A 55,761-nucleotide genomic window follows, 5' to 3' on the forward strand; every position below is an offset into this window, starting at 1 on the left:
TCCTCTCTCGAGACAACCTGTAACGTACCTGTTGTAACTGGCCCTTGATACCGGACACTTACACTGGGCCATACTTGACACCCGAGCTGGTCCCACTGAAGTTCTATTCAGGACAGATCTGGTGATCTTGCTGGCCACGGGAGTACCTCAACGACATCCAGAGAGTGCATAGAGACACATGCTGTGTGTGACGAGAACCGTCCTGCTGTAAGATGGCACCGCGATACTGTCGCATGAGAGGTTACACATAAGGGCGCATGATATCCGTGACATACGGTTGTACCATCGGAGTTGCCCCAATCACTACCAGCCATTACCTGAAGTCATACCCAATGGCTCCTGACACCACAATGCCAGATGTGATACTGCCTCTGCGAAACACTAGCAGAACGGGACCTCTTCCCATGTCGCCGACATACCTAGCGGCGTTGATCACAAGGGCTGACGCTGTGGACAATGCGACGCCATTCATCAGCAGTCTATGCTTCACCTTCACAGTACCATTTGTAACGCAGCCGCTTGTGCTGTGGTGTTAATGGCTGCTGACGCACTGGACGGTAATTCCCTATTCCGGCTGCTGTCAATCTCTAACCAATGATGAAGGAAACATAGAATGTTGCAGGAAGATCATTATTTGTTCTCGGATGGTAGTAGCAGATGAGAAGGGGTTACGAAGTGTCTAGGGCACAAAACGCAATCCTCCATTGTAATGGTCAGAGGAGGTCGACAGAAATCTTGACGAAGAGTATGCCAGCAAAAACGTTCCTGTGCTGTTCAGTATCGAGCCACTATGACGTCTGAATGCCCCACAAAACAGAATATGGCACGATTCGACCAGCCGGTCTGGTGGAGATCCTCAATCAGGCCTCTTTCAAACTCTGTAAGGTGCTTATAACACTGTCTCGCAGGAGTAAGTGCCATCTCCATGGCCTTCATGGCGTTCCCTCAATATCTAACGCTGTTCATGTCTGCTGTGTACTCTGCAAGACGTGGTAACAATACTTAACATGAACTACACTAACGCAGCGTGATGGCCGTTTTACCTGTCACACATAACTGCAACTGTGAGAAGTGGCATGAGCCCCCTCTCATATTTCTATCTTACGATTTTCCTCTCTAATTGCATGCATTGAAAAGTCGCTATTCCTTCACACGCGGACTTCCCACGCAGCGTCTCTCGTCATCCGGGTGGTCCGGTGACAGGCGGGCTCTGCTGATCTGGAAAGGGTTAAGCCGACGGGTGTGAGGAAGTCGAGTGAATGCTTTGCAGACGCCGACATTGTCAAAAGACACGCCTGGAGGGGTCTGAAGTAGCGGCTGGTTCCGTTACTTCGCAGAAACTTAGCGAAAACACTTTCTGGCGGGCTACCAGCGAGGCGTGGGAATGACTTGTGTACCCAGGCAGTTGTGGCGGGAAAATTCCCGCGCTTTCTGCAAAATAGTAACTGTGATTGGCTTGCTCAGGGCATAGCTCCGTGACGTAGCAAAATCAGCGCAGAAATTGGCGCCAAGAATCTCCATTGGTGGAATGGTAGTGCTCCAGCAATAGAGTGGAATTTTCCGCCGGTTTTCGAGTTGCTGATTGGAACGTTTAACCATGGCAACTGTCGTGGGGGCGGGAATGTTGTGTGTTCGGCCTGTACGGGTGCTCTAGGTAGTCGGCTCTCGCCTTTCGGTCGAGGACGTCGAAGCAACCAGTCATCGCCTCCGGTATGCCAAATCGTGTTCTTGCAGTTAAGAAGACAGATTGGTAATGTATGTCCGCAGCACTGGCAGATAGGGATTTTCCTAGGTGATAATCAGAGCTCAGCAGAGCGCGCCTGTTCGTCTTTTTCTATCTTTGTTCTGTCTTAGGTAGCAGCAATTAATGTTGGGTTGGCTATGTGATTTCTCTTAAGATTTGAGTTGCAAGGAATTGGCTCCACATACCACTTCGCATAATGCTCACAATCTAGTTTAGGGACAACTTCACATTCACAGCGTTTGTTTGAGTATCCAATTTGAGCCAATTTGATGTACTGTAAATGTTTCATGTGTTTTTGTTTATTATTTTGTGTTTAGTCTTAATAAATCATATTGTTATTTTGGACAGAACCTTCATTCTGTTAATCGGTAGAGCAACCCTATCATTCCTCACTATGTTAATGAAACCTTCGTTTATTTAACTTATTTATCAAATTAAATTATTGCAGGTGCCTAACTCTCTTATACTCCACTGGCAGGGTTGATTAGAGTCAGTTCGCGTATTTTTTTTAATCCTTGTGCAACAGCAAAAGTCCGAGTTAGAATAGGGGGGGCTTAGAGCATCATTTACATATGTAGATTCTAGAAGAATTTAGTGTTAAATACACTGCTAGCCCCGGCACCTCGCAACTGTAATCATTTACACACACGCCGACGGTGTTTACGTGTACGGAGTTACACTGACATCCGATCATGAATCCTTGTGCTTCAATTTTTTTTTTGTTTTTTGTCAGGCAGTGTCCACTGAGTTGACAAAACTGATGTGGCACCTCCTAACGTCGTGTCGGACGTCGTTTTGCTCGTAGTGCAGCAACTCGACGTGGCATGGACTCAACAAGTCGTTGGAGGTCCGTTGCAGAAATATTGAGCCGTACTGCTTCTACAGTGTTCCATCATTGCGAAAATGTTGCCGGTGCAGGTTTTTGTCCACGAAGTGACCTCTCGATTATGTTCCATGACGTCCCTGCCGGCGATCTTAGTGGCCAAATCATTGTCCAGAGAGTTATTCAAACCAATCGCGAATAATTGTGGTCCGCTGACATGGTGCATAGTCATCCATAAAAGTTCCATCGTTGTTTGGGGACATGAAGTACATGAATCGCTGCAAATGGTCTCCAAGTAGCCCAGTCAATAATCGGTTCAGTTGTACCAGAGGACCCAGTTCATTCCATGTAAACACAGCCCACACCATTATGAAGCCAAAACCAGCCTGTACAGTGCCTCGTCGACAACTTGGATCCATGGCTTCGTGGGGTCTGCGCCACAATCGAATCGTATCATAAGTTCTTACCAACCGAAATTGGGACTCATCTGTCCTAGCGACGGTTTTCCGATTGTCTAGGGTCCAACCAATATGGTCACGAGTCCGGGAGAGGCAGTGCGGCGATGTCCTGCCATTAGCAAAGGCACTCGCCTCCATCGTCTTCTGCCATACGCTGCACTGTCCTAACGGATACGTTACTTTCACGCAGTGTTTCTTGTCTGTCAGCACTGACAACAGGCAAACGCCGCTGCTTTCGGTCGTTAAATTAAGGCCGTCGGCCACTGCGTTGTCCGTGGTGCTAGATAATATCTAAAATTTGCTATTTTCAGCACGTCCTTGACACTTGGATTTCGGAGTATCGGATTTCCTATCTGTCTCCGAAATGGAGATAGATAGGACAAAGTGTGTGCGGCCATAATCACGTCGGAACCTTTTCACACGAATCACTTGCGTACAAATGACAGCTCTGCAAATCCACTGCCGTTTTATACCCTGTGTATGTGATACTACCACCATATCGCTATCCCATGACTTTCTCAATGTATATTTACCCTACTCATGCTTACACCCACAACTTTGCCTTTGTCCTCCAGCAATTTGTGCTTATCCATTTGCCATATTGTTTCAATCTCACGACAGTCTATTCCTAATGAAATTCTGCCTGCGACAGAGTAACTAAGATAGACGATCTCTTAATAGCTAAGACAACAGACTGCATCTTCTACTGGCAGTAGTAATTCTTCCAGATTCACAGTTATAGAAACTGAGACTCACCGACGTTACAAATTTAAAAAAAATGGAAGAATTGTTATTAGCCTCATGATGACATTTAAATACTTTAGATTAGTATATACAGCAGAAGACTAAGTCGAATACAGGAAATGGAAATGAGCGTTTGACGTCATTGGCCGGGAGGCCCCTCACGGGACAGGTCCGGCTACATTGGTGCAGGTCTTATTAACATTCGACGCCACATTAGGCGACCTGCGCGCCGGATGGGGATGAAATGATGATAAACACAACACAACACCCAGTCAGTCTACTGACTGGTTTGATGCGGCCCGCCACGAATTCCTTTCCTGTGCTAACCTCTTCATCTCAGAGTAGCACTTGCAACCTACGTCCACAATTATTTGCTTGACGTATTCCAATCTCTGTCTTCCTCTAAAGTTTTTGCCCTCTACAGCCCCCTCTAGTACCATGGAAGTCATTCCCTCATGTCTTAGCAGATGTCCTATCATCCTGTCCCTTCTCCTTATCAGTGTTTTCCACATATTCCTTTCCTCTCCGATTCTGCGTAGAACCTCCTCATTCCTTACCTTATCAGTCCACCTAATTTTCAACATTCGTCTATAGCACCACATCTCAAATGCTTCGATTCTCTTCTGTTCCGGTTTTCCCACAGTCCATCTTTCACTACCATACAATGCTGTACTCCAGACGTACATCCTCAGAAATTTCTTCCTCAAATTAAGGCCGGTATTTGATATTGGCCAGAAATGCCTTCTTTGCCATAGCGAGTCTGCTTTTGATGTCCTCCTTGCTCCGTCCGTCATTGGTTATTTTACTGCCTAGATAGCAGAATTCCTTAACCTCACTGACTTCGTGACCATCAATCCTGATGTTAAGTTTCGCGCTGTTCTCATTTCTACTACTTCTCATTACCTTCGGCTTTCTCCGATTTACTCTCAAACCATACTGTGTACTCATTAGACTGTTCATTCCGTTCAGCAGATCATTTAATTCTTCTTCACTTTCACTCAGGATAGCAATGTCATCAGCGAATCGTATCATTGATATCCTTTCATCTTGTATTTTAATTCCACTCCTGAACCTTTCTTTTATTTCCATCATTGCTTCCTCGATGTACAGATTGAAGAGTAGGGGCGAAAGGCTACAGCCTTGTCTTACACCCTTCTTAATACGAGCACTTCGTTCTTGATCGTCCACTCTTATTATTCCCTCTTGGTTGTTGTACATATTGTATATGACCCGTCTCTCCCTATAGCTTACCCCTACTTTTTTCAGAATCTCGAACAGCTTGCACCATTTTATATTGTCGAATGCTTTTTCCAGGTCGACAAATCTTATGAAAGTGTCTTGATTTTTCTTTAGCCTTGCTTCCATTATTAGCCGTAACGTCAGAATTGCCTCTCTCGTCCCTTTACTTTTCCTAAAGCCAAACTGATCGTCACCTAGCGCACTCTCAATTTTCTTTTCCATTCTTCTGTATATTATTCTTGTAAGCAGCTTCGATGCATGAGCTGTTAAGCTGATTGTGCGATAATTCTCGCACTTGTCAGCTCTTGCCGTCTTCGGAATTGTGTGGATGATGCTTTTCCGAAAGTCAGATGGTATGTCGCCAGACTCATATATTCTACACACCAACGTGAATAGTCGTTTTGTTGCCACTTCCCCCAATGAATTTAGAAATTCTGATGGAATGTTATCTATCCCTTCTGCCTTATTTGACCGTAAGTCCTCCAAAGCTCTTTTAAATTCCGATTCTAATACTGGATCCCCTATCTCTTCTAAATCGACTCCTGTTTCTTCTTCTATCACATCAGGCAAATCTTCACCCTCATAGAGGGTTTCAATGTATTCTTTCCACCTATCTGCTCTCTCCTCTGCATTTAACAGTGGAATTCCCGTTGCACTCTTAATGTTACCACCGTTGCTTTTAATGTCACCAAAGGTTGTTTTGACTTTCCTGTATCTTGAGTCTGTTCTTCCGACAATCATATCTTTTTCGATGTCTTCACATTTTTCCTGCAGCCATTTCGTCTTAGCTTCCCTGCACTTCCTATTTATTTCATTCCTCAGCGACTTGTATTTCTGCATTCCTGATTTTCCCGGAATATGTTTGTACTTCCTCCTTTCATCAATCAACTGAAGTATTTCTTCTGTTACCCATTGTTTCTTCGCAGCTACCTTCTTTGTACCTATGTTTTCCTTCCCAGCTTCTGTGATGGCCCTTTTTAGAGATGTCCATTCCTCTTCAACTGTACTGCCTACTGCGCTATTCCTTATTGCTGTATCTACAGCGTTAGAGAACTTCAAACGTATCTCGTCATTCCTTAGTATTTCCGTATCCCACTTCTTTGCGTATTGATTCTTCCTGACTAATGTCTTGAACTTCAGCCTACTCTTCATCACTACTATATTGTGATCTGAGTCTATATCTGCTCCTGGGTACGCCTTACAGTCCAGTATCTGATTTCGGAATCTCTGCCTGACCATGATGTAATCTAATTTAAATCTTCCCGTATCTCCCGGCCTTTTCCAAGTATACCTCCTCCTCTTGTGATTCTTGAACAGGGTATTCGCTATTACTAGCTGAAACTTGTTACAGAACTCAATTAGCCTTTCTCCTCTTTCATTCCTTGTCCCAAGCCCATATTCTCCTGTAAACTTTTCTTCTAGTCCTTCCCCTACAACTGCATTCCAGTCGCCCATGACTATTAGATTTTCGTCCCGCTTTACATACTGCATTACCCTTTCAATATCCTCATACACTTTCTCTATCTGTTCATCTTCAGCTTGCGACGTCGGCATGTATACGTGAACTATCGTTGTCGGTGTTGGTCTGCTGTCGATTCTGATTAAAACAACCCGGTCACTGAACTGTTCACAGTAACACACCCTCTGCCCTACCTTCCTATTCATAACGAATCCTACACCTGTTATACCATTTTCTGCTGCTGTTGATATTACCCGATACTCATCTGACCAGAAATCCTTGTCTTCCTTCCACTTCACTTCACTGACCCCAACTATATCTAGATTGAGCCATTGCATTTCCCTCTTCAGATTTTCTAGTTTCCCTACCACGTTCAAGCTTCTGACATTCCACGCCCCGACTCGTAGAACGTTATCCTTTCGTTGATTAGTCTCCCTAAGCGGAGAAAATCCCCGACCCGGGCCCGTAGGACGCCAATCCGTCACGCTGACCACTCAGCTATCGGGACGGATAGTCGAATACTGAAATGTAGCTATAGGTGCTAATTGCGAATATGTAGTTACGTACTGCCGTTGACTTCAGGGTGAAATACTGTCCTATGGTACAATATTTCACCCTGAAGTCAGCGACAGCACGTAACCACACATTCGCAGTTATCTCTTAAACTGCTGTGGAACCATGCTACGAGAACTTTTTTGCTTTCATTCTCGTACAATTTCTAGCGTGCTATAATCAATGGGTTCCGACTTCCAAATAATATTATCACGCCACTCATTAAAATCACAATAAAATTAGTCCTCAGCATGATGTTCAGGTAGCTAGAAGGAAGTAATTTGCATTAATTTAGGGGCCATGGAATCTCATGACACAACAATGGCGTCATTATTTGATCGCAAACTCTATGATCACCCGATAAGCTGCCTACGACATGTTTGGCCGCAACACGTCTGCCACCATTCATATGATGTCTTACGTCATTTGTTAGTTTTAATACGTTGCGCGATCGAATATGGGATTGTAACGAGCATCAAGCTACATGCTGTTCCTTCTAAAAATCAAACGTAAGAGAGACTCGGGAAGTGAGGTCCAGCTTTTAAGCACATGCAGAGTGCTCACGAGCGAGACGAGGCTCTGAGCACTGTGCGACTTAACTTCTGAGGTCATCAGTCGCCTAGAACTTAGAACTAATTAAACCTAACTAACCGAAGGACATCACACACATCCATGCCCGAGCCAGACTGTAGCGCTCCAGACTGTAGCTCCAGACTGTAGCGCCCAGAGCCGCACGGCCACTCCGGCCGGCGAGACGAGGTGCTACAAAACGGTGTCTTCGTGGATGTCAGTGGACTGACGGAAAAGGCATGCTTTATCTTCAGTTGTGCAACCGTGAACCGCTCCAAGCGCCATAAAATCACTCAGTAAAACCGTCCGGTACATGTTCCGCGTCGTCAAGCACGTCAGACGTGGGTTTACATCGTACATGGTGCTCGCCTAAAAATGGTGCATGACACGGAACGTGCTCCTTGTCATGACTTGTGACTGTAGCGCAGTTATCGGCTGTATCTGGCTGACACATCACACAGTTCGTTCACAGACAAATAAATGATTTGAATTTAATAAAACTTGGATTATTTATTCAAGAGTAAGAGATTCACAAATTGAGCCAAATTGTGCGAGTTAGTAACGCCTTGGTACACCCATGGTTCTTACGCAAGCAATTATTCGACATAACATTGATTGATAGAGATGTTGGATGTCCTCCTGAGGGTATCGTGCCACATTCCGACCGAATAGCACGTCGCTGTTGTGGTCTTCAGTCCTGAGACTGGTTTGATGCAGCTCTCCATGCCACTCTATCCTGTGCAAGCTTCTTCATCTCCCAGTACTTACTGCAACGTACATCCTTCTGAATCTGCTTACAGTATTCATCTCTTGGTCTCCCTCTATGATTTTTACCCTCCACGCTACCCTCCAATGCTAAATTTGCGATCCCTGATGCCTCAGAACATGTCCTACCAACCAGTCCCTTCTTATTGTCAAATTGTGCCACAAACTGCTCCCCAATTCTATTCAGTACCTCCTCATTAGTTATGTGATCTACCCATCTAATCTTCAGCATTCTTCTGTAGCACCACATTTCGAACGCTTCTATTCTCTTCTTGTCCAAACTATTTATCGCCCATGTTTCACTTCCATACATGGTTATACTCCATAAAAAATACTTTCAGAAAGGAGTTCCTGACACTTAAATCTATACTCGATGTTAACAAATTTCTCTTCTTCAGAAACGCTTTCCTTGCCATTGCCAGTCTACATTTTATATCCTCTCTACTTCGACCATCATCAGTTATTTTACACCCCAAATAGCAAAACTCCTTTACTATTTTAAGTGGCTCGTTTCCTAATCTAATTCCCTCAGCATCTCCCGATTTAATTCGATTACATTCCCATTAACCTCGTTTTGCTTTTTTTGGTGTTCATCTTATATCCTCCTTTCAAGACACTGTCCATTCCGTTAAACTGCTCTTCCAAGTCCTTTGCTGTCTCTGACAGAATTACAATGTCATCGGCGAACCTCAAAGTTTTTATATCTTCTCCATGGATTTTAATACCTACTGCGAGTTTTTCTTTTGTTTCCTTTACTGCTTGCTCAATATACAGACTGAATAACATCGGGGAAAGGCTACAAGACTGTCTCACTCTCTTCCCATTCACTGCTTCCCTTTCGTGCCCCTCGACTCTTGTAACTGCCATCTGGTTTCTGTACAAATTGTAAAGGTCGTAAGGACAGTGTTGCCTCACGTGTTCCAACATTTCTACGGAATCCAAACTGATCTTCCCCGAGGTCGGCTTCTACCCGTTTTTCTATTCGTCTGTAAAGAATTCGCGTTAGATCATCAAAATCCCTAGATGATGGAGGACCCTGTCCAGAATGCTCCAAACATTCTCAATTACGAAGAGATTCGGTGACTTTCCTGGTGAAGGTAGGGTTTGACAAGCACGAAGGCAAGCTACAGAACGTTTCGTCGTGTGCGACCCGGTATTATCTAGCTGAACTGTAATACCAGAACGAGAAAGGCAACAAAACGGGACGTAGAATATCGTCGATTTACTACTGTACTTGGCTGCCGCAGATGAGAACCAAAGACGTTCTGCTATGAAATAAAATGGCAAAAATGGTTCAAATGGCTCTGAGCACGATGGGACTTAACATCTGAGGTCATCAGTCCCCTAGAAGTTAGAACTACTTAAACCTAACTAACCTAAGGACATCACACACATACATGCCCGAGACAAATGAAATGGCACCACATACCTGGTTGTTCGGCTCATGGTGGGCGACAGCTAGGTTGGCATACTGCCGCTGTCTGGGGTGTCTCCAGACATGTCTTCGTTTGTGATGGAGGCTCAGTTCGAGGTGGGACTCATCACTGACGACAATTTTACTCAATTCAGTGAGACTCCAGGCAGGATGTGCCCGACACCACTGCAAACGGGCTTCTTGGTGACAGAGTCAATAGCAATCAGTGCAAGGGGCGCCGTAAACTCAGCTCCCTTTCTGTGAGCCGCTTCTTAATGGTCCTCGTAGTCACCGAAGCACCAGTTGCACAACAGATCGATTACAAGGATGAATCTGGGGCTCACGTCCTGTCGTCACTTTAGATCGACTGCTTCCTTCTTGACGTTGTCTTCGGCCATAGCTGACCCATTCCTACGACCGCCGTCGAATAGTGGTATCGCTCCTAGTCAAACGTCGGGCGCCTCGCTGATTACTGCAACCGGCATCTTTGAGCCTAACTACTCGTCCTCTCTCAAATGCTGATATCTGCTTATGCTGTCTTTGGGGCACGGTTACTGTCCGACTGAGTACACGGAATGAAATTCGCAAAGACTTTACGCCCTGGTATTGACATGTTCTTTACCAATTATGCGGTGAGCTTGAGGTTCAGCATCACATGTTCACCCAGCGGCCGCCGAAGTTTACAGTTTTCCATTTCCGTCAATACCAGTATCAATAGCAGTTTGTGACCAGTCTGCGTAACACAGCCATTGTAAATTCATGTACACGTTTTTGCGAGACATCGTCGCCTTTCTAGCAACGATATCCACTTGCGATTCCTAACCTACATTGTCGTTAACCTGCCGTATTGCTCCAATAAAATCGCCGCCTGAATTCCTTCCATAGTTCACTGGTCTACATCAATTTTTCGATGATGTTGGCCGGCCGTTGTGGCCGAGCGGTTCTAGGCGCTTCAGTCTGGAACCATACGACCGCTACTGTCAGGGTCGAATCCTTCCCAGTATGGAAGTGTGTGTGATGTCCTTAGGTTAGTTATGTTTAAGTAGTTCTAAGTTCTAGGGGACTGATGACCTCAGAAGTTAAGTCCCATAGTGCTCAGAGCCATTTGAACCACACTGCAGCAGTTATGTACTTTCATTTTTTCAAGTTTATCACGATGCGTTTCGAGAATTTATTCTCACTGTCATGTGCAAATATTTACCTAAGAATTTTGTGTGTTGTTTGCATGTGGCGTATTCAGCCTCTCTTGCACTGCAGTTGCCTTTTTGATGCGCATTACGCAAAACACCGCACATGCGCAAACCATAAGTCACACGAATTTTCAGCTTCCAATTCCAATGAGCAATCAAGGATTTCAAGAAACCAAGTAGTGATCACTACGTCTTCGTGCCATCTGATTAACGCATTCTGTGCAAGGCAATCATTCACGTTGAAATAAACGACTTTTAGTGTGATCTAATCTTCAGAGCTACTGGGTTTCTGACCAAGGAAAGAAAATTTTTAGGCACCGTCCCAATACCATAAATTGACAGATAGACAAGGCTGGAAAAAACTGTGAGATGGACGAAAAACTTATGCACTGTATCAGTGTAAACGAACTAGCTGAAGCTATGGGATGAGCGTAGCTTGCAAAGCAATGAAAGCTGTTCGTAGACAGTTCGAAGAACAATCGAATAGTGGCTAAACCAATGCTGGGTCAACAACGACGTTACGCGAAACATCGGTATTGCCCGCTTCTATCGGAACGCAGCACAATGAAAGAGCACTCGATAAGAAGAGAACGCTCTGCCAAGAGAAACTTAAAATTGACGAGAATAATATGATCTACGAGCCTCTTCCTTCCATAATAATTCATTTCTTCATAGGTACCATTACAGTTGCGAGAACAAGGAGATTATACGAAATATCGGTGTTCCTGTTTCTATGGGACAGCCGTGCAATGAAAAAGCACTGGATAACAAGAAAATGCCCTGCCAGGAAGAAATTTAAAACTGATTAGGAGAATATTAACCACGAGCTTCTTCTTTCAACAATAATTCATTTTCTCGTAGGTATCACTAGTGTTAGGCCAACATAGAAGTTAACACAAAACATCGGTGTTGTCTGTTACTGTGGGACAACCGCGCAATGAAAGAGCTCTGAATGAGAAGAGAACGCTCCGCCAGAAAAGAGTTTAAAATTTATGAGAAGAATATTAAAGATGAACTCTTTTTTTTAAAAAAATTAATTCGTTTCTTAGGAGACCGCAAACCTTCTTTCCTTCCCGTCTGGGCAAGCTATGCAGTGACTAGAGTACATGTAAAGCTTACTGGGACAGGGTAAATGTTAGCTACAATGAAGTCGATAATTCTATTCTAATATTGGCATTTTAATTTGATATCCTCCACAACTGACAAAATTTACAACAAAAATGTGAATTTCTTTGTGCACCCACACACTCCTGAGAATCGCGCATTAACAATTTGCAATTACGCGTCCCTATTACCGGCAGCTGCGTTGATAAATACTCGGCACCTCGCAAGGATAACTAGCAGATCAAGAATATTAGGTAAGTTGTTGGAAGTGGTTAAGCGTTGGTGAAAATCTCGCTTCTGAGCACACAAAGAGCTCTAACCGCAGAACTCTGCACGGAACACGCGTTGGTGCAGTGCTGCGATACAGACCGTGTATCTGCCTTCGAAGATGATGGCCAAGACGTCGTCTCCAAGTCTGTACCGCTCGATGGCTGAAGGCGAAGTCCTCTCCCCACAATTCTCCCGTCTCCTACGCGTACGAAAACGTGGCGGAAGAATACTCAGTTTCGGCCAATGTCGAACGCTCTATCATCGCCTAAATCCCTCCATCGGCATTTCTGAGATCTACCCAATGATCGAGTGGGTCACAACGCCCCTAGGCAAACTAAATTCCAGTCTTCGCCACGTGTTGCCCAGCACAGGTGGCTCCGGTTGCCGGGCTACCCCCAAATGCGCCGTATTGTCCCGCGTTTCCGGTGACCGCTACCTGCCGCCCACGACAGCCTGGCGAGCTACGGCCATCTGCAGACATTATATTCCACAATTCTGAACTTCCGACACTTCTCACCAAGGCTTTAAGTTAGATACTGCTCGAGAATGCCTCATATTTATCATAATTCAATGGAGTCATGATCTGATACCATTGCCAAACCCTTTATTATTAATACTAATATATGAAGACAGTAACTGTTCTCGAAAGAACAGATACTGTAGATGACCGTGCAGCTTTTCCCTGGAATAAATGATGACTAACTGAAACCCTCAGCTCCCGGTCGGGGCACACATTTTGTCCACATCGAGGTATATCAACAACACCTGTCGGCAGCTGAGGGTTTCAGTTAGTCATCATTAATACTAATGTTGGTGAGCTAACGTTTAAGTGTCCATGTCCTGGCACCTTACAGCACTACCGTTGGGCCAACAAGGGAGTTCCACGAAATATCGATGTTCCTGTTTCTACGGGACAGCTACGGAACGAAAGAGCACTGGATAAGAAGAGAACTCTGACAGAAAGAAATTTAAAAAGTACTACTACTGATTTTGGATGTGCTTAAATTTGGGATCACTTTGCTACTGCCCCCCCCCCCCCCCCCCCCCCCGGTAGCTGAGTGGTCAGCGCGACACGCGACAGATTGTCAATTCTAAGGGCCCGGGTTCGATTCCCGGTTGGGTCGGAGATTTTCTCCGCTCAGGGGGACTGGGTGTTGTGTTGTCCTCATCATCATTTCATTCCCATCGACGCGCAAGTCGCCGAAGTGGCGTCAAATCGAAAGACTTGCACCAGGCGAGCGGACTGCCCGACGGGAGGCCCTAGTCACACGACATTTATTTATTACTTTGCTACTTCAATGTTTCATCCAAGTTGGACTGCCGTAAGCTCGGCTCAAAATGAAACTAAACAGTTGCCAAATCGATCCAGTGAATTAAACATCGTCATTAGACTGTAACAGTGGAATGGGAGAATGCTTGTTGTAAATAAGCGAGGTGTTCGGCGGAGCCAGATGACGTCGCACGTTGTTTAGCAGTGTGGCAAAAGCCCGCTGCACGTCCGAGAAGTTACCGTTTCACTTTATCGCGCCAGTGCAGCGTTGCAGACCCGCTACAGTGGAGTGGGGTGGGGTGGGGGCTGGAGGCGTGAAGCTAAGTGATAAAAGCACCTCTTCGCTCGCCGCTGTTCGCACTGTACCCTCCGCAAAGAGCAGGCGCAGCAGAGATGCCTTCGGTGACCATCCTCCTGGGTATCGCCCTGGTGCTCATTCTGGGCACTAGCGACGCCAGGCAGCTGGAGCGCTGCGAGATCGTCACTGAGCTGAAGAGGAACGGGATCAACAGCGACCTCAGAAACTGTGAGTCCAACTAAAACTGTGCAGCGGCTTGCCTTCTCATCAGTAACCCAACATGCTTCTAACATTCTGCGTGGTGTCTGTTTGTTCTAAGTCGTGTCACTCTACCACTTTCGCGCAACGACGCTCTGAGCGTGTTTTTTAGGGAATTGACTAGTTTGAACCTGGGACCTGTTGCTGGTAAGGAGACGCCAGACCACACATGACATGTAGAGTTCAGAAGAGTTCAGTGAGATTAGCGATGATATAATCAAATACTTGATGATTTCAGCGTCAGCTCCACTGCACTCCCTGTAGAAGAATCTTAATACTAGCTAAATTTAGTGGAAGGGGTTCAAGGCTTTCCCATTTTTAGTTAGCTGGTAAAATAACGTCGAAAGAGCAGTTAAGTTTAACATTGGAAATTTTATTCTACTCTCAAAATATTGTTTATTAATTGCACTATTGATAAAAGGAAATGTTTTAATACAGGATGGTAAAAACCAACTGCGTTCAACAAAAATGTGAACGAATATTCCCTGAATGGATTTCCAAGTTCTACAATTGATCGAAGGATGACCTATGCCATATCACATCTATAATCTAAGTTTAAGTTAAGTTTCATAAAAGGGAAAACTATCAAAATGGTCTACAGTGACCCTCAATTATCTTTAATTACTTATCTAGCTTGTCGTAAATTACTGTGGCTGATGTGGCTTCTCGATAATTATATAACAGAAAAATCATTGCGTTTCAGATTTTTACTTCAAGTAGCAAATGTGAACATCATGAGATTTAATTGACGATCGACACTAGTATTACGTAAAAAGGGGATGTAACAGATGGGACTTCTGCAATTCTGAGTGAAGCCTTATGCACTCAAAAATGCGGCACTGCGTGCGTTCATTACCTTGTCGGTGTTTAGGCAGCGTCAGGGGGCGGCAGGCGACGCAGCCCCACACACCTCGCCATCTCAGAAGCAACACTCCCCTAACTTCTCCTTACTACAATTTACCGAAGTTGGTTTAAAAAAAAGCTATCTGGTTGTGTTTTCAACTGACCAATCAGGGTCTCAATGTTAACCTTAAGCTCCGCCTACAAAAATTCTGTCTATCCAATGAGAAACGTTATACTTTTCGTGGTGGGGCAATGTTTTTAACGTTTGCAACGTAACAGAGACGCGAAAAAGTCTCCCGCTAAAACTTGCAGCTGGTGTGGCCCTTTTAGTGTTATCGTAAGATCTATACTGTTCTTCTGGAGGGCTCTATCTTTTAACATGGGCTGGGGGTGGTCTTGGGGATTGGCTGGCAACGTGGGTGTTCGTCCCTTATCGTAGGGCCTTCTAGCTTAACACGGTTCTGCTCTCGGCTTCTGTTCTTGTTTCTCCCCTCGCAACTGCGTCTGTTTCACGGTGGGAAGGTATGACATGCATTTAGGCGTTCTTGTGTTAGTCTGTGGTATTCCATTTGTCCACTCGTTGACCGTATTACTTTGGCTAATTTAATGTCAGGATTTATTCGGAGCTATGTGACATACTGCCGGATTTGCTTATCATGTCAGGGTTTTCATGGAAGGTGTTGGATTTGCCTGACACCTTACGTGCTGACGAAATAATGGCTTCACATGGGCTCTACGTCTGCAGTTTTACTTACCTTATCCTGTTACACGCTCCGCTTCGGGTTTTATATACCAAGCGAAATTTGTGACTGGGTTGCGAATTTCGTGGTAGAACGCAGCGAGTTATCTTGAATGGAGACTCGTCGATAAATGTACGAGTAACTGCAGGTGTGCCCCAGATAAATGTGTTGTCAGCATTGGTGTTCGTGTTGTGTATTAATGACCTGGCATACAATATTAACACTAACCTCAGGGGTTTTCATACAAGGGCGGTTTTAGGGAAGACAAACGGTCGATTTCGGTTTACTGGGAGAATTCTAGAAAATTGTAGCTCATGTTTTAGGAGACCGCTTACAGAACAGCTACGCGATACATTCTTGACAACTGCTCGAGTGCTTGGTATCCCCGCAAGATCGGATTAAAGGACGACATCGAAGAAATTTAGAGGCGTGCTGCTACATATATCAGGGGTATGATCAGTCAAGACGAGAGTATCACGAAATGTTCGATCAGCTCGAATGGGAATCCTTGTAGGGAAGAAGGCGTCCTTTTTGCGATACAATATTCAGAAAGTTTAGAGAAGACGCATTTGCGGCATACTGTGGAGCAATTCCACTGCCGCCAACGTACAGGATGTATCAAAAAGAATCATCTGATAAAAAAAAACTATTATATTATTTGAGACATGTTAGAAAACAACGTAATGCTGGAAAGAGCAAACTCTCGAGTTTTACATTGTTCCCGCTAGGTAGCAGCCGTGTGCGTCCACTTCAGTTCTAGTGAAGATGGTGTCGGGACAATAGAAAGCGTTTTTTGTTCTACGATTTGCGCAGTGCGTGTCACAGCGTGACTTTCGTACTGGGTTTGGTATGGTGTGGATCCTCCAACAGCACAAAGCATTAGACTATAGCATCAAAAATTCCGAGAAACTGGTTGTTTGTGTAAAGGTAAATCTCCGGGCTGATTCGAACGACTTCTTTACCAGCAGGATGGGGCGCTCCCTCACTGTCATCTGGAAGTACGGGAATTTTTAAATCAAAGGATTACTGAACGATGGATCTGTCGCACTGGTCCAAATGATTCAGCCTCACATTACTGGCCTCCAGTGTCACCGAACCTGACTGTGTATGATTATTTCTTTTATGGGTTTATAAAAGACTCTACGTTCCTCCGTTACAAACAACAATGAATGAACTGAGATGTCACATAACAGCAGCTGTGGAAGCTGTAACTCAAGAGACGCTCGCTGCAGTGTGGGAATAATTTGAATACCGCATTGAAATATGCCTTGCATCTCAAGAGGGGCATACTGAACACCTATGAAGAGGTACGAAAAAAAAAAAGCTGTTTGAGTTTCCCGTTCACCAACAAACAAACATCATCGTATATGTTTGTTAGTTTCTGAAATATAAACGCTCCAAATCGGTTGATTCTTTTTGATACACCCTGTATATCTCTCATAAGAACGAACGGAAAATACAATGGAAGTGCGAAGTCTGTATTATGCAGATATAGATGATGCTCTTATCTGCAAAGAAGGACCGTTTGTGCTTCACAAAACGAAAAAAAACTTCGTATCGCATGATTACAAATCCATTTAGTCACAATTAGGATCAATCAACTCAAACAAATTCTTGGGTGCAGAAACTTGTAGGGATATGTAATGGAATAATCACATTGGCTCAGTCATATGTGACTCAGGTGCCATTTCGCCTACAAACACTAGTGCGACCCATCCTAGAATATTGCTAAAATGTGTGGGACCAGTACTAAATAGAACTGGAATACTTAACGTACACAAAGAAATGCAATACGAATTGTTGCAGGTTTCCAAAATGAGATTTTCTCTCTGCAGCGGAGTGTGCGGTGGTGGGAAACCTCCTGCCAGATTAAAATTGTGTGCCGGACCGAAACTCGAACTCAGAACCTTTGCCTTTCGCGGGCAATTGGTCTATTGGCTAGCTCAGCTGGTAGAGCACTTGCCCGCGAAATGCAAAGGTCCCGAGTTCGAGTTTCGGTCCGGCACATAGATTTAATTTGTCACTCGTTTGTTTGATCCGTGGGGGAGGTGCACGTAGATAATGGAAAGACCGACCTGGAACCTCCAACGTATCACTTCTACAGTGTCCGAGGAGACAAGGTTACACTTATTACAGTGCGCACAGCAGAGTTCAAGCAATCTTTCTTCCCATTCTCCATACGCCGATGAAACGGGAAGAAGCCCTGATAAGGGGAACTGTGTGAAGTACCCTTTGCGAAGCACTTCATACTGGTTTGCAGAGTATAGACGCAGACAAACAGATATACAGGTTTTCTCCTCTAGTGACACCGAAAGAAAAGTGCTTCAGGTTTTACACTCCTGGAAATTGAAATAAGAACACCGTGAATTCATTGTCCCAGGAAGGGGAAACTTTATTGACACATTCCTGGGGTCAGATACATCACATGATCACACTGACAGAACCACAGGCACATAGACACAGGCAACAGAGCATGCACAATGTCGGCACTAGTACAGTGTATATCCACCTTTCGAAGCAATGCAGACTGCTATTCTCCCATGGAAACGATCGTAGAGATGCTGGATGTAGTCCTGTGGAACGGCTTGCCATGCCATTTCCACCTGGCGCCTCAGTTGGACCAGCGTTCGTGCTGGACGTGCAGACCGCGTGAGACGACGCTTCATCCAGTCCCAAACATGCTCAATGGGGGACAGATCCGGAGATCTTGCTGGCCAGGGTAGTTGACTTACACCTTCTAGAGCACGTTGGGTGGCACGGGATACATGCGGACGTGCATTGTCCTGTTGGAACAGCAAGTTCCCTTGCCGGTCTAGGAATGGTAGAACGATGGGTTCGATGACGGTTTGGATGTACCGTGCACTATTCAGTGTCCCCTCGACGATCACCAGTGGTGTACGGCCAGTGTAGGAGATCGCTCCCCACACCATGATGCCGGGTGTTGGCCCTGTGTGCCTCGGTCGTATGCAGTCCTGATTGTGGCGCTCACCTGCACGGCGCCAAACACGCATACGACCATCATTGGCACCAAGGCAGAAGCGACTCTCATCGCTGAAGACGACACGTCTCCATTCGTCCCTCCATTCACGCCTGTCGCGACACCACTGGAGGCGGGCTGCACGATGTTGGGGCGTGAGCGGAAGACGGCCTAACGGTGTGCGGGACCGTAGCCCAGCTTCATGGAGACGGTTGCGAATGGTCCTCGCCGATACCCCAGGAGCAACAGTGTCCCTAATTTGCTGGGAAGTGGCGGTGCGGTCCCCTACGGCACTGCGTAGGATCCTACGGTCTTGGCGTGCATCCGTGCGTCGCTGCGGTCCGGTCCCAGGTCGACGGGCACGTGCACCTTCCGCCGACCACTGGCGACAACATCGATGTACTGTGGAGACCTCACGCCCCACGAGTTGAGCAATTCGGCGGTACGTCCACCCGGCCTCCCGCATGCCCACTATACGCCGTCGCTCAAAGTCCGTCAACTGCACATACGGTTCACGTCCACGCTGTCGCGGCATGCTACCAGTGTTAAAGACTGCGATGGAGCTCCGTATGTCACGGCAAACTGGCTAACACTGACGGCGGCGGTGCACAAATGCTGCGCAGCTAGCGCCATTCGACGGCCAACACCGCGGTTCCTGGTGTGTCCGCTGCGCCGTGCGTGTGATCATTGCTTGTACAGCCCTCTCGCAGTGTCTGGAGCAAGTATGGTGGGTCTGACACACCGGTGTCAATGTGTTCTTTTTTCCATTTCCAGGAGTGTATTTAATGTTCGTGTTCAATTATTGTGTCATCCTGCAAAATATTCAACAGTTCCACCTACTCGACCTCGACTGATGCACGTGAAATATAGCGTATCGCAATTAATAGCGATACATCACACCAGTGAAAATTCACAATAATAGAAGCCAAAATGTTCCGAGTAAAGGTAGGTCGTCAAACGACCATTTGCGAAACAGACGTGACTGTTATGTTAGGAGCTGCCACAGACTTAACTTTGAAACATTCTGTTTGTACAAATGTATCAGAAATATAAATTTATCGATTGGGCTCAAATTTCACCCACTACCTCTACCATTTTAACAAAAATACAATACTGCTTCAGCAAGTTACACTAGTACCTGCTAAAGGGGCTGTTCCACGTGCAGCCCTCGCAACTGGCTGCAATACTGCACTCGGTCTGCTGTGAGTTAGGGTTTCTTTCAAACATTCCCGGATAATCTTGAAAACATTGACAACACTGTACAGTTCGCTGCTGCAGTATCACCAGGAGCACTGTACATTTCACTTTCGACATGATCCCAAAGATAAAAATCCAGATATTGGGGTCAGATGACCTTGGAGGCCAACGTACAGGCACTGCTAGACCTATCTATTCTGCACCATATTGGTGCGTTAAATGTTGTTTTACATCAGCAGCAAAATGTCACGATGGCTCCTCGTCCATCCACCACATCCCTTAATCATTAGACTTGGATGAAATCTGCGCCCAGTTGGAAGTTTACATTTCAAATACAATTGTACTGACTAGCACAACATTTCATACTGAAGTCAGTGGTGGCTCTTAACTACATTCGAAATTACCTCGTAAACGCTTAAATTGCGGGCCGTTGTTCACCAGAACGATATTGTTCCTATTACTGTATAGTTTCACCGCGTTCGTTTTCGCTATTAATTATGATACGTCTTCTATAGCCAACACTCCACAATGCGACCACTGTGATAATTGTACTGGTTTCGTTATTATTACAATGCACAACTACCAAGCTTCTCGTTTCTTCGTCGACCCTTCAGTAAGTGATCATAGATCATAGCTCATATATGATCGTTCTTTCCCTCTCGTAATTGCGTTTGGCGTACTGTTGTGTGATAACATTCTGTTCTTCTTATGAAATGTAGCTTACTGCTCAGGTCAGAAAGCTCGCGCACCTGAAAGCAGAGAAACTGGGGCTTATATAATTGTACCAGAGACTACCAGCAAGCGGAAGACTTTTCCTCTGTGCTTCTTTAAATATTACAGTTTTGAACAATGGCGCTTCGAGTCATGGACTATGGCTGTAGATCACGATCGTAACTGCCGAGACGCACTGTAGCCAGCGTCCCACTCTGTGTTTGACTCGGTCATTAACGACTAGGCGCTAACGAAGCTTTGTTTCTGGGGGAGTATATTACGCACCTCGGTGAAAGAGAGCTGCCATTATGGCTTTCCAAAATTTAATCTTCCGTATCAAATATAAATGATTTTTTACTTTTAACGCATGCTCGAAAATTCAGCTACTTTCTGTGGACACAGTAAATGGAAATAAGACTGACATGATGGTGAGATAGGGAAACTGTTGTTCGATAGATTGGTTTTTAAATAAGGCTACGATTGGCCATATAAAGAGTAGGATGAATGGGACGGAAATCGAACAACGAAATCACTTTTATGAGTCGCCTACACTAAGTTTATTCGATAACTCTATGTAGACACAGAAAAAAAACGGGACTCTTCGGATAACTTAGGGAGACTCTTCGGATAACTGAGTAAGTGTTGGTCGTATCTTCTTAATAAGAATCAGTTTTTCAAGCGTAAACTGTAATATGTGACCATACAAAGAAGAGGATCAGTGAATCGAAATTCGAACAACGGAACCACTTCGATTATGACGTCTACACAAATATATTTTTACTGAGAACAATATGAAGACACAGACTGTTTAGATTAACGAATAACTATTGGACGTTTCTTTTTAATGAGGGTTAGTTTTCCAGATTTTTTCAGTCGGCTTTTTATCATCATATCAGTCTTCTGTCTCGTTTGATGAAGCCCCCCACAATTGGCTCAACGTCCGCTTCCTTGTGTAACAGCAGGCCTGTAACTCTGCGACTTTGTTCTTTCCTCGTTTTCCCACTGCCCACGATTTGCTTCTATACAACACTGTACTTAAATAAGCCCCGTGTTTGATACTACTACATTTCTTTTGACGAGAAATGCTCTCTTTGCTTGTGCTAATGTATAAGCTACGTCCTCATTGCTTCGCCCGTCACGTATTATTTTGCTTCCGAAGCAGAATAATTTCTTCACTTCGTGCACTGCGTTGTCTCTAGTTGTGATATAATGTTCGTAGTTAATCTCATTTATGTTTCCCTCCCAATATTTGGACTTTTTTCTAGTTTATTCTCAGTGCGTATTCTGTGCTCAGTAAACTGTTCATTTCATTCGACATGTCCTGCAATTCCTCTTCACTTCCACTGAGGTTGGCAATGTCATTAGTAAATCTTCGCATCTGGTGTCGTTTCACCCTCAGTTTTAACCGCAGTTTCTAACCTTTTCTGGTGCCTTCACATTGTGACAGAAGTCGTGAATATCGATCAGCTTAGTAGGAGTCGAGCAGCAGCTTACTACAAACGTGCTGTAAGGATTGGCAGAAAAGCTGAGCCTGTGGAGAATGTTTTTGTTTCGCGAAAGGAACAAATACATTTGTGAGAACTCAAATGGATACTACTTTGATGGCGATCGTAACTAATTAAACATATCTGACAAGTCCGCGTATTTGATAAACCGCTTATTTGTTACCACTGAGTTGATTGACTGTGATGAAACTTGCCACCGTGCAAGGACACTTAGAGAAGAGTCTGTGGTAACTTAGGAACTGGCGAAAAAAGTGAGGTGATACTGTATATTTCTCAAGCAATAACTACCACATTTTTGATAAAATAAATCTTTTTTTTTAAGTTTTAAGCCTGAGTGCTATCATCCCTCCTGTTGAATAAAGCTGTTTCTATCAGACTACTTTTACTGAAAGATTTGTCGCAAACTTTGACATTTAGATGTAATTTTCGGACGTTTAGATGTTTTCAAGAAACTGCCCAATAGCTCCACATTAACTTCTGACATTTCAGCGAAGTTCATTGCAACGTAGAAAGAGCGGCGTGATTGTACAAGGTCCAGTCACGGTAATGTGACCACCGCCCATGTTCGACGTCAACGTGCAACAGGTGGCAGCACTAGCAGCGGAGGGTATATAAGGCTTATCCGTGGGGAGGAGGAGGGGGGGGGGGCAGAGTTTGCAGGACACCATACAGTCGTTGTCGTCATGTGAAATTTGAGTGATTTATCTGACGTCCAAAAGGGCATAATCATTGGCTTTCGAACCAAGGATGGAAGCACTTTCTCGAAAGGGATAAATCTGTAAAATGCTCGTGTGCCACCATGGTTAAAATATTCCATGCATGACAGAACGGCGCTATCCTAAACAAGCGCCGAGGCAACAGTGGTGCAGCAAGGGCCGTAGATGACAGGGGTGAACAATGGTTGTCGACGTGTATACAGGTGAAAAGACGTGCAGCTGTGAGCAACTGACCACCAAGATGAACCAAGGGGCTACCAACAGTGTCACTTCAACGACTGCTTAGTGAATGTTGCTGCGGACGCGCCTCCAAAGCAGGCGGCTGATTCAAGCACGCATGCTGACTGTTGTTCATCAGCGACGAAGGCTGGAATTTGCACGCCAATACCGTAACTGGACGATCACTGGGATGGGACAGGTGCCCTTTCATATGGTTCAAATGGCTCTGAGCACTATGGGACTTAACATCTGAGGTCATCAGTCCTCTAGAGCTTAGAACTACTTAAACCTAACTAACCTAAGGACATCACACACATCCATGCCCGAGGCAGGATTCGAACCTGCGACCGTAACGGTCTCGCGTTTCCAGACTGAAGCGCCTAGAACCGCTCGGCCATACCGGCCGGCGGTGGCCTTTCCAGATGCACCAAGTTTTATACTCCATCAGACAGATGACCATGGACATATACGGCGTGAAACCTGTGAAAGCAAACACTCTACAACAATTGTCAGAAGTGTCCAGGCCAGAGAGCATTCACAGGGTGATCTAGTCAGGTATGCACGTATCCTTGGGGACCATGTCTACCCCTACGTGCAATTTCTTTTTCCTCAGCACGACGGTATCTACCGGCAGGACAATGCAATGGGTCACACAGCTCGCAGTGTACCTGTGTAGTTCGAAGAGCACCAGGAAGAGATCGCCACAATGCTCGGGTCACCAAACTTTCTGGATTTAAATCTCGTCGTCGAATCTGTGGGACCACCTCGCTCAGGCTATTTGTGCCATGGATAATCAGCTGAGAAGGCTAATGCACAGGGTCACCTCACTGGAGTCGGTATGGCCATGTGCCTGTCGGTCCTTCAAACATCACTGACTCTCTTTCTGCACATCTCACAGCGATCTGTGATGAAAAAGGCGGTTGTTCAGGCTGTTAACAGGTAGTCACATTTATGTAATGGACGGTGTAATACGTGTCTGACTGTGCTGATGAAGTCACCACTTATGTTGGTCAGAAAGAGATGGGAAGTAGAAGTTCTTTCCAACTTAAATATGTCCATATAGTCTTGGGATTATAAGGAGCGAGTTCTCAGCTCAAAAGGAAGGATGTTTATAAACAATTGGTGCGTTCCATGCAGGTGTCGGTTGCAGATAACGAAGGTAAGATGTTTCTGGAATACACCGCAGTATTTGTGCCATACCGAGGAACATAGTGCAGCCTTAGGACACGACCAGTGTCAGGGAACACAGCAGTTCCTATCCTCAGCCGATCATCCATATATACATTAGTACTGGGGCGAAGCCAATTTTAGTGCAATTTCTTTGTGAGTGTTACAAACATTCATGGGCAAATTATCGCCCTCTCCCTCCACTTAAACAGCTGTTTTGCCAATTGATTTGTGACCTCCTGGGTGTGATTGATGACCTCCTGAGGATAAACTGTCCTTCTGAGAAACCACCCCTCCTTTCCCCCATCCTGCCCTCCTCGCCCATCCCCTTTGGGAAAAGGGACATTTCTTGTCACTCCTCCCCAGTTCAGTTCTGAGCCACTTTTCCCCCTCCTGGCAAATCCTGCAGGCCTCCACTCAATTCTCCAATTGCCCCTCCCCTTCCCCGTCTGGAAATTGGCAGGAAAAAGACTCAGTCTGTGATTAGTTACTGGACTGTGCTGATCTCATGAGCCGGCCGCGGTGGCCGAGCGGTTCTAGGCGCTACAGTCCGGAACCGCGCGACTGCTACGGTTGCAGGTTCGAATCCTGCCTCGGGCATGGATGTGTGTGATGTCCTTAGGTTAGTTAGATTTAAGTAGTTCTAAGTCCTAGGGGACTGATGACCTCAGATGTTGAAGTCCCATAGTGCTAAGAGCCATTTGAACCATTTGATCTCATGACATGAAATAGGTGGTAAAGTCAAACAATAAATTGTTTATTTATGTAAACATTAATTTAATTAATTAATTAATAATTGGTAGGAAATGCACGGCTGTGGTTAACTTGTTTGCACGAGAAAAATAGTCCACTCTTGTGATGTTGGAATTCTGACATGAAAAATGCCGGGAAATAGAAATAGTCGACTTGCACTACCCTATAAAATTAATTATTTAACAGTTTACAGGAGACAAGACAGGGAAAAAAGCTTTAGGTGGGGGGGTCTAAGTCAGATGGATAGCTTAAAACACTCACCATCACCGTATGATGATTAATAAGAAATATTTTCAATGTCTCAGATCCTCATGCCAACATTTGCAAATCAAGTAATTAAATTTCGGCCAGAAATAGATTGTAGTGCTACATATATCCGTGATCTCGTATGAACCGACACTTGGAAACAAGAGCACCCTCCTCCACCAAACGTTTCCGCCAAACTTATCTGGAGAAAAAAAGAAAATCGCACTCATAGTGCCACAGCAAGCAACGTCTGCCGACTGTAGGAGTGCCAGGAGCCGAAGCTGCACTATCAGAGTGTGAACTAGAGACCCACACCTGTCTTAGTTCTGTTTGAGCTTTCATCACGTCCAGTCTTTCTGCTTGACTGTGTGAAGCAATTATTATATCTGCCACAAAAGAAGAAATCTGACTGCTCTCGGGGGGGGGGTTAGTGTGAATGGAATAACAAGATTTCCGATGTGAATAAACAGCCCACCAGTTGCGTTAAAAAACAATTTTTTCAATTTTTAACGCACCTACTGTGCTCTTTCTTCACATCGACATTCTTCAAAAACAGTTGCTGAAAATGACGAACAAAAATCTAAATTCAAAAAGTGTCTTTGCGGTGGGAGGAGACATGTGAGCGGCTCCCGGCTGCTAACTTAAGCTTCACCAGATAATTTTAACAGTACAACTGCTACGTCGCTGGCGTTTGCAGAAAAGAAAAAAACGTCAACATGAAGTGTTCCAGACAAATGCGATGTGTGACGAAACAGACAGCTTTTATTGTTCCATTTACAGGCAGTTACCATTGTTACCAAGCTTGAACGTGCATCCTTTTTTTCTTCTTCTTCTTCTTCTTCAAATCTTGCTCTAAGGGGATAGGCTGGCTGCTAGCTTGTTGAATTACAGAATATCTAATAATAAATCAGTACTTAAATATACAGCTCTAAAATCGGCAGTATATTTACTAAGTACAGCCGATACTTTTTCCGCCGATATGTCGACACTTCTTTGCGATGTATCGAGCGCAAATAATGATATTTTTTCGAATATCCGTACATCGGATTACCGATATTTTTAAAAATATCAACAGTACTATTCCAAAGGTGGAACGCCATTAAGCAGGTAGTCATGTTTTGGCTCATCGGTGCATTTCTGTGCAATAATTAACTACTATAAATCGGAGTTCATAAACTGTTAAATTTTAATGCCTGCTGTAGGAAGATAAGACTTGCAACGAGGAAGAAAGAATCAGAAAAGAGGCAAAATGAAGTAGCGGGGAGAGAGAGAAAAGAAGAAACAGAGGGTTAGAACGTGTATAGGAGCTGGGCACTAATTCAGAGACTGCACATTGTCGTGAAAATATAACAGATAAGTGAGGTTGCTCTTGAAACTGGGGAAATGTTTCACTTGTCGGATGAGCCGGGGCTGGATGTTGCTTCGTCTAACAGCAATGGAGGTCTCAGCATAAGCACTTGTGGTTATGATGAGAGGCAGAATGTAATTTAGAATGTAGTAATCGAGTCTCTTGTGAGTGTTGTTGACGTGGGAATGGTGGACGCATATGCAGAATTACGAGAGAGAAAGAACGATCATGTATGAGCTGTGATCTATGATCACTTGTTCATCTTCGATACTATGAAATACATCTTTTCTACTTCAAGCTCTTTGCTTTCAGTACTTTGGGAGAAGGTAGTATGGATCACAATAAGAAAAAAATGTCTAGTAAACATGGGCTCTAAAATCATAGATGTATACCTAAAGAGTTATGAGCACTTGCTCTGTAGAAGAGATGTGTTTCACGCAAGCGGAGGTGAGCAAGTGCTCGTTGCTCTTAAAGTATGCATTGTAGACCCTACGCTTCCCGCACATTTTCGATACTACCTCCTTTTAAAATGTGACAAACCGAAGTCTTTGCAGTAGAAGAGATCTGTTTCATAGAGGATAAAGAAGTACACGTAGCCCTTAAGGTATGTATTTTAGAACCCGTGTTTACTAGACATGTTCTTCTTGTTTTGGCGCATGGCGCTATTACGGAGATAATCGCCAGTATGCCACTTCATAACGCACGATAAGGAGCGTTCTATAAACAAATAGTATATCTGAGTGGTGGCTCGCAGATGAGCTGATATCAGTCTATCTACATTAATATATTCCACTTGAAGTATTACTAAAGTTATGTTCTCTATTGAGTTGCAGATTCAACTGCTTTAAACACAATGCACAGCCAGAGCGGAGATACGTGGTCATTTCTCCCACTACTTACACCTAAACTCTCACTTCAGGCAGATACGACAAACTGAGCGGCTTCCACAAAATGTCTGATACATACACGTATGTTGACGCAGGTATTAGAGTCAACTTCTTTCCTGTTGCGTTGGGCATATAATTAACAACGTGTAGGTCCGATAATTCAAACACAGAACGTATTGCACAGGAGGAGGAGGACAGAGGCCATTAAGCGCATGTGTACGTCTTGTTGGTAATTCAAAAATGGATCAAATGGTTCTGAGCACTATGGGACTTAACATCTGTGGTCATCAGTCCCCTAGAACTTAGAACTACTTAAACCTAACTAACCTAAGGACATCACACACATCCACGCCCGAGGCAGGATTCGAACCTGCGACCGTAGCAGTCGCGCGGTTCAGGACTGCGCGCCTAGAACCGTGTTGGTAATTCGTTTCCACTTCTACAAACACGAATGTGCAGTACTAAACCAAAAGACGAATCGGAGTTTGAGTCCTCATTTAGCATTTGTTCCAACTATTCAAACAACCATGAATAATGTAGATGCAATATTGTAAATGAAATAATTATACGCAGAGTGTCTCAGAAGTATTTTGACAAACTTTGGGGGGCTATAAAGGGTGTAGTGAACAAATCAAGGATAGGAACCAGTATCCGAAACGTCATGCAACCACGCTACAGGGCGTCGAAGTTATAGGTACGAGCGCCTGCCAACTAGGCCACCCCTCAGTAGCAAACATTGCTTTGCACGCTGGTGGACCGTAGGCGGAACATCTAGCAATTTTGTTTGTTATTCAGCTATTCAGTGATACCGCTATCGCTAGTGGAGAAGGTGGAACTAGCCGCTTCGTAGGAGGCTTCGTCTTCTACGAATGCGATGCTCTGCTGCCTCGGCGGATGACGGTTTCGGACACAGGCTACGTCCCCCGTATGGTCCGTCAGCGTACAAATTTACGTTTGCTGCCGAAGGGGTGGCCGAGTAGCAGGCGCTGGAGCCTACAACGACGCTCTGTAGCATGGTAGCATGAAGTTTCCGGATACTGATTCCTAACCTAGATTTGTTCCTTAACACACCCTCTACAAACGCTCGAAGTTTGTCACGACATTACTGGGATACGCTGTATACTGTTATCAGTAAAGAGTGAGGATGGACATGAAAGAGAAAAACGGAAGTTGCGGATTATGGGAAAATATTAAATTCCTCATCGAAAGCACACCTAGCTTTGCAGAAACTACAATATCCACCAGTAATAGAGCTACGAATAAAACAAATGCTAATTATGCATCACAGAAACAATACCTAAACAAAAATTGTTCGTTACAACTTTCACAGTAACATCATTCAGCAAATTCTTCATTTGTGTGGACATAGTGTACGTAGTTGCACTATAATTTTTGAGGGTAATTTTGGTTTGTCGTTGCAGCTACAAAAATGCGTTATTTTTTTCACTAGACATGTTTCGCTTTACTGAGGTAAAGCATCATCAGTGGTCTGTAATTAAGTTATTTAAATTTTGATTTGCTTTTTAGATAAAAAAACAGTTCGTTAAGAATAGGTTAATTTGTACTTACGGTGATTTTTTGGCTGATTTCTCGCTTACATCGGGAAATGCGGTCTGCTAGCACATGGATGTTTTTCAGTTTGTGACACTGATAATTTTCGTCTAATTTTTAGATGTTCTGCAGCACTATGCATTTCTCACACCTACTTTTATGCACACCACTGTATTCTGTTTCTTTTTGTACTTCAAGTATGTGTTGTTGTTTGTGTTTTGTAGTGTTGCCAACATAACCTTTCCGATACTTTGTCTTTGACGTATAACATTTTTTTTTAAAAAATTAGGCTGTTGTATGTGTGTAATTCAATTTAATTATGTTTCTGTGTATTTATGTGCTGTGTAAGAGTAGAGAAGCAATAGCGATGTAGAACTTTTGTTTTTAATTTTTTTAGGCGGGGGGGAAACTATGACGAGTGGACATGAGTATATAGCAGTATGAAACTGAAAGTCTTGGGGGAGGGGGGGGGGTTATGGGAGGGATTGGAGGATGGAAAAGGCTCTTTTCTTCTTTATGTAATTCTATATAGAGTCTGGTTTACAATATTTATATGGTCATTGAGCAACTGTTTATTTTGTGTTAATGCTTTTTGTATGTAGAAAATTTCTTGCAATGAGAGGAGGTGTCTGTCTTTACTGATTTTTATGATCTTCATATCGTTTTCAATATTGCGTGGTTTATGGTGTTCTTCTTTTAGATGATCCGAAAATATTGAATGATTTGCACCATATTTCAATGCTCTGATGTGTTCTTTATATCTTGTGTTAGATGTTCTACCAGTCATTCCAGTGTACATCTTCTCACAATCTCTGCAACTGAGCTGACAGATACCACACTGTTGGTATGTCTGGTTTTGATTTTAGTTTTGGGATGTGCTTTTATCTGGAACTGTTTGTTTTGTAAGCAATGTTTGTGCCTTGGTTTTTGAATATGTTTCCTATTTTATGAGTGAATTTGTTGTGGTACTTCATTGTATGCCATATTTTTGTTGTAGTGCAAGTTGTACGAGTTAGTGGGGTTTGATTAGTTTTTTCAGTATTTGTCTCTTAATTTTTTTGTTTACTTTGTCTACCATTGTTTCTCTGTGTTCATTTTCTAATGCTATTTATTTTATAATGGCTAACTCTTTCTGGTAATTAGAGTTGCTTTGGGGGATCCTGTTCAGCCTGTTTAACATGTATCTAATTGCTGCTTGTTTATGGTTCTGTGGGTGGTTTCAAGTTGCATTTAAGAAAATGTCACTTCTTGTGGGTTTTCTGTATATGTCAAATCTGTGTTTATTATTGTCATTTCCTATGGTTATATCTAAAAAGTGTGTATTCTTGTTCTTCTTCTAGTGTGAACTTTATGTTTTTGTGTACAGTATTTATGTCTTTGTGTAGTATTGTACTCTATATAGAATAATTGATGAAATTACATGAAGAAGAAAAGAGCCTTTTCCACGCTTCAACACCTCCAACCCCCACCCCACTCCCCAGACTCTCAGTTTCATTTCATTTCTCGTTCCTCACCTTCTCCTGTAACTCGCACTCCATCACAGTGCTATATACTCATGTCCACTCATTATAGTTTCCCTCTCCCCTAAAACAACAAATAAATTTTAAAAATTAAAAAAGAAAAAAAATCTCTACATCGCTATTGCTTCTCTACTCTTAAACAGTTCATGAATACACAGAATCATAATTAAATAGAATTACACACATACAACAATCTAATTTTTTTTTAAAATGTTGAAGAACAGAGACTAAGTAGCGGAAAGATTATGATAGCAACACTACAACACACAAACAACAACACATACTTGAAGTACAAAAAGAAACAGAATACACTGGTGTGTATAAAAGTGTGGTGCGAGAAATGCATAGTGCTGCAGAACATCTAAAAGTTGGACGAAAATTATCAGTGTCAAAAACTGAAAAACATCCATGTGCTAGCAGACCGCATTTCCCGATGTAAGCGAGCATTTCCCGATGTAAGCGAGCATTTCCCGATGTAAGCGAGCATTTCCCGATGTAAGCGAGAAATCAACCGAAAAATCACCGTAAGTGCAAATCTACCTTTTCTTAACGAACTGTTTTTCGATTTAAAAAACAAATTAAAATGTAAATAACTTTATTACAGGCCACTCATGGTGCTTTACCTCAATAAACCGAAACGCGTCTGATGAAAAAATCACGCATTTCTGTAGTTGCAACGACAGACCAGAAAAGCATCAAGAATGATTCAGGAATTCTTTATTCCCGTGCAGCACCTTCGTTAGATCTGCCAGTGAAGCAACAGTTGAGACTGACTTATGTACGCTGTATTTCCGAATTACGTGAGGTGTATACTAATATTACAGACTAGGTCGATCATCCGTTTGTCCCCGACAAGTAACGGGTTCAGGCTTTATCTTGTGTGCAGGGGTATGCCTTGTGGAGTCTGTGAGCGGAGGCAGAACTGACAGGAAGGGACCCCGCAACAATGACGGCAGCAACAGCTACGGCTTGTTCCAGGTGAGGTGACAACTGTGTCCATGTGGAAATTCTATTCGCCCACTTGTCTTTTACTTCTAGTTGTCAGTACGGTATCTGTTTCATTGTTGACTTCTTTTGTTCCACAGATCAGCAGCAGGCACTGGTGTGGCGTCGGCAGGGTGGGTGGTGAATGCCGTGTTAAATGTGAAGGTAAGAAACAACATGTGTTTGACATAGCGCGCACAACAGCAATATAATTGGCGTCCATTTCATAAATCACTGCATGGTGGTAGGCTTCACAAATATCGCCATCTGTTTGTCTTCCACTGCCAGCTTAAGGACTAAAGCCTTCAGCGGCAAGTATCCATTTTGGTCCGGCATTTTTTCTAATATCACCAACCCACACTACATTACGTCGTTCTTTCGGTCTCTATTCTGAGGAGGCGTTGTCCATACATCGCGATATTTCGGCTAGATAACATATTACCACCCCCAGGCGGCATTAGTGTAACGTTCCGTCAAAGACGAAGTCACCAGGGCCGTATATACAGGGTGGTCCATTGATCGTGACCAGGCCAAATATCTCACGAAATAAGCGTCAAATGAAAAAACTACAAAAAACGAAACTTATCTAGCTTGAAGGGGGAAATCAGATGGCGCTATGGTTGGCCCGCTAGATGGCGCTGCCATAGGTTTAACGGATATCAACTGCGTTTTTTTATCCCTCAGGAAATCATACAACAACTCCATCAATCAGTGCTACGCCGAATAAGTGTTTATATATGGGCTATGGATGGACCAACTAGTTATTGACTATCTCTCAAAAAATGGTTAAAATGGCTCTGAGCACTATGGGACTTAGCTTCTGAGGTCATCAGTCCCCTAGAACTTAGAACTTCTTAAACCTAACTAACCTAAGGACATCACACACATCCATGCCCGAGCCAGGATTCGAACCTGCGACCGTAGCGGTCGCGCGGTTCCAGACTGAGGCGCCTACAACCGCTCGGCCACACCGGCGGGCCGACTAACTCCCATTTGTGAAACTCTTTATCTTGAATAAATCATCCATTTTTTTCTTAAACTGTAAACTTTTGTTTGTCTGTACGCAGGGTGTATACGCCGACAGGGAAAAAAATTCCCATGTTTTTCCCGGTTAAAAAATGCACTTTCTCCCGGGTGAAAATACGCTTTTTCCGTGTTAAGTGACAGTATACTTTCCCTCGGGATCGTAAAACTTACCAATCCTTTGAATGGTTAAGGTTTTATACACCACCGTAGAAACTCCCGCCACTTTAGGAAACGAACAACAGAAAAAAATGCGTTTCAGAAAGGTCTTTGATACGCAGCAACATGTATGCCGCATATAGTCCAATTCCACCAAACAGAACGTTAGTTTCCGTGGCATCGAAATCGAGGTCGCGATGCGCTTTTGTAAGTCAGTCATAGCTCATGTCACGTTATCTCTCCACCCGATGATAGCAGATAGTCATCGCGTTTACATGGAGCTCCCAAAACCAGATCTCCCAGTACCACTCCTGGATTGTTACGTAAACATTTCAAAACCGATTCTGGAAATCCGCTTCTGGTTGCCGATTTTCCAATTCCGCAGTCGATTTCCGCTCCCATGTAAACGCAACCGGTTTTGAAATGTGCTTGGGCTGTCAGGTTCCGTCTTATTTTTAAAAATTTTCGGGTAATATGGACGGAGTGGCTTTTTGTACAGTGAACGATAAGTAGAAATGTTATGACTATTTACAACTCGTCTAACTGAAGAGAAATAGCGATTGTGCTGACTAAATCAGAAACTGAACAGTTGTTCTCCAGGCGCCGTAGTTAACTGGGCTAGCAAATCCACCTCACACCTTAACGTGTAACTACAGCAGCGAAAAACGATTTCCGAACTTCGGTTTACGTCTTTCGGAAGATGTGTCGCATGTAAACGTAGTGATTCAGAGCATAGGGCACGTGATGTAGTCAGCCAGCCTAAAGCAACATCACTGTTAAGCAGCGCGAACACACAAATAGGAAATGTTTATGGTTTAAATTAATGTACATAGTGTAGCTACAAGGAAAGCTAAGCTTTCACATACAACATTTGTCTTTTTTGCGTGTGTTACACTTCGATATATCACACAAATGTGCCAGTAAAATTTAAAGTAATGACGTAAATGTCTGGTCTGCAAGGTTCCAAATACACTCCTGGAAATGGAAAAAAGAACACATTGACACCGGTGTGTCAGACCCACCATACTTGCTCCGGACACTGCGAGAGGGCTGTACAAGCAATGATCACACGCACGGCACAGCGGACACACCAGGAACCGCGGTGTTGGCCGTCGAATGGCGCTAGCTGCGCAGCATTTGTGCACCGCCGCCGTCAGTGTCAGCCAGTTTGCCGTGGCATACGGAGCTCCATCGCAGTCTTTAACACTGGTAGCATGCCGCGACAGCGTGGACGTGAACCGTATGTGCAGTTGACGGACTTTGAGCGACGGCGTATAGTGGGCATGCGGGAGGCCGGGTGGACGTACCGCCGAATTGCTCAACACGTGGGGCGTGAGGTCTCCACAGTACATCGATGTTGTCGCCAGTGGTCGGCGGAAGGTGCACGTGCCCGTCGACCTGGGACCGGACCACAGCGACGCACGGATGCACGCCAAGACCCTAGGATCCTACGCAGTGCCGTAGGGGACCGCACCGCCACTTCCCAGCAAATTAGGGACACTGTTGCTCCTGGGGTATCGGCGAGGACCATTCGCAACCGTCTCCATGAAGCTGGGCTACGGTCCCGCACACCGTTAGGTTGTCTTCCGCTCACGCCCCAACATCGTGCAGTCCGCCTCCAGCGGTGTCGCGACAGGCGTGAATGGAGGGACGAATGGAGACGTGTCGTCTTCAGCGATGAGAGTCGCTTCTGCCTTGGTGCCAATGATGGTCGTATGCGTGTTTGGCGCCGTGCAGGTGAGCGCCACAATCAGGACTGCATACGACCGAGGCACACAGGGCCAACACCCGGCATCATGGTGTGGGGAGCGATCTCCTACACTGGCCGTACACCACTGGTGATCGTCGAGGGGACACTGAATAGTGCACGGTACATCCAAACCGTCATCGAACCCATCGTTCTACCATTCCTAGACCGGCAAGGGAACTTGCTGTTCCAACAGGACAATGCACGTCCGCATGTATCCCGTGCCACCCAACGTGCTCTAGAAGGTTTAAGTCAACTACCCTGGCCAGCAAGATCTCCGGATCTGTCCCCCATCGAGCATTTTTGGGACTGGATGAAGCGTCGTCTCACGCGGTCTGCACGTCCAGCACGTACGCTAGTCCAACTGAGGCGCCAGGTGGAAATGGCATGGCAAGCCGTTCCACAGGACTACATCCAGCATCTCTACGATCGTCTCCATGGGAGAATAGCAGCCTGCATTGCTGCGAAAGGTGGATATACACTGTACTAGTGCCGACATTGTGCATGCTCTGTTGCCTGTGTCTATGTGCCTGTGGTTCTGTCAGTGTGATCATGTGATGTATCTGACCCCAGGAATGTGTCAATAAAGTTTCCCCTTCCTGGGACAATGAATTCACGGTGTTCTTATTTCAATTTCCAGGAGTGTAATTGTAAGTGGCTGGCCCTCATAGTGTTAAGCTTTATGGTTCAAATGGCTCTGAGCACTATGGGACTCAACATCTGAGGTCATCAGTCCCCTGGAACGTAGAAGTACTTAAATATAACTAACCTAAGGACATCACACACATCCATGCCCCAGGCAGGATTCGAACCTGCGACCGTGACGGTCGCGCGGTTCCAGAATGAAGCACCTAGAACCGCTCAGCCACTCAGGCTGGCGTTAAGTTTTAAATGAAAATCAAACGCTCTATAAGTTAAGAAATTCAAAGCACGTTCCCACACGTTACATAACTCTTATTGCGTATAATAAAATGTACTTTGAAAGTAACGCTTTTAAAACAACCAATTACAATATTTTCCCGTTACCTGTTGGAATTCGTTTCAGCAGTTGCCAGGGAGCGCCAGAAAACGGTGTTACTGTGCCTGCGCAGCTATGATGACGTAGGTAGCCCGCATGTTCGTACGTATATGGCATTAAGAGATCTTACAATTACGTCATAAACGAAACAGGACATCAGAGGATACTACAAGAGCATCGGAATTTCGTAAACCATATTAAAATGCATAATTCAATTTAAAGATCACATTCGTATATTCACAAAGAAGTAGGCCCCAAGATCACACTACACTTTTCAGTGTGGTTTTCGGAATGCAAATTTTCTTGGGGTACCAGTTCTGTATTATCTCATGTTTAGTTATTTATTATGGCATAGCGCCATACGTCCCCAAAATAACAGTTGACACTAGCCAAAGTGTTTCAAATAAATTGACTGCCCCTGCGGAAAAGATTAATTAAAGCCAAGCTTTTTAAGCAAATCGACAAAAATAACTTCATTGTTCTGCAAGGCAATTAATACCCGACTGCCAAAAACCTGGAAATAAAATAAAATCAGAAAACAAACTAATAACACATTTTAGCCATCAATAATTACGTGAATATTTTAATTCCCTTTATAGCTCCCTGCCACAGAAATCAATTTTCTTCTTGAAAGCTCTAAACCGAGAGGAAATAGCAAAATCACTAAACGTAAACACGGTTCACGTGGAGATACTCCTCATCCCACTAAAATTCAGACTGCTCTGCGCATGCGCGAATCTGGCAGCTTTGGTGCGCCAGAAAAATGCTTCCGGATAGCATCTGGCTGCTTGTTGCTACTGCTAATACAGCTCGTGTCTATAAAGTTACCTTGGAGACAGGTAACAGCCGCACCTCAAGTAACCAGACGCGGGAGACGGGACTGCTGATGCGCAGGTTAACCGTACATGCGCAGAAGATCGCTGAGAACTGCTCAAACGAACCTAACGTTAACAATTGTCACGTCACGCCTATCGGAAGCAGTTTGTTGTTATGAAGTACTGCAAATTGCATCGTCCTAAAGCCTTTGACACATTTTGCTGTTGGCAGGCGCTTGTGTGAGCGCTGTGTTTTGTTGCTGTAAATGGCGCATTTCCTTTACAACCTAAGTTTTATTTATTTTTTTCCTCGTTTATTTTTTTATTTTTTTTTATTTTTTGCTGCAGTATTATATTGCAGTAACAGGCTAAAGTAAAATTCTTTGTTAGAGTATCAGCTCTTACCAGTAAAAACTACAAAAATTTAACTGAAAACTAAAACAATGAAAAATTCCCGGAATTCTTAATAATTCCCGGGATTTCCCCGGTTTTCGCCCGCATGAAAAAATTCCCAATTTTTTTCCCGGATTTCCCGGAGCGTATACACGCTGGTACACGCACATCTCATCTACAGATTTGCGTCCCACTTGGATAGGACCTTCGTGGTGCATCGCTTTTGTTGTCTAAGAGTGTATATGTGTTAGAGGTATACAACTGCAAATATGCCCGAGACAGAATTCGAACCTGCGACCGTAGCGGTCGCCCGGTGCCACTCGGTTGTCCGTGGTGTGAGGTAATGCCTGAAATTTGGTATTCTCGGTACTCTCTTGACACTGTGGATATTCCTTAACGATTTGTGAAGTAGAATGTCTCAGGCGTCTAGCTCCAACTACCATTCTACGTTCAGAATGTCTTAATTTCTGTCGTGCTGCTATAGTCGCGTCGGAAATCTTTTCAGATGAATCACCTGAGTGCAAGTCACAGCTCCGCCAATGCATTGCCCAACTGTTACGTAGTTATGTTGATGAAATCGTTAAGACATTAAAGAAACTCATTGCATTTGCTTACCTCGCTATCTGTATTTTCAAACACTATTACAAAAAAAATCAAGAAAATGGAAATGTACACAGAAATACCAACGACTCTTGAAGACTTGAAATCCTAATATAAGGGCCTGTGCTGCAGTAATTCATCGTTAAATACTGTCTGCCTGGAACTGGCTTATAGCTTGCATCTTTGATCAAGGCCAACAATTTGAGCATTTAATAGGAAAGCAATATTAATAAACATATGAACCATACCTGAGATACTTGTCTTCAATCCGATCATTGGTTTGATGGAGGTCTGCACGATAATCTATCCTTTGCAACCCTCTTCATATCTGCATAACTACTGCAATCTACATCCATTTCAATCTGCTTACGGTAGTAGGCCCATGGCCTCTCTCTACAATTTTCCTCCACATTATTCCTGCCGTTGCGAAACTGACGATTCCTTGATGCCCCAGGATGTGTTCTGTCAACCGATCTCTTCTGTAAGTCAAGATGTTATCATCAGTTTCTTTGTTCCTCAATTCGACTCAGTACCTCTTCGCTAGTCATTCTATATATGCGTCTGATCTTCAACTATCTTTTTGTAACACCACATTTCAAAAGTTTCTACTCTCTTCTTGTCTGAACTGTTTATAAATTTGCAATCGATGTTAACAAATATCTTTTACTCAGATACGGTTTTCTAGCTATCGCGAGTCAACATTTTACAGCCTCTCTACTTTTTGATGTTCAAATAGCAAAACATACCTAATACTTTTAGCGTCTCATTCCCAAATCTAATTTCCTTAGTATGAACTGATTTAATTCGACTTCTGTCTTTTAAAGCTATTTTACTGTTGTTTATGGCCATGTTACACACAGTTTTCTAGGCGCTTCAGTTCGGATCCGCGCTGCTGCTTCGGTCGCAGGTTCGAATCCTGCCTCGGGCATGGATGTGTGTGATGTCCTTAGGCTAGTTAGGTTTAGGTAGTTCTAAGTCTAGGGGACTGATGACCTCAGATGTTAAGTCCCATAGTGCTTAAGAGCCATTTGAACCACACAGTTTTCAATATTCCATACATTCCATTCAACTCCTCTTCCAAGTCCATTGCCGTCTATTACAGAAATACAAAGTCATCGGCAAACTTCAAAATTTTTATTCCTTCTTCGTGCTCTTCGAGACCTTCTCTCGGTTTTCGTTGCGCCGTGAGAAAGTACGCATTGTATAACACCAGGGAGATGCTATACGACTGTGAAATTGTGAATAGGCTGCAACCTCGGCATTACTCCCTTCTCAATTACCGCTTCCCTTTCATATCCTTCTACTCTTACGACTGCAGTCTGACTTCTCTATAACTTTTAGAGAAATTTCCGCTCTCAATGTTTCATCACCACTAACTTCATAATTTCAAAGAGTGTATTCGAGTTACCACTTTCTAAAGCTTTCTCTATACCTACAAATGCTATCCGTGTAGGTTTCCTTTCCTTCAGTCCATCTTTTACAATAAGTGCCTCGCGTGTTCCAACATTTCTTCAGACTTCTGCTAGTATTTCCCTTCTTCAGTAAGTAATTTCGGTCAGTGTTTCGCGATCATGATGGTTCTGTTATGTTCTTACCTGCCAGCAACTTCCTTCCATGGATTAGGATTTCTTACATTCTTCTTAAAGTCTGAGGACATTTCCTCTGACTCATATACACTGAAGAGCCAAAGAAACTGGTAGGGCCCCGGCGGGCAAGCAGAAGTACCGCAACACGACGTGGCATGGACCCAACTAGTGTCTGAAGTAGTGATGGAGGGAACTGACACCATGAATCCTGCAGGGCTGTCCACAAATCCGTAAGAGTAGGAAGGGGTGGAGATCTCTTCTGAACAGCACGTTGCATGACATCAGAGATTTGCTCAATGATGTTCACGTGTGTTGAGTTTGGTGGCCAGTGGAAGTGTTTAAAGTCTAAAGAGTGTTCCTTGAGCCACTATGCAACAATTATGGACGTGTGAGGTGACGCATTGTCCTGCTAGAATTGTCAAAGTCCGTCGGAACGTACAATAGATACGAATGGATGCACGTCGTCAGACAGGATGCTTACGTACGTCACCTGTGGAGTCGTAGTATCTAAAAGTATCAGGTTTCACTCCAATTGCACACGCCCACACCATTACAGAGCCTCCACCAGCTTGAACAGTCCCCTGCTGACATGCAGGGTCCATGGATTCAGGAGGTTGTCTCCATACCCCTACAAGTCCATCCGCTCGATACAATTTGAAACGTGACTCGTCCGACCAGGCAACATGTTTCTTTCCAGTCATCAACAGTCCAACGTCGGTGTTGACGGGCACAGGCGAGGCGTAAAGCTTTGTGTCGTGCAGTCATCAAGGGTACACGAGTAGGCCTTCGGCTCCGAAAGCCCAAATCGATGATGTTTCGTTGAATGGTTCGTAAGTTGACACTTGTTGATGGTCCAGCACTGAAATCTGCAGCAATTAGGGGAAGGGTGGCACTTCTACCACGCAGAACGTTTCTTTTCTGTCGTCGTTGGTCTCGTTCCTGAAGGATCTTTTCCGGCCGCAGCGATGTCGGAGCTTTGATGTTTTACCGGATTCCTCATATTCACGGTACATCGTGAAATGGTCGTACGGGAAAATCCCCACTTCATCCCTCCCTCGGAGATGCTGTGTCCCATCGCTCGTGCACCAACTATAACACCGCGTTGAAATTCACTTAAATCTTGATAGCCTGCCATTGCAGCAGCAGTAACCGATCTAACAACTGCGCCAGACGCTTGTTGTTTTATAAAGGCGCTGCCGACCGCAGCGCCGTCTTCTGCCTAATTCCATGTCTCTGTATTTGATTACACATACCTATACCAGTTTCTCTGGCGCTTCAAGTATTTCGAACACCTGAATTCTGAGGAATGTCGTTGACTGCAAGTATTTTATTTCAGCTCAGGTATTACTTGTCTACGTCAGAAAATTAAGACACGATGTCATCTGTACCTTTTATAAAACTGCAGCTCGACATAAACTCCGAGACACAAAAAATGATGCACCACTAAGGAATTATCCGAATGGAACGGAAAAGGGTAGAGGTGATTGCATGTACAGACGAACAAATTACAATTTCAGAAAATGCATGACTTATTCAAGAGAAAAAGCTTTACAAACTGGGCAAGTCAATAACGTGTTGGTCCACCTCTGGTCGTTATGCAAGCTGTTATTCGGCTTGACATTGATTGATAAGAGTTCTCGGACGTCCTCCTGAGGGATATCATGCCAAATTCTGTCCAATTGGCAAGTTAAATCGTCAAAATCCCGAGCTCGTTGGAGTGCTCGAAACGTTCTCAATTGGGGAGTGACGCGACGACCTTAGTAGGCAAGCATGAAGACAAGCAGTAGAAACTCTCATCGTGGGCGGGCGGCCATTATCTTGCTGAAAAGTAAACCTATGATGGCTTGCCATGAATGGCAACAAAACGGGACGTACAATATCGTCCACACACCAGTGCGTTGTAATGGTGCCGCAGATGACATTAAAGGGGTTCTACCATGACATGAAATGGCACCCCAGACTCCTGGTTGTCGGTTCTTAACGCGGGAGACCCTCACAATGCTAGACCAGTACTGTCCGGGAGACAACAGGTATGTCTTCGTTGGTCATGGGGACTAAGTTCGAGGCTGGACTAATCACTGAAAACAATTCTCCCCCAATCAATGAGATTCCAGGGCGAATATGTGTCTGAAGACGTCCTGGACAGCGGTAGGGTACCAAATTGACTGTCGCCCGCCATACGGCACGGCAACCATGAGTAAATGGTCTGGGGAGCCATTTCGTTTCACGGCAGGAGCCCTTTGGTCGTCGTCCGCGCCACCCTTACAACACAGTGGTACGTCGGAAATATTCTATGCCGTATTTTGTTACCTTTCACGGCAGGTGATCTTGGGCTCACATTTCAGCGACATACCGCCCTCCTGTATACGGTGAGAGTTTCTACTGCCTGTCGCCGTGCTTACCGAACCCTGCCTTGGCCACAAAGGGCGCCGGATCTCTCCGCACTTCAGAACGCAATTCCTCAGGAGGACATCTAACAACTCTATCAAACAATTCCAACCGAATACCTTCCTGCATAAGGGCCAGAGGTGGACCAAGGCGTAACTTACTTCTTAATTTGTGAAGCTTGTTTTCATGAATAAATGATGCAATTTTTCTGAAATTGTAATCATTTGTTTGTCTGTACATGTACGACGGTCACTCCAAAAGAAATGCACACAATTTTTTTTTTTAAATCCATCTTTTATTCTACATGTTTGAAAGTTTTACAGTGTGTGGATACATCCTTTAGGAACAATATTTTCATTTCTCCATATAATTTCCATACCTTTCAACTGCCTTACGCCATCTTGGAACCAGCGCCTGTATACCCGCACAGTAAATTTCTAGACCAACCTGTTGGAGCCACTGTTTGGCAGCGTGCACAAGGGAGTCATCATCTTCAAACCTTGTTGCACGAAGACAGTCTTTGAGTTTCCCACAGAAATGATAGTCACATGGAGGCAGGTCAGGACTGTGAGGCAGGTGTTTCAGTGTTGTCCATCCGAGTTTTGTGATCGCTTACATGGTTTTTTGACTTAGTCGAGTTTGAAGTTTCTTCAATGTCGTCACATATGCATCAGAATTTATGGTGGTTCCACTTGGCATGATGTAAACAAGCAAGAGTTCTTCGGAATCGAAAAACACCGTAGCCATAACATTTCCAACAGAAGGTGTGGTTTTGAATTTCTTTTTCTTGGATGAATTTGCATGAAGTCACTCCATTGATTGCCTCTTCGTCTCTGGTGAAAAATGATGGAGCCATGTTTCATCACCTGCCACAATTCTTCCCAGAAATTCATCTCCACCATTCTCGTACTGTTCCAAAACTTCGCGGCATACCGTTTTTCTTGTTTCTTTCTGAGCCAATGTCAACATCTTGGGAATCCATCTGGCACAAACCTTTTTAACGCCAACACTTTCAGTATTCTGCAAACACTTCCTTCCCCTATCCCAACGTAGCGTGACAATTCGTTCACTGTGATGCGTCTGTCAGCAGTCACCAATTCGTTAACTCTCTGCACATTGTCTGGAGTGTGTGCAGTACGAGGCCTGCCGCTGCGAGGACAGTCCTCAATATTGCCGTGCCCGCTTTCATCACGTAAACTGCTTGCCCACCGACGAACTGTACTGCGATCGACAGCAACATCTCCATACAACTTTTCAATCTCTTGTGGATGTTTCCCACTGTCTCGTTTTCACAGCACAGAAATTCTATGACAGCCTGTTGCTTCTGACGAACGTCAAGTGTAGCAGCCATCTTGAAGACATGTTGTGATGGCGGCACTCACGGCATCAGGTTGAACTAAGTTTGAAAAATAGCGGGAAGGATGTATCTACACACTGTAAAACTTTCACACACGTGGAATGAAAACTGTATTTTTACAAAAATAGTGTGCATTTCTTTTGGAGTGACCCTCGTACATCATATCTACAGATTTCCATCCCATTCGAACTATTTCTTGTTGGTGCGTCTTTTTTTGTCTTATCAGTACGTTTTTTCGTTATATACTAGATACATATTAGTGGTAGCCTATATTAGCTGCTTCATGCTGATGAACTGAAGTTGGTGGTTGGTTTGTGCAGACTTGCTGAACAACAACCTGTCGGACGACGTGCGGTGTGCCAAGAAGATCTTCCAGCAGCACGGCTTTCGTGGCTGGAGCGGCTGGAGGAGAAACTGCGACGGAAAGCCGCTGCCCAACATCTCGCGCTGCTGATTCCGCACTCCACTGCGTGCCGAAAGCGCCATGTTTTCATCAGAATCTATCTGAAACCCTGCACTGCTGTGCCAAAGATTCTGTGCTTCAGTGTTTTGTCCATACAGAATGTTAGCTGCAAAATATATCTTATGTTCTACCTGAACAAAGTTATCTACCAAATCCATTCTTCTGTTGTCTGCACTGCGTGTTAACTGCCAAATATATACTATCACAGTGTGAATATTTTCATTTGTTTATAAATTATTTATCCGTTCCTTATTTATGACAACCGCCAATCTTTTAGTATGATAGATTTGCTAAGATACAAAGTGAGCTAATGTTTAATGTTGCAGACTACTGTCGCTATTGACCACGGGATCGATTTCACGTAACCAGGTACAGTAAATTTAGAACTTAACATACGAAATGTTGAAGGGCGATACAATATTTTACTCTATACACTGTGTACAGTACGGTTAACTTTTATCGACGATTTAATATTGTGTGCCGGAGCGGGACTCGAATCTAGGAAAACCTGTTTCTCGCCAACAGTGCGCTACCATCTTTTCCAATTTTTCGTTTTCGGTTCTTTCCGTTTTGAAGAGAAACTTGAGTGTTGGCTTATAAATTCCGTATTGTCACATAACTTTAATTTGTAGCAAAAGTACTAATCGTACAGTGTTGTCTGTTCAGTAGGACACATTATAAGACACCAACTAGTGTAATTTATCAGGTAATGGATGGAAGCGTATATATCTGTTAGGGCTGTTGATAAAATATCGATATATCGATGTCGAGATGGTAATAGCGAATGTCGATATTACACTCCTGGAAATGGAAAAAAGAACACATTGACACCGGTGTGTCAGACCCACCATACTTGCTCCGGACACTGCGAGACGGCTGTACAAGCAATGATCACACGCACGGCACAGCGGACACACCAGGAACCGCGGTGTTGGCCGTCGAATGGCGCTAGCTGCGCAGCATTTGTGCAACGCCGCCGTCAGTGTCAGCCAGTTTGGCGTGGCATACGGAGCTCCATCGCAGTCTTTAACACTGGTAGCATGCCGCGACAACGTGGACGTGAACCGTATGTGCAGTTGACGGACTTTGAGCGAGGGCGTATAGTGGGCATGAGGGAGGCCGGGTGGACGTACCGCCGAATTGCTCAACACGTGGGGCGTGAGGTCTCCATAGTACATCGATGATGTCGCCAGTGGTCGGCGGAAGGTGCACGTGCCCGTCGACCTGGGACCGGACCGCAGCGACGCACGGATGCACGCCAAGACCGTAGGATCCTACGCAGTGCCGTAGGGGACCGCACCGCCACTTCCCAGCAAATTAGGGACACTGTTGCTCCTGGGGTATCGGCGAGGACCATTGGCAACCGTCTCCATGAAGCTGGGCTACGGTCCCGCACACCGTTAGGCCGTCTTCCGCTCACGCCCCAACATCGTGCAGCCCGCCTCCAGTGGTGTCGCGACAGGCGTGAATGGAGGGACGAATGGAGACGTGTTGTCTTCAGCGATGAGAGTCGCTTCTGCCTTGGTGCCAATGATGGTCGTATGCGTGTTTGGCGCCGTGCAGGTGAGCGCCACAATCAGGACTGCATACGACCGAGGCACACAGGGCCAACACCCGGCATCATGGTGTGGGGAGCGATCTCCTACACTGGCCGTACACCACTTGTGATCGTCGAGGGGACACTGAATAGTGCACGGTACATCCAAACCGTCATCGAACCCATCGTTCTACCATTCCTAGACCGGCAAGGGAACTTGCTGTTCCAACAGGACAGTGCACGTCCGCATGTATCCCGTGCCACCCAACGTGCTCTAGAAGGTGTAAGTCAACTACCCTGGCCAGCAAGATCTCCGGATCTGTCCCCCATTGAGCATGTTTGGGACTGGATGAAGCGTCGTCTCACGCGGTCTGCACGTCCAGCACGAACGCTGGTCCAACTGAGGCGCCAGGTGGAAATGGCATGGCAAGCCGTTCCACAGGACTACATCCAGCATCTCTACAATCGTCTCCATGGGAGAATAGCAGCCTGCATTGCTGCGAAAGGTGGATATACACTGTACTAGTGCCGACATTGTGCATGCTCTGTTGCCTGTGTCTATGTGCCTGTGGTTCTGTCAGTGTGATCATGTGATGTATCTGACCCCAGGAATGTGTCAATAAAGTTTCCCCTTCCTGGGACAATGAATTCACGGTGTTCTTATTTCAATTTCCAGGAGTGTATTTTATAATATTTTCTCGCAATTTTCTATAAGTATTTGAAGTTGTTCGTTTGAAATTGTAGAAGAACATCATTTTACTTTCACTGTGTGAATGAGTCTTACTACTTTTTTAGCTTCATCACGTCCAGTCTTCTCTCTTTGACTGTGCGAAGCAAGTATAGAAGGCAAAAAGGTAGAGAAGTCCAATTGGACTGGGGGGTGAGGAGGGGGGGAGGGGTGGCGGTGTGAGTAGATCAACAAGATATCCGATGTTGAGAAACAGAACATCAGTTGCATTATAAAACAATTGTTATCGCAACTAGTGTGCTATTTCTTCACATCGGCACGGCCTCCTTCAAAAACAGTTGCTGAAACTAATGAACAAAAATGTAAATGACAAGATTCGTCTTTGCAGTGGGCGGAGACTTGTGAGAGGAAATGGTGACGTAATCGACGCTACCAACAGAAACTGCAACGTTTAACTTCACCACGCAATTTTGACACTACGACTGCTAGGCTCAGAGCACTATGAGACTTAACATCTATGGTAATCAGTCCCCTAGAACTTAGAACTACTTAAACCTAACCAACCTAAGGACATCACACAACACCCAGTCTTCACGAGGCAGAGAAAATCCCTGACCCCGCCGGGAATCGAACCCGGGAACCTGGGCGTGGGAAGCGAGAACGCTACCGCACGACCACGAGCTGCGGACGCGACTGCTAGGTCGCTGGCGTTTGCAAAAATGAAAAAAAGCAGGGAAGTCGACGTGAAGTGTTCCAGACAAATCTGATATGTGACGAAACCGAACGAAGGTCCCATCGGACATCTTTTATTTTGCCACTTACTTGCAGTTACCATTGTTAGCAAAGTGGCTATCGCCAAACGTGAACGTGCATCGTTTCCCTTTCAATTCTTGTTCGCTAGCTTGTTGGTGTATAGAATATCTAACAATAAACCAATACTTAAATATACCCCTGTAAAACTGGTAGTATATTTACTTTTTTTTTTTTTTTTTGACTGTACGTCGATATTTTTTCAGTCGATATACTGATACTTTTTTCGATGTATTGAGGATAAAACATTTTATAATTACTGTCAACAGTTCAAATGGTTCAAATGGCTCTGAGCACTATGGGACTCAACTGCTGAGGTCATAAGTCCCCTAGAACTTAGAACTACTTAAACCTAAGTGACCTAAGGACATCGCACACATCCATGCCCGAGGCAGGATTCGTACCTGCGACCGCAGTAGTCGCGCGGTTCCAGACTGTAGCGCTTAGAACCGCTCGGCCACTCCGGCCGGCTTTTGTTGGTCTTGTGGAGAAAAATCCATCTATTTACTATTTTGCTGGTCTTGTGGGGAAAAATCCATCTATTTACAATAACGGAAATGCTGAATACAGTAACAGAAACGCTAAACATAAAGCATGGGAAAGTATTACGAGTTAAACTTCACAGACAGAAAAAAATAAATAAAATTGATTCAATGTTTTGTGGATGACAGTGAAGATAAAGAACTAAATACAGTACGTAAAGTGGTTTTCCATAAAACATGTCTGCATATCTTTTTACTGATTTGCTGTCACTAATTTAATATAAAAAAACAGGTTCTAGGTCCTCTCTGTGGCTGACATTGGTGCTCAGCCAGACGCAGTCGCCTATCTTGTTTCAGAGGAAACTTCTCAGGCTTCAAAATCCGGCCAGTCACAGAGGGTGGGATTATTGGTAATTGGGAGCTCCAATGTTAGACGCGTTATGGGGTTCCTTAGGGACATGGCTGCCAATAAGGGGAAGAAAGCCATTGTGCACTCCGTGTGCATAACGGGTGGAGTCATTCCAGACGTGTAACGGGTCCTTCCGGATGCCATGAATAGCACAGGGTGAAGCCAACTGCAGGTAGTGGCTCACTGCGGTACCAATGGTGTGTGTCGCTTTGGTTCGGAAGGCTATCAGGAGTGGTAAAGGCTGCCAGTCTTGTTTGCGATAGTCTGGAACCGCGCGACCGTTATGATCGCAGGTTCGAATCCTGCCTCGGGCACATGGATGTGTGTGATGTCCTTAGGTTAGTTAGGTTTAAGTAGTTCTATGTTCTAGGGGACTGATGACCTCAGAAGTTAAGTCCCATAGTGCTCAGAGCCATTTTTTTCTTGTTTGCGAGATAAAAGCAGAGCTCATCATTTGCAGCATAGTCAACAGGACCGATTGCGGCCCTCTGGTACTGAGCGGAGTGGAGGATCAGAATTAGAGGCTCAGACGGTTCTCCGACCGTGTAGGCTGCAGATTCCTCGACTTGCGCCCTAGGGTGGCTGGGTTTCGGGTTCCGTTGCATAGGTCAGGAGTCAACTACACGCACGGGTGGCAGGGGCTGTGTGGCGTGGATGGGTGGATTTTTAGGCTAGAGAGTCTCGGGAAAACACAAAAAGGGCTTCAGTCTCAAAGGGTGCAGGCTGAACACAGGAACGTAGATATAGAAACCGCAGGTACAAAAGTTCGAAACTGTCGCAGCTGTGTTGGGGTAGTACCAGACCTCCAAGCGCTGATAGAAAGCACTGATGCTCAAATCGTTATAGGCACTGAAAGCTAGCTAAAGACAGTGATAAGTTCAACCGAAATTTTTGGGAAGAACCTAACGATGTTCCGAAAGGATAGGCTAAACACGATTGGCGGTGGCGTGTTTGTTGCTGTTCGAAGTATTTTATTTTGTCACGAAGTTGAAGTAGATAGTTCCTGTGAGTTAGTATGGGGAGAGGTCATTTTTCGCAACCGGAATAAAATAAAAATTGGGTCCTTTTACCGACCTTCCAATTCAGATGATGCAAATGCTGAAAGGTTCAAAGAAAACTTAAGTCTAATTTCAAACACGTACCCGACTCATACAATTATAAATTTACCCTCTACATGTTGGCGAAAGTGCATGTTTAAATCCAGAGGTACGAGTAAAACGTCATCCGAAATTGTGCTAAATGCACTCTCTGAAAATTATTTCGAGCAGTTAGTTCATGAGCCCACGCGAATAGCAAACAGTTGCGAAAACACACTTGTCCTCTTCACAACAAATAATCCTGAGCTAAAAAGAAGCATCAAAACGGGTACAGGGATTAGTGAACACAGGGTTGTCGTAGCGAGAAAGAATATTGTAACCTCCAAATCCTCCAAAAATAAACGAAAAGCATACCTATTCAAAAAAGCAGATAAAAATTCAACTGACGCCTTCTTGAGAGACAATCTCCACTCCTCCCAATTGAACAATGTAAGTGTAGACCAGATGTGGCTTAAATTCAAAGAAATAGTGTCGGCAGCAATTAAGAGATTTATGCCAAGTAAATTAACAAACGACGGAGCTGATTCTCCTTGGTACACAAAACGGGTCAGAACACTGCTGCAGAAAGAACAAAAAAGGCATACCAAGTTTAAATGAGCGCAAAATCTCCAAGACTGGCGATCGTTTACAGAAGCTCGAAATCTAGCGGGGACTTCAATGCAATAGTTCCTACAACGAAACTACGTCTCGAAACCTGACAGAAAATCCAAAAAGATTCTGGTCGTATGTGAAGTATGCTATACTAGCGGCACGACACAGTGAATACCTTCTCTGCGCGATAGCAATCGAAGTACTACCGACGACAGTGCTGCCAAAGCAGAGTTACTAAACACAGCCTCCCGAAATTCCTTCACCAAAGAAGACTAAATAAATATTCCAGAATTAGAATCAACATGAGTAACGCAGAAGTGGATATCCTCGGAGTACATCACTTAACAAAAGCAAGCCTTCCGGTCCAGACTGTATACTAGTTAGGTTCCTCTCAGAGTATGCTGATACAATAGCTCCATACTTAACAATCATATACAAGCGTTCGGTCGACGAAAGATACATACCCAAAGACTGGAAAGTTGCACAGGTCACACCAATATTCAAGAAAGTTAGTAATTCACTAAATTACAGGCCCATATCATTAATGTCGATATTTAGCAGGATTTTGGAGCACACTCGTATATTGTTTTCGAAAATCACGAATTACTCCAAAGAGAACGGTCTATTGACACACAGTCAACACGGATTTAGAAAACGTCGTTCTTGCGAAACACAACTGGCTCTTTACTCACACTAAGTTCAAAAAATGGCTCTGAGCACTATGGGACTTAACATCTTAGGTCATCAGTCCCATAGAACTTAGAACTACTTAAACCTACCTAACCTAAGGACATCACACACATCCATGCCCAAGGCAGGATTCGAACCTGCGACCGTAGCAGTCCCGCGGTTCCGGACTGCAGCGCTAGAACCGCACGACCACCGCGGCCGGCCTCACACTAAGTGTTGAGTGCTATTAATGAGGGATTTCTAATTGATTCTGTATTTCTAGATTTCCAGAAGGCTTTTGACACTGTACCACACAAGCGGCTTGTAGTGAAATTGTGTGCTTATGGAATATCGTCTCAGTTATGTGACTGGATTCGTGATTTTCTGTCAGAGAGGTCACAGTTCGTAGTAACTGACGCAAAGTCATAGAGTAAAACAGAAGCGATTTCACGCGTTCCCCAAGGTATTGTTATAGGCCCTTTGCTGTTCCTTATCTATATAAACAATTTAGGAGACAACCTGAGCAGCCGTCTTTGATTGTTTACTGATGATGCTGAAGCTTGTGGACTAGTAAAGTCATCAGAAGATCAGAACAAACTGCAAAACGATTTAGAAAAGATATTTGTATGGTGCACAAATTGGCAGTTGACCCTCAATAACGAAAAGTGTGAGGTCATCCACAGGAGTGCTAAAAGTAATCCGTTAAACTTCCGTTACATGATAAATCACTCAAATCTGAAGGCCGTAAATTGAACTAAATACCTAGGAATCGCAATAAAGAAGAACTTAAATTGGAAAGAACACATAGGAAATGTTTTGGGGAAGGTAAACCAAAGATTGCGTTTTGTGCCAGGGCACTTAGGAAATGTAACAGATCTATTAAGGAGACTGCCTACACTACGCTTGTCCGTTCTCTTTTAGAATACTGCTGCGCGGTGTGGTATCCTTACCAGATAGGAGTGACGGAGTACATCGATAAAGTTCAAAGAAGGGCAGCATGTATTGCATTATCGCGAAACAGGGGAAAGAGTGTGAATGAAATGATACAGGATTTGGTGTGGACATTATTAGAACAAAGGCGTTTTTCGTAGTGGCGGAATCGTTTCACGAAATTTCAATCACCAATTTTCTTTTCCGAATGCGAAAATATTTTGTTGAGGCCATCATATATCATACTAAAATAAGGGAAATCAGCGCTAGCACGGAAGGATATAGGTGTTCGTTTTTTCCGCACACTGTACGAGATTGGAATAACAGAGGTTTAGTGTGAAGGTGGTTCAAATCAAATGGCTCTGAGCACTATTGGACTTAACATCTGAGGTCATCAGTCCACTAGAACTTAGAACTACATAAACCTAACTAATCCAAGGACGTCGCACACATCCATGCCCGAGGCAGGATTCGTACCTGCGACCGTAGCGGCCGCGCGTTTCCAGACTGAAGCGCCTCAGAACCACTCGCCCATTGCGGCCGGCGAAGGTGGTTCGATGAACCCTCTGCCAGGCACTTACATGTGATTTGCAGAGTAACCATGTAGATGTAGATGTAGATCCTTTTGGGATGTTGCTGTAAATATAGTCTGCTCTAGAAAGACAATGCTCCACTTGGGCTAAGAAAGAAACTACAGAGTATATTACTCAACTTTCTAGCGTTATTTGTAGGTCGGTGTTTGTTTTCTTACTTTTGATGTGAGTTCTCAACAGGGTGGCCTACATTGTGCGGCACACATCACCTAGAATATACGTCCTAATAAACCCGTATAAAGTTAGTAAACGAACAACTTGAACAGTCGCATTAATTTAATACAGGCCTTTCAACAGTTAACAGTCTACGAGGACATGGTCTTGTTATATGTTTTGCGAGACGAAAAGCATTATCAAAACCATAACAAACCTGCAGTCTTCTTCTGGCGAAGGCTTAGGATCCGGAAGCGGGAGTGGGCCTCCAAACAATGCTTTGATGAAACAACTTTCTGTAAACATTGCTTTATCACAGTTGCGATCATACTCCCCAACGTCAACCGACGCAAATAATCCATTTGCATCTAAGAAGAGCTAACAAGACCATGGACTGGATCTGTAAACTGTTGTTCCGGACTTAGCAGGAGATTTAATCCTGGCGTGCTTTCCGTTGAAACAGTAAAAAAGAAAAAAGCGTATATGGAATATAAATTTTTAATTGTTGGGAATTAGTTTCTGAAAGTAATTGGCTGGAGTGAAGCCTTATATAAAAGTGGTCGCAAATAGTAAAAACGAATGTATAACGGAAGCTTTTGGAATGTGGTGTTACAAAAAATCCTGAAGATTAATTTGGTTGATCCAGTAGCTATTGAAGAGGTAATGCATCGAACTGGGGAGAAATAAACTTTATGGCACAACTTGACTAAAAGAAGGGATAGGTTGATAGGACAAAGAAAGTTAATGTGTTGACGGACACAAGTATTGTAGAGAGTAGCCAAAGCAAGAATACTGTAGGCAGATTCAGGAGATGTAAGTTGCAATAGTTATGCAGAGATATGGAGGATTCCACAAGATGAGACTAGCATGGAGAGTTGCATAAAACCAATCTTAAATCTGAAGATCACGAAAAAAAAAAATGCCGAACAAGTAACGTGCTAGTGAACCGATTTCAATTGGTGCAATGTGGTACCGAAATGTCCCAGATTTGTTTCCTTGAGTTCCAGACAGTCGAATTTGGTGTGGAATGGCATGAACTTGAGTTCACCACCAAGATCTTCTAACCACTGTGATGTATTCTGGGCTTATGACACAGACAGTTATCCTGCTTAAACAGCTATCCATAGGGCAAGACATGAAGCATGGAATGATGCACGTTGTGTGTAATGGCGTTCACGGAGTTTACAGTTGTCATGTTGTCTCCGAATTCTACAATACGCATCATGGAAGTACAGGTGAATGTCACCCGTATCATCATGTATCTCTTCCACTGCCTCGCATCCGCGACGCGACACAATTTTCCAATAGCCGTTCACATGGATGATGGTGGATACAGACACAGCCATCAACCTGGTGCAACAAGAAACGTTTAGATTGAGCCATGTGCCGATGTTGATGATTTCGTGTTCAATACAATTATGCGGTTGGATCAACATGGGAAGATGTACAGGTCGTCTGCTGCGGAAACCAATTTTCAACTATGTGCGCTGAATGGTGTGCTCCAAAACTGTTTTGCCTGCACCAGGACTGCACTCTGTCGTCAGACCTGCCACAGACCGCAGCTTATTCTTTACAGAATGGGCAGGTTTACGACTCCACAATGTATGATGAGCTTGGGCGTCGAACACCTTGTCGCCCACTCGTGGCTTCACCATCCTACAACCACTTTCCAACGATCCTCACGACAGTAGTCTGCGAAGAGCTTCGTCGTTTCCCAAACGCTCGTTCCCAGAGGACAGAACAAAACCATCGTCCCTTTGTGAAATTCAATAGATTTCCCCATTTGATTCTACATTCGCCAATACGCCTCCTACATACTTTCCTGATACTGTGACGTGCCCGAGGCGTACCAGGGGGCATTAAGTCTTGCGGTGGGTAGTGTCATAATTTTTTGGCTCATCGGTGTATGTTTAGGATAAAAAGCATCGAAAGTTACCAGCCGAAGACTTTCTTAGACGACATAGCACACGTACGCATTGCTCTATCAATAAATGCTGAATTAGCTACAGTGGGCGAACAGTATAGTCAAACAATATGCTTAATCAGTATTTTAACTGCTGCTCGACATTTAGCGCCCGAAGTAATGTAGAATACCGGAGCGTACGTTGTTGTTATCTCCGTCGCTCTCTTTCTCGGCCGTCGACATGTAATTGATGCGTCACCCAGGCTGGTCCTTCAGTTAGTCTTGTCTGGATAACTAGAACGCAAGATTTCCTATTAGTTCAGAGTATCAAAGCGTACGTGCCAAATAAACATCAGGTCCTGTAGATCACGGAGCACGTTTCTCGCGCGAAGACGAATTGTTTTGCCGCTAGCGACAGCCGGGATTTCCGGCGCCTCTTACGAAACCGGCTGCGGTGAACACCCGTAAATGTCACGCGCCGCTTCCGGTGCTGAAACAGGCGTGCCAAGTAGCTTCATGCGGCACGCAACTCGTCAACCTGCTGTAAAGTTGTAACGCGATCCTTGATTGCCTACCTATTCGTTAGCCTAAGAGTTGACACCTGTTTTAAAATTCACAGAAATTTTGAGCCTGTGGCATTTTAATGTAAAGGTCTGCCTGCTGCAGAGGTAGACGATCGCTAATAGCCAAGGAAAGAAATTACAACAGTTATTGGCAGGCGTCATTTTTCCATATACAGACTTTAACACTCACGCACAGTAACACTCAACAACGTTGCAAATGAACAAAAGAAAGATACGTAATCTTTAGAGTAGCGTATACGCCGCAGGAGTAAGTCCAACACCGAAAAGAGCCAGAGACGCTAGTTGCGAATGTAAGATTACGACCTGCCACTGACCACAGTCTGAAATACTGTCCTAATTAATACAAATGTACAGCTAAGACAAAAAAAGACACAACACGCAGAAATTATCAAAATGAGACGGAAATCGGTAGATGTGATGTTCATATACAGAGAAACAAATGATTACAATAGAAAAATTGGATGACTGATTCAAGGGAAAGAGCTTCACAAACTGAGGAGGTCAGTAACGCTTCGGTCCTCCTCTGGCCTTTATTCAAGCACTTAATCGACTTGGCAATGATTGACGGAGTTCCAGAATGAGATTTTCACTCTGCAGCGGAGTGTGCGGACAGAGACTCGGGACCGAGTTCGAGTCTCGGTCCGGCACACAGTTTTAATATCTCCGGGAGTTTCATATCAGCACACACTTCGCTGCAGAGTGAAAATCTCATTCTGGAAACATCCCCTAGGATGTGGCTAAGCCATGTCTCCGCAATAGCCTTTCTTCCGGGAGTGCTAGTTCTGCAAGGTTTGCAGAAGAGCTTCTGTGAAGTTTGGAAGGTAGGAGACGAGGTACTGGCAGAATTGAAGCTGTGAGGACGGGTCGTGAATCGTGCTTGGGTAGCTCAGTTGGTAGAGCACTTGGCCGCGAAGGCAAAGGTCCCGAGTTCGAGTTTCGGTCCGGCACACAGTTTTAATCCGTCAGGAAGTTTCATTGACGGAGTTGTTTGATGTCCTCCTTACGGATATCGCGCCAAATTCTATCTAAGTGGCATGTTAGATTGTCAAAACCCCGAGCTGGTTGGAGGGCCCTGCCTATAATGCTCCATGCCTTCTTTATTGGGGAGAGACCCGACGCCCTTGCTGGCCAGGGTTTGGCAAGCACGGGGAAGACAAGCAGTGTATTCTCTCGCCGTGTGGGGGTGGGCATTATCTTGCTGAAATGTAAGCCCAGGATTGCTCGCCATGATAGGCAACAAAATGGGCCATATAATATCACTGACGTGCTGCTGTGCTGTAAGAATGCTGCGGAAAACAACCAGAGGGCTTCTGCTATGAAATGAAATGCCACTGCAGACCATCACTCCTGGCTGTCGTGCCGTACGGCGGGCGACAGTGAGGATGGGGTCCCACCACTCTCCGGGGCGTCAACAGAAACGTCTTTTCTGGTCAACAGTCTTCAGTCCTGCTTCGAACTGAGCCCCTGATGATCAGTTTCTTGCAGTAAAACACAATGAAGCGCGAAAGAAACTAATATAGGCATGCGTATTCAAATACAGAGATATGTAAAGGCAAAATGTGGCGCTGCGGTTGGCAACGTCTATTATAGGACAACAAGTGTCTGGCGCAGTTATCAGATCGTTTTCTACTGCTATAATGGCGGGTTATCGAGATTTAAGTGAGTTTGAACGTGGTGTTACAAGCCATGGGGCACAGCATCTCCGAGGCAGCGATGAAGTGGGGATCTTCCCGTACGACCATTTCACGAGTGTACCGTGGATATGAGGAATCCGCTAAAACATCAAATCTCAGACACTGCTGCGGCTGGAAAAAGATGCTGTAAGAACGGGACCAACAACGACCGAAGAGAATCGATCAACGTGACAGGAGTGCAACCCTTCCGCAAATTGCTGCAGATTTCAATGCTGGGCCATCAACAAGTGTCAGCGTGCGGACCATTCAACGAAACATCATTCGGAGTCGAACGCCCAATCGTGTACCCATGATGACTGCACGACACAAAGCTTTACGCCTCGCCTGGGCCCGTCAACACCAACTTTGGACTGCTGATGACTGTAAACATGTTGTTTTGTCAGACGAGACTCGTTTCAAATTTTATCCAGCGGATAGCCGTGTACGGGTGTGGAGAAAACCACATGAATCCATGGACCCTACATGTCAGCAGGGGACTATTCAAGCTGGTGGAGCCTCTGTAATCGTGTGGGGCGTGTGCAGTTGGACTGATATGGGATCTCTGACACGT

At 44.6% G+C, this 55,761-nt stretch overlaps 1 protein-coding gene across 1 annotated transcript; it reads left to right on the forward strand.

Annotated features, from left to right (window-relative positions):
* The first annotated feature begins 13,995 nt into the window (after positions 1-13,995).
* On the forward strand, positions 13,996-43,062 carry LOC124798760 (lysozyme-like). Its single transcript, XM_047262289.1, has 4 exons — positions 13,996-14,128; positions 31,425-31,516; positions 31,624-31,687; positions 42,929-43,062. Exons 1-4 carry the CDS (start codon positions 13,996-13,998, stop codon positions 43,060-43,062), a joined length of 423 nt encoding a protein of 140 aa, XP_047118245.1.
* The last annotated feature ends 12,699 nt before the right edge of the window (positions 43,063-55,761 follow it).

Source organism: Schistocerca piceifrons, chromosome 5, assembly GCF_021461385.2.
Source record: "Schistocerca piceifrons isolate TAMUIC-IGC-003096 chromosome 5, iqSchPice1.1, whole genome shotgun sequence".
In the NCBI taxonomy this organism is placed as follows: Eukaryota; Metazoa; Arthropoda; class Insecta; order Orthoptera; family Acrididae; genus Schistocerca; species Schistocerca piceifrons.

Bases quoted from the DNA above. Each gene is read 5' to 3' on its own strand.
- LOC124798760 (XM_047262289.1), top strand. From the start codon at position 13,996: ATGCCTTCGGTGACCATCCTCCTGGGTATCGCCCTGGTGCTCATTCTG. The intron at 14,129-31,424 runs GTGAGTCCAACT...TCTTGTGTGCAG, and splicing joins CAACAGCGACCTCAGAAACT to GGGTATGCCTTGTGGAGTCT. The intron at 31,688-42,928 runs GTAAGAAACAAC...TGGTTTGTGCAG, and splicing joins ATGCCGTGTTAAATGTGAAG to ACTTGCTGAACAACAACCTG.